This window comes from Pongo abelii, chromosome 20 (assembly GCF_028885655.2).
Source record: "Pongo abelii isolate AG06213 chromosome 20, NHGRI_mPonAbe1-v2.0_pri, whole genome shotgun sequence".
In the NCBI taxonomy this organism is placed as follows: domain Eukaryota; kingdom Metazoa; phylum Chordata; class Mammalia; order Primates; family Hominidae; genus Pongo; species Pongo abelii.
The window spans coordinates 49,214,285-49,286,373 of record NC_072005.2 but is presented as its reverse complement, the minus strand read 5'-3'; the positions used below and the strand labels follow the sequence as shown (position 1 = coordinate 49,286,373).

Below are 72,089 nucleotides of genomic sequence, written 5' to 3'. Positions count from 1 at the left end.
AGTTCATGTATTTGTCTGTAGCAATGTAAAAACAGACTTATACAGCCTTATTTTCAGTAGAAAAAAAACTAGGGAGTAAAGCATTCTAACTGTGTACCAGATGCAAAGCCCAAGACAAAGAACAGAGCTATGAAGAAAATGCCTGGGTAATGTCATGTCTCCCAGCATGGCCAAAAGGCACAGCTGGAGGATGGGATGGGTTTTGTCCCAAGTTCTTACTATGGTCACTCATCTAGAACTCAGAATTTAAAGGTACAAATATAAAGACATAAGCCCACAGACAAATTAAGAAAATGTATATATATGGAAGCAACTGTTTGATGACCTTAAAGCATCTAGTAAAGACAATATAAACCTGCCTGCCAACAGACCTAGGCAAAAACACATAAATTAAATTATGAAGACAGTTCTACTTTATTTTGCCAACAATTTTAAAACTATCTATATTCACCAAAGGTTACTAAAATCACATGTATAGAAAAGCATTTGGGCTTATTCACTTAATTTGTGAGTACTCATTAATTTTTACATTAATTTGATACTATGTGTAAACAGTATATAAAAGTGTGACATATACATATATGTGATGAAACATATAACATATACATGTTCACATAAAGATAGAGAGAGACAAAAAGATTTTAGAGTTTTGATTTTAGAACTTTAGGCATGAGATCAGTAGAACCCACCATTTTAAAGGATAGCTGGATTCAAATTGCTTTCTTGTAAATGGTAATGGTTAACATTTATCTGAGCAAGGCTTTACCGAGTTTTAGAGGAAATACATAGCACATTTACATCTCGAAGCAAAGAGAGAGAGAGAGAACTTAAGCTTTTTCAAGAAAAAATTTGGTGTGTTCAAGGAAGATTAAAAATAGATGCCAAGGTAACACAAAAATAATAGAAATTTACCATGGGGTTTTATTTTTTTATTATACTTTAAGTTTTAGGGTACATGCGCACAACGTGCAAGTTAGTTACATACATATACATGTGCCATGTTGGTGTGCTGCACCCATGAACTCATCATTTAACATTAGGTATATCTCCTAATGCTATCCCTCCCCCCTCCCCCCACCCCACATCTGGCCCTGGTGTGTGATGTTCCCCTTCCTGTGTCCATGTGTTCTCATTGTTCAATTCCCACCTATGAGCGAGAATATGCGGTATTTGGTTTTTTGTCCTTGGGGTGGTTTGCTGAGAATGATGGTTTCCAGCTTCATCCATGTCCCTACAAAGGACATGAACTCATCATTTTTTATGGCTGCATAGTATTCCATGGTGTATATGTGCCACATTTTCTTAATCCAGTCTATCATTGTTGGACATTTGGGTTGGTTCCAAGTCTTTGCTAATGTGAATAGTGCCGCAATAAACATACGTGTGCATGTGTCTTTATAGCAGCATGATTTATAGTCCTTTGGGTATATACACAGTAATGGGATGGCTGGGTTAAATGGTATTTCTAGTTCTAGATCCCTGAGGAATCGCCACACTGACTTCCACAATGGTTGAACTAGTTTACACTCCCACCAACAGTGTAAAAGTGTTCCTATTTCTCCACATCCTCTCCAGCACCTGTTGTTTGTTTAGAGATGTAGCTTTTAATTTGGTCTGTGCTCTTCGATTGAATCACTGTGCTCAAGATAGAGCCCATTAAGGAAGAGGGCCAATAAAGTCTTTGCAATTTTTAGATTTTAATCATTTAAATATGTAAAAAAGAGAACTAGTTGAAAGGGAGAACATTTAGACATTAAAAATCAAGGCTTTCACTGAATCCCAGGTCCCCAAGAAGAGGAAAATGCAATGGGGACCATACTGTGCAACACTTCCAGAGTACTTTGCTACAAAGGCATTTCCCTATTGTTTAAACTGTGTCCTTTGCATCTAAACATGGAAAGAAATGAGTAGCCCTCTGAAGTTAGAATAATTTATTATAACCACTGTTAGTCACCTTCAAAACCATAGCTCTTACCACTGACCCAGCAACCATTACACACACAAGGTCAAATATTTTTACAGTAACAAGTAATGTAAAAGGCAAAGAGGTCAGGTAACACAATGGAGAAAAGAGCAGAGTTGTAGACCTGAGAGAAATCCATTCACTTGAAACTCTTGGGGTTCCATGAGAAAAAAAACTATGGTTAGTCCCCTACAAGAGAGTCTGTGTCATCTTTTCTGTTTTCCTAAAGGGGACCTAATATAGGAGTTATTGAGAAATTATTTTAGGCAGCTAGAAGGGGTAAAAGAATTCTTGGAAGAATTTTCCTTTAATAAAAAGCAGCCCCCAAACCATTTCTAACAGAAAACAGACTGAATGATCAGGCTGCAAGCATAGATATGCATATGTAGATGCAGGCAGCTAAGAGCCAGGTACACCCAATATGGCAGTTCCTGCCCTTTTTTCCTTGTCACCACATGTGCAGGTGTCATGGTGACTACCAGATAGAAGCCACATTTGCATAATAAAAGATTAGGGTGGGAGGGCCAGTCTTTTTTCAGGCTATGTAAATGGCACACCTGGTCAAAACAATCCCCTGGATGCTATGTAAATCAATCACTGCCTCCTCAAGTCTCTGTACAAAATCAATTGCATTCCACCAAAAATTGGAGACCCTCTCTCAGGTGACTGCTTTCTCAGTATGAGAAAGCTTTTTCTCTCTCTCTTCTTTTTTGTCTGTTAAATTTTTCACTCCTAAACCCACTCCTCATGTGTTTCCATGTGGAGAATCTCACCATCACATGAGGCTGGGGGATGTCCTGAAGCAGCTGAGAATTTCTGGCCAGGACACACCCTGATGTTATTCAAAGGCTTCTGGACTGAACACAGCCTCCAGCAGCCCATCCAGATGTTGGTAATGGGTCTCCTAATTTGCTATCCTGTTGCAAATTTGTTCTTCCTTTCTATCGATGGTCTCTATGTCTCCTATTCTTTTTGTGTATGCAATATGTGGAAATTTTTACAGTTCAGGGAAACAGTTCTGTTAGGAAACATCAGTAAATGCTATAATAACTAACCCAATAGGTGTCTCAGTCTCTCTCCCTCTCTCTCTCTCTCCTTCCTTTGGTAAGCACATGGTATTTCTAAGCCAACAGTGTCACCAAGTGGAAATAGAAATCCTCCTCATGAGGCACATTGTTGGTCCTTTGCCATAACACTGCACTTTTCCAATTCTCTCTTTTTTCACTGATAGAAAAGCCCTTTCTGTAAATGGGAAAGCTCTGCTTTCAACAGTTAGGAGTAAAATGTCTTCCATAGCCAAATTTTAGTTCCAATACTGCCGCATCAGCAGGAAAAACTGCCATTAGGTCCCTATGTTCATTTAAGGTACCTATTCTATCTCCAATTAGAACAGTATTTAATTAATAAGGATATTTTAAGAACAGAGTTAACCAGGACCACTTTTCTGAGGGTAAATGCTTTAGCATGGTCCATAACTGGCAACTGGCACATTCCCTCTGTTAAAGAAAGCTTGCTCAAAGGCAACTGTTACAGTTTCTCCGGAGATCCATTTTTCAGGAAGCCAGGCAGATCACAGGCAGATAAGCTAAGGTTGCATGGACAAAGTGTGGCTAATCTCATCACTTCATTTATCCAGTTCCATGGCTTAGAGAGCAACACCTACAACCATGGGCAGCACATTTAACACAGTGCCAGGACTCAGGAACCAAGGACAGAAAACAGTTGGGGGGATGCTCCCACTGTCTTCCACTCCACTCTGGGTCACAATGAAAGAAGGGAGACTATAAGGACACTTTTATTCTCACTTCTTTTTCTCGATGGCTAACAGAGCATCTTCAGCTTGCACCCCTCTGGAGTGCACTCTGAGGCACTAGAACTCCTTTAACCTCAGACTTTGAAGAGAAAAGCAACTCATTCTATTTTGCACAATGATAGGGCATTTTTACTAAACCTTTACAAGCATTGTAACAGCAATCCAGATTTTTTAACAGCCATATCAGGCAGATCTATAAAGAATAATCCCCTAGAATTAGGAAAGCAACTTCCAAGGGAACCATCTGAGAATCTCCATAATTTGGGGTCCCTCCAAGTTCCCTTCTCATTACAGGACCTTAGGCAAATAAAGTAAGACTTAGGCCGATTTTCACACAATCTGGATGGGTATATAGAAGCTTTCCAGAATTTAAGTCAGGTGTTTCACCTCACATGGAAGGATGTTATGCTGCTCCTAAACCAAACCCTAACTGTAGCTGAAAAACAGGCAGCTCTGCAAGCAGCAGAGAATTTTGGACATGAGCAACATATCTCCTATAATACACCAAAAGGGAAGGAAGGAGATATGGAAAGTGAGGAAATAGCAGAAACACCATTCCAAATAGGAAGTGAAGCAGTACCTCTTGACAACCCTGATTGAAACCCCAATAGCTGTGCTCACTTCGGCAGCACATATACTAAAATTGGAATGATACAGAGAAGATTAGCATGGCCCCTGTGCAAGGATGACATGCAAATTCGTGAAGCGTTCCGTATTTTTAGCCCATCAGACTAACAGCAGATCTCTCAGCAGAAACCCTACAAGCCAGAAGAGAGTGGGGGCCAATATTCAACATTCTTAAAGAAAAGAATTTTCAACCCAGAATTTCATATCCAGCCAAACTAAGCTTCATAAGTGAAGGAGAAATAAAATACTTTACAGACAAGCAAATGCTGAGAGATTTTGTCACCACCAGGCCTGCCCTAAAAGAGCTCCTGAAGGAAGTGCTAAACATGGAAAGGCACAACCGGTACCAGCCACTGCAAAATCATGCCAAAATGTAAAGACCATCGAGACTAGGAAGAGACTGCATCAACTAACGAGCAAAATAACCAGCTAACATCATAATGACAGGATCAAATTCAAACATAACAATATTAACTTTAAGTGTAAATGGACTAAATGCTCCAATTAAAAGACACAGACTGGCAAATTGGATAAAGACTCAAGATCCATCAGTGTGCTGTATTCAGGAAACCCATCTCACGTGCAGAGACACACATAGGCTCAAAATAAAAGGATGGAGGAAGATCTACCAAGCAAATGGAAAACAAAAAAAGGCAGGGGTTGCAATTGTAGTCTCTGATAAAACAGACTTTAAACCAACAAAGATCAAAAGAGACAAAGAAGGCCATTACATAATGGTAAAGGGATTAATTCAACAAGAAGAGGTAACTATCCTAAATATATATGCACCCAATACAGGAGCACCCAGATTCATAAAGCAAGTCCTGAGTGACCTACAAAGAGACTTAGACTCCCACACATTGATAATGGGAGACTCTAACACCCCACTGTCAACATTAGACAGATCAATGAGACAGAAAGTCAACAAGGATACCCAGGAATTGAACTCAGCTCTGCACCAAGCGGACCTAATAGACATCTACAGAACTCTCCACCCCAAATCAAGAGAATATACATTTTTTTCAGCACCACACCACACCTATTCCAAAATTGACCACATACTTGGAAGTAAAGCTCTCCTCAATAAATGTAAAAGAACAGAAATTATAACAAACTATCTCTCAGATCACAGTGCAATCAAGCTAGAACTCAGGATTAAGAATCTCACTCAAAACCGCTCAACTACGTGGAAACTGAACAACCTGCTCCTGAATGACTACTGGGTACATAACGAAATGAAGGCAGAAATAAAGATGTTCTTTGAAACCAACAAGAACCAAGACACAACATACCAGAATCTCTGGGATGCATTCAAAGCAGTGTGTAGAGGGAAATTTATAGCATTAAATGCCCACAAGAGAAAGCAGGAAAGATCCAAAATTGACACCCTAACATCACAATTAAAAGAACTAGAAAAGCAAGAGCAAACACATTCAAAAGCTAGCAGAAGGCAAGAAATAACTAAAATCAGAGCAGAACTGAAGGAAATAGAAACACAAAAAACCCTTCAAAAAATAAATGAATCCAGGAGCTGGTTTTTTGAAAGGATCAACAAAATTGATAGACCACTAGCAAGATTAATAAAGAAAAAAAGAGAGAAGAATCAAATAGATGCAATAAAAAATGATAAAGGGGATATCACCACCGATCCCACAGAAATACAACTACCATCAGAGAATATTACAAACACCTCTACGGAAATAAACTAGAAAATCTAGAAGAAATGGATAAATTCCTCAACACATACACCCTCCCAAGACTAAACCAGGAAGAAGTTGAATCTCTGAATAGACCAATAACGGGAGCTGAAATTATGGCAATAATCAATAGCTTACTAACCAAAAAAAGTCCAGGACCAGATGGGTTCACAGCCAAATTCTACCAGAGGTACAAGGAGGAGCTGGTACCATTCCTTCTGAAACTATTCCAATCAATAGAAAAGAGGGAATCCTCCCTAACTCATTTTATGAGGCCAGCATCATCCTGATACCAAAGCCAGGCAGAGACAAAACAAAAAAGAGAATTTTAGACCAATATCCTTGATGAACATCGATGCAAAAATCCTCAATAAAATACTGGCAAACAGAATCCAGCAGCACATCAAAAAGCTTATCCACCATGATTAAGTGGGCTTCATCCCTGGGATGCAAGGCTGGTTCAATATACGCAAATCAATAAATGTAATCCAGCATATAAACAGAACCAAAGACAAAAACTACATGATTATCTCAATAGATGCAGAAAAGGCCTTTGACAAAATTCAACAACCCTTCATGCTAAAAACTCTCAATAAATTAGGTATTGATGGGATGTATCTCAAAATAATAAGAGCTATCTATGACAAACCCACAGCCAATATCATACTGAATGGGCAAAAACTGGAAGCATTCCCTTTGAAAACTGGCACAAGACAGGGATGCCCTCTCTCACCACTTCTATTCAACATAGTGTTGGAAGTTCTGGCCAGGGCAATTAGGAAGGAGAAGGAAATCAAGGGTATTCAATTAGGAAAAGAGGAAGTCAAATTGTCCCTGTTTGCAGATGACATGATTGTATATCTAGAAAACCCCATTGTCTCAGCCCAAAATCTCCTTAAGCTGATAAGCAACTTCAGCAAAGTCTCAGGATACAAAATCAATGTACAAAAATCACAGGCATTCTTATACATCAATAACAGACAAACAGAAAGCCAAATCATGAGTGAACTCCCATTCACAATTGCTTCAAAGAGAATAAAATATCTAGGAATCCAACTTACAAGGGATGTGAAGGACCTCTTCAAGGAGAACTACAAACCACTGCTCAAGGAAATAAAAGAGGATACAAACAAATGGAAGAACATTCCATGCTCATGGGTAGGAAGAATCACTATCGTGAAAATGGCCATCCTTCCCAAGGTAATTTACAGATTCAGTGCCATCCCCATCAAGCTACCAATGACTTTCTTCACAGAATTGGAAAAAACTACTTTAAAGTTCATATGGAACCAAAAAAGAGCCCGCATCGCCAAGTCAATCCTAAGCCAAAAGAACAAAGCTGGAGGCATCACACTACCTGACTTCAAACTATACTACAAGGCTACAGTAACCAAAACAGCATGGTACTGGTACCAAACAGAGATATAGATCAATGGAACAGAACAGAGCCATCAGAAATAATGCCACATATCTACAACTATCTGATCTTTGACAAACCTGACAAAAACAAGAAATGGGGAAAGGATTCCCTATTTAATAAATGGTGCTGGGAAAACTGGCTAGCCATATGTAGAAAGCTGAAACTGGATCCCTTCCTTACACCTTATACAAAAATCAATTCAAGATGGATTAAAGACTTAAATGTTAGACCTAAAACCATAAAAACCCTAGAAGAAAACCTAGGCATTACCATTGAGGACATAGGCATGGGCAAGGACTTCATGTCTAAAACACCAAAAGCAATGGCAACAAAAGCCAAAATTGACAAATAGGATCTAATTAAACTAAAGAGCTTCTGCACAGCAAAGGAAACTACCATCAGAGTGAACAGGCAACCTACAAAATGGGAGAAAATTTTCACAACCTACTCATCTGACAAAGGGCTAATATCCAGAATCTACAATGAACTCCAACAAATTTACAAGAAAAAAACAAACAACCCCATCAAAAAGTGGGCGAAGGACATGAACAGACACTTCTCAGAAGAAGACATTTATGCAGCCAAAAAACACATGAAAAAATGCTCACCATCACTGGTCATCAGAGAAATGCAAATCAAAACCACAATGAGATACCATCTCACACCAGTTAGAATGGCAATCATTAAAAAGGTCAGGAAACAACAGGTGCTGGAGAGGATTTGGAGAAATAGGAACACTTTTACTCTGTTGGTGGGACTGTAAACTAGTTCAACCGTTGTGGAAGTCAGTGTGGCGATTCCTCAGGGATCTAGAACTAGAAATTGCATTCAACCCAGCCATCCCATTACTGGGTATATACCCAAAGGACTATAAATCATGCTGCTATAAAGACACATGCACACGTATGTTTATTGTGGCATTATTCACAATAGCAAAGACTTGGAACCAACCCAAATGTCCAACAATGATAGACTGGATTAAGAAAATGTGGCACATATACACCATGGAATACTATGCAGCCATAAAAAATGATGAGTTCATGTCCTTTGTAGGGACATGGATGAAATTGGAAATCATCATTCTCAGTAAACTATCGCAAGAACAAAAACCAAACACCGCATATTCTCACTCATAGGTGGGAATTGAACAATGAGAACACGTGGACACAGGAAGGGGAACATCACACTTCGGGGACTGTTGTGGGGTGGGGGGAGGGGGGAGGGATAGCATTGGGAGATATACCTAATGCTAGATGACGAGTTAGTGGGTGCAGCAGACCAGCATGGCAGATGTATACTTATGTAACTTACCTGCACATTGCGCACATGTACCATAAAACCTAAAGTATAATAATAATAAACAAAAAAAGAAACCCCAATAGCTCTGCAGATTAATGGAAAAGAAAAACTAAGGCCAGATCTCTTAATTCCTCTAAACTGTCTATGATAGACTCAAAGCCAGATGAAAAACCTGCAGCCTTTATGGATAGGTTGAGAGGGGCACTATTATCACACACCTTTTTATCTCCTGATTCAGTCAAGCAACAGCCTGTTCTAAAAGATAAGTTTATTATATAGAAAGCTCCCAATATTAGAAGGAACCTATAAAAGCCAAGCTATAGTAGCAGATAGCATCTTGGAAAACCTTCTGAGGGTAGCCACTTCAGTCTTTTATAATACGGACCAGGAGAAGGCCCAGAAGAAAGAGAGAAAGCTCAAGAGAAGGACAAAGCCTCTAGTAGCTGCTTTGCAGAGTTGCAAAGTCCAGGATCCCAAAACAGCAAGAGGAGGCCACCTTGACCCTGTCCAGCCTGTGGTGGAGACCACTGGAGATGCAACTGCTACCACAGGTGGAGGTCACTGGGTTCAGAACCAGTCTCACAGTGGTCCAGCAGGACTGATGGGTCCTGGGGTTCAAACCCCTGGCTCCAGCAGCTCAAACTGCCATTACAGCACAGGAGACACAGGTGATTCTGGAAATTATAGGAAGGAAATTAGATCTCCTTCTAACCACTAGATCCAGTCTCTCACTTTTCTCCTTTCTTATCCAGGCCTCCCCTCTTCCCGTAGCACAACCATAAGGGGTGTCTCAGGAAAAATTCTAATCCAATATTTTTCTCAACCTCTTATTTGCAGTTAGGAGCACCTATTGTTTACACCTGCTTCCAAACTACTGTCACAATAGCTCTAATAGTCAGAAAAGCCTCCAAATTAACCCCAGGAAAAAACGGTTTACACCCCCACTTAATGTGGCAAAATTACTTTCGTCTAGAGGGAGCTCTTAGCTGACAAACAGCTGGTAAAGCAAGAAATACATAAGGTAGGATAAGCAGTAGTCACTCTAAATAACATCTCTCTTCAGGTGCAGGTGCTCAATCAGCTAAACAAATAGTTCTTACAAGAGAACTTAAATTAAGCAAGGGAAAGGTAGCTAACATTTACACTGATTCCAAGTATGTTTTTTTAGTTCTTCATGATCATGCTGCCATTTAAAATAAAAGGCATTTTCTTACCACTAATGGATTTCCTATAAAATATCTCCAAAAAATTAACAGGTTATTATCCTCAGTTTTCTTCCATGAGAAATAGCAGTGATACATTATAGGGAACATCAAAAAGGGAACAGATGAATTAGCCAAAGGAAATAGGTTCTCTGATCAGGCAGCTAAGTCACTGGCAAGGCACCAACACACCTCAAAGCCTTCTAATCTAGGAAGACTCCATAAGATAAATTAAACCTCAGTACCTTCCTGCAGAAATAAAATAGGCCACTTCTCAGGGTATTCTTTCCAGTCCTCAGAATGGCTGCAGTCAGAGGATGGCAAACTCCATTTGCCAGCCTTCAGCCAATGGGAAGTCCTTAAAATCCTTCACCAAACTTTTCACCTAGGAAAGGATAAAACTTATCAATGTGCTTACAGATTATTTTCATATAGAAAGTCTCGAAATTGGTTAAGCATGTAACCTCTCTAGCTCACTTCCAACAGGAATTGACACATCTAGCTAAAGCCCAGCCCCAGGAAATAGGACCACCCTTATTTAACCCAGATTTGGTATTAGCAGAAACTCTCTTCTCGCTCTCTCTCCTTAAGTGAAGTGGTTAAAATGGCACATTATATATATACACAAACACACACATATACATATATACATATACATATATACACATATACATACACATAAATATATGTGTGTATATTTATAGACCTGTGTATCTACATATTAAATTTATATAAATATATATTCACATTGAATGAATATAAGTATGTGTGTGTTTATACACTCAACCACAATTTTTTGAAAAGTGTTTGGTGAAAAAAAAACCCACTATGTAAAACACAGCCACCCTAATCAGATAGCCCTTATATACTTCCATGCAGACCTCTCATGCCATTATCTGCAGACAGGTTCAAGAATTTAGGGACATGAAACAGTCCAGCAAACAGCACATGCACAACATAAACGTATTTGCAGAAACTGAGAGCTAACCTGGAGGCACGAACCTCAGCACTGCCAGGACACATACCCTTCCCCATGGATTCTGACTTTATCTGACCCAGCCCACTATCCAGATCTTGTTGTGGGGCTGGGGCAGAGAAAGTCACAAAGCCTGTTACCTGGACACTCTGTGTGACACACAAGACCACCCCCACCCCATCATTAAGTCTCCCCACACAGGTCTGACCATCAGGCATCATGAGGAGGACTCTAGCATGGGCTCAGAAATCACACAAAAGAATTAGCCACAGAGAGAAACACTGAGCTAGAAGAGCTGGTTGCTGACATGGAACAGGGTCCCTGTAGTTCACGAGTCCAACCTGGTCTGAATTCCCCTCACTTCATAAGCCAGGCACCCCTGAGAAACAGCTTTTTCCCACGGTCTCCTCTGAGGTAACACATTAGGGTCCCTCGCTGTCAAGATTCCAGAGATGGAAGAAACCTGGACGGCACACATCCCAGCTTCACTCTTTCTCCCTCCCTCCCAGGAATCAGGGCTCAGGGCTCAGGAGGAAAGGCAGAGCCCAGTGAGGCCAGAGTTGGTGAGACGTGTGAAAGGTGTTCAGTGAAAAAAGTGCATCTCCCTTTCATTCTACCTGACTAGCCCTGTCCTGCACAGCTTCCTCCACCCTGAGGACTTCCCCAGACACCCTATCTAACAAAGTTGACTGTTCCATTTCCTTTCTGCTCACACTGAGGTCTGTGCTGCCTTCTGGTAAACAAAAAATGCACCAAAATCAGCCAGACAGCCACCCTGCCAGGCTCCATAATAAGGCAATGTCCCCGGGTCACCAAGAGAACGAGCTTCCACTGTGTGCCAGTCCAGGGCTCTTTCCCTCTGAGAGGCTGACTCATGAAACAGGCCACCTGAAAGAGATCAGTGACTCCTCCGTCCATTCTTATAATCACCTGACAGGGTCTTGCCCTCTGCACAGGCAAAGCCAATTTGTTGAGAAGGTGATGTGTAGTAAAGAATGGTTTTACTTAGCCCAAGGCTGCCAAACAGGAGGACAGAAGTTTATTATGACTCAAATCAGCTTCCCCAATGGCTCTGAGGTTAGAGTTTTTCAAAAACTTTGAGGGGAAAAGGTCTAAGGAATAAGTACTGTTGACTGGCTGGAGATAAAATGATGCAGGTAGGGGAAATGGTCTGTATTTGTTGAATCTGCCTCTGAGTGGGGGCCACATGACTGGTTGAGCCATTGCTCATGAGTCTAGATGAGGTCAGCTGGTTGCCAGAATGCAAAAATCTGAGAAACATCTCAAAAGATAAATCTCAGATTCTACAATAGTGTTGCTATCTATAGGAGCAACTAGGAAAGTCAGAGATCTTGTGACCTCTGGACACATGACTCCTGAGCAGTAAGGGATTATAGAAACTATGCCTGTATTTTAGCGGAATTTGGGCCCCTCCATAATTCATGGTCTTTTCTTAGATTTACCAAGGTAGTCCCCGACAAGGAGGAGCTAATTTTAGGGAGGGACTATTATCATCCTTGCTTCAAAGTTAAACTATAAATTCCTCCCATGCTTACCCAGGCCTATGCCCAGGAATGAGAGAGGACAGCCAGCCTGAGGCTCGAGGTGAGATGGGGTCAGCCAAGCTAGCTTCCTCTCACCATCGTAGGCTTCGCAAAGGTGGTTTCACTTTCTACACTGACTCACCAGGGGGTCAGAGGCAGAAGGACAGATCTGCAGTTTCCAAAGCCCATGGGCTCATTTCACCCTTTTCACTCATGACTCCATCCTCAACCTGTTGTGGGGCTCATATCCTCCAGTCACGCCCTACAGACTTCGAATTTCCATCAGGCATGTAAGGAGCTTAAACTTTTTCACTCAGTTCTAACAACAAGTAAAAAGCTGAACAAACTGAAAAATCAACAACTTGTTTAGATTTCCCAGAGAAGCAAGGTCTCAGTGCTAACTGGCCCACATATTGGAGAGACCCACAGGCAAATACAGAGCACAGCACCGTACCTGAGCAGAAACACAGGCACAGAAACCCCAGCGGGAACCAGTGCTGGGGTCAGAAAACCTGAACTGTAATTGAGGAAATTCTGGAGGCTCAGTGCAGACACAGCGCAGAGATAAACACACCAGTGGATGGATTAGTCTTGGGAGTATCGGGTGACAGTTTTATGACTCTTAGCTCCTGGAGCTCTACCAGGTTCTCATAGTCAATATCCAAAAAGAATCCCTGCGTCCTTCTTGTAGGAAGAAGGGAAAAAAACACTTAGAAAGTTGTCAGTGAATTATATTCTTCTTGGTAAGACCTACATTTAAGAGAAAGTATTTTGCTGCAGCCTAATTAGCTGGGGTTTGATGGGAGCTTAACTGGCCAGGGGGAGGGGAAATATCCAACTCCAGCCTCCTGAAGTCATCATATCCCATCTAATGGAAAGAAAAACGTAACAGGCACTTGTGACATTCACAGCCCAGGACACAGACCTCATCCAGAACCACAGAACCCTTCCCTCCCCACACTCACCACCATGTCACTGAATGCCTGCTCACTCAAGTCCCTTTTACCCAGTACATCATGTGTGGTTTTCAAAACAATACAAGACAGACTATAGCAAAAAAAAAAAAAAATGCAGTTTAAAAGATAGAGCAAGGATTGGAACCAGAGACAGATGTTGTAGGGATGTTGAAATTATCAGACTGGAAATTTAAAACAACCCTGGTTAAGGATTATGATGGAAAAAGGAGACACCTTTCAGGAATAGGTGGGTGACTTAAACAGAGATGGCTATTCTAAGAAAGAACCAAAAGAAATGCTAGAGATTAAAAACACTTTAAGAGAAATAAAGAATGCCCTCCATGGGGTTACTGGTAGGCTGCACACAGCTGAGGAAAGAATCTCTAGCTTAAGCGTGTGTCAGTAGAAAGTTCCAAAACTGAAACATCAAAGTTTAACAAGATTGAGAAAAAGTGGAACAACATATTCAGCTTCATATTCAATATTTTGAATCGACAATAGCATATTGTGTATTCTCAAGTTGTATTTTATATTTTGTAACCTACAAAGGCTGTTACATACACGTAATGGGAATACTGGTGGTTCCTAGGACCAGGTGGAGCTGGTCAGGTGGGTGCTGTCTGATTTACTGCCTGTTTCATGCACACCTGTGTATTCATAATAACAACATTGTCATAAGGTGGGGTCCTTCAGGTGGAGAGATGCACGAGCCACTGCTGCCTCACTTGTACTCTGCCCAATTTAAACTAAGTTAATCAAACTCTAATTGTTTTACCCTGCTGAATTCACACTTCACCAACATTGCTGCTGGATTCACACTTCAGAAGTCTGTGCATCTCCCACACAGAGCAGGTGGCCCCATGGTCTCTGAGCCCTCAGATCATCATGCATCCATCTGTCTTTTGATACACAGACCTGCTGTGGGCTTTTAAGGACTTGGATTGGCTGAGCGGTGGGAGATGTCAACTGTGATTGGAAAATGCTCATGGAGAAATCAATGATGCTGAGAGGTGACATCGTGCTGGCAGTCCTCACAGCCCTCGCTTGCTCTGGGCTCCTCCTCTGCCTGGGCTCCCACTTTGGTGGCACTTGAGGAGCCCTTCAGCCCACCGCTGCACTGTGGGAGCCCCTTTCTGGGCTGGCCAAGGCCAGAGCCGGCTCCCTCAGCTTGCAGGGAGGTGTGGAGGGAGAGGCGCCAGCGGGAACCGGGGCTGCTGCGCGGCGCTTGCTGGCCAGCTGGAGTTCCGGGTGGGCGTGGGCTTGGCGGGCCCCGCACTCGGAGCCACCGGCTGGCCCTGCCGCCCCGGGCAATGACGGGCTTAGCACCCGGGCCAGCGGCTGCGGAGGGTGTACTGGGTCCCCCAGCAGTGCCAGCCCACCAGCGCTGCCCTGGATTTCTTACCGGGCCTTAGCTGCCTCCTGGCGGGGCAGGGCTCGGGACCGGCAGCCCGCCATGCCTGAGCCTCCCACCCCCTCCATGGGCTCCTGTGCCGCTCGAGCCTCCCTGACGAGCGCCACCTCCTGCTCCACGGCGCCCAGTCCCATCGACCACCCAAGGGCTGAGGAGTGCGGGCACATGGCGCCGGACTGGCAGGCAGCTCCATCTGCAGCCCCAGTGCCTGGGTGAAGCCACCTGGGCTCCTGAGTCTGGTGGGGATGTGGAGAACCTTTATGTCTAGCTCAGGGATTGTAATTACACCAATCGGCACTCTGTATCTAGCTACTCTGGTGGGGACTTGGAGAACCTTTGTGTGGATACTCTGTATCTAACTAATCTGGTGGGGAGGTGGAGAACTTTTATGTCTAGCTCAGGGATTGTAAACGCACCAATCAGCACCCTGTCAAAAGAGACCGCTCGTCTCTACCAATCAGAAGGGTGTGGGTGGGGCCAGATAAGAGAATAAAAGCAGGCTGCCCTGCCAGCAGTGGCAACCCGCTTGGGTCCCCTTCCACATTGTGGAAGCTTTGTTCTTTTACTCTTTGCAGTAAATCTCGCTACTGCTCACTCTTTGGGTTCACACTGCTTTTATGAGTTGTAACACTCACCATGAAGGTCTGCAGCTTTACTCCTGAAGCCAGCGAGACCACGAGCCCACCGGGAGGAATGAACAACTCCAGACATGCTGCCTTAAGAGCTGTAACACTCACCGCGAATATCTGCAGCTTCACTCCTGAACAAGGAAGACCATGAACCCACCAGAAGGAAGAAACTCCGAACACATCCGAACATCAGAAGGAACAAACTCCAGACGCGCCACCTTAAGAGCTGTAACACTCACCGCGAGGGTCCGCGACTTCATTCTTGAAGTCAGTGAGACCAAGAACCCACCAATTCTGGACACAGCGCCACACAGAGGAATCTTCTCTGTTATCTGCACAGTGAATCTGCCCAAGCCCTGTGTCACCAGCAACCCCATGGAGGATGAGGAGGCTGTGGTCTTAACCTGTGAACCTGAGACTCATGGCACAATCTACATGTAGTGGGTAAATGGTCATAGACTCACAGTCAGTCCCAGGCAGCAGATGTCCAATGACAACAGGATCCCTGCTCTACTCAGTGTCACAGGGAGTGACACAGGACTCTATGAATGTCAAAGGAAGAATGCAGTGAGTACCAGCCACAGTGACCCAGTCACCTGGATGTTCTCTGTGAGTATCCTCTTTTCCTTCATGGACAAGGCTGCCAGCCCAAATCCACATAACCCGAAGCCAGGCCTCTCAGTCCCTCTCAGGTCCAAGTATGAAGACACTTACCCCTGGACCCCCAAGCTGGCCATGACTTCCTGCCCCAGGCAAACCTGGGTAGGCCCAGGAATGGAGGGGCTTCTCCGGTCTTAGGAGACTCTGGTTCCACAGCTTGTGATGGGAGAAACAGGTGAATGTCTTAGACTCCTCTAGTTCAGTGAACACAGAGGAAGTTTGGCTGGGACTTCCGGGTTGTGATTTGGCAAAAAGGAACACTGTGTCCCTTTCACAGACCAGGAGCTTCCCATTCCCGCTGATAACATTACCTGTGACTTTATTCTCTTTGCTCCATATGGACCAGATGAACCCACAACTTATTCTTCAGACACCTATTACTATCCAGGGTCAAACCTCAACCTCTCCTGCCTCGCGGGCTCTAACCCATCAGTAGCGCATTCTTGGCTGCTGAATGGGAATAACCAGCAAACAGGACAAGAACTCTTTATCCCCCAAGTCACTACAGAGAATAGTGGGGACTATCTGTGTTATGTCCATTACCCAGTCACTAATGGCAAAAACTTTGCAACCAAGAAAATCACAGTCCCTGGTAAGTGGATAGCTGCAGCATTGGCAATATGCTTTCAGGTGAAGCCTATCTGGCTTTCCAAGAAAGAGTCAGGAAAACATTTTTATTCTCAGCCTGTCGCCCATGCACAAAAGTAAATCCCAAATTTTTCTCCTGAAGCCTCCCAATTCATATCTACAGATTCTCTTCCCTTTGCTTTCCGGATTTCTGGTGGATGACCTTGGGTCCAGCCTGAGAAATGTAGGGAAGTGGCTTTATCAGCCCCAAGCCCTATGCAGTGTAAGGGCCTTCACAGAGGGAGAAAGAGGAGGGTCCTCATAGTCAAGCTGTTTCTGTCACCAAAACATCCCTTCTGTCTCCTTTGTGTGTGTGCCTGTGTGTGTGTACTCCATGAGCTGCAATGAACATCAGAGGCTTCAAAACAAGCCCACACTTTTTCCCAAAGGAGAGGAGGAAGCCCCTTGGGTGAGGGAGAAGCAGCTCAGACTCTGCTCCCTGCATTGCTGTGGGCTCGCCCAGAGACCAACCTTGCCCTGACTCCACCTGGGCTGAGGCCAGGGCATGTGGATAAGGTGCCTGGGTGGCCGGTTCTGAATCTGGCTAAACCGAGCTGCCAGTAGAAGCCAAGCCTCCCATGGGTAAGGCTTTAAAAAATGGGAATAGGGCTGTGTCCTGGCTCTGAAGTCACTGCCTGTCTGAGACTGTGGACACAGCACATGGAACACACCACAGACGAAAGTGAGTGACACACACTTGGAGAAATAGGGAGATTAACTCACAGAAGCTCTCTCTGGCAGGGAAGGAACAGTGACAAAAAGTGTATATTTATAGAGAGGGTAAGAGTACTAGACACTTTATATCTAAGACTTACCATTAACTGTTTCTAAGCGTGAAATTTAGTGTTGTGTAACTATCAACACTATCCATTTCCAGAGATTTTTTTATCCTACTATACTAAATCTCAGTGCCCAATAAATGATAACTGTCATTCCTTCTCCCCTTAACCCCTGGTAACCAGCATTCTAATTTCTCTCTCTATGTAATTGACTATTCTAACTATCTTACATAAATGGGAGTATATAATAATTATCCTTTTGTGTCTGGCTTATTTCACTTCGCATAACGTCTTCAAGGTTCATCCATTTTGCACCATGTGTCAAAATTTTATCCCTTGAAGATTGAAGAACATTCCAAAGCATGGATATATCTTTTTGTTCATCCACTTATCTTTCAATAGACTTTTCGGTTGTTTCCACCCATTGGCTATTGTGAGTGATGCTGCTGTGAACATCAGTGTACAAATATCTGTTCAAATTTTTTTCAGTACTTTTGGGTGTATGTCCGGAAGTAGAATTGCTGGTTCAAGTGGTAATTCTTTAATTTTTTAAAGAAACTGACATACCATTTTCTTTCCTGTTGTTGTTGATGTTGAGACAGGGTCTTGCTCTGTCACACAGACTGGAGTGCAATGGCACAATCTTGGCTGACTGCAACCTCCACCTCCCAGGTCCAAGCAATTCTCGTGCCTCAGCCTCCCAAGTAGCTGGGATTACAGGTGCATGCCACCATACCCAGCTAATTTTTGTATTTTTAGTAGAGATGGGGTTTTGCCACGCTTGCCAGACTGGTCTCAAACTCCTGACCTCAAGAGATCCACCCATCTTGGCCTCCCGAAGTGCTAGGATTACAGGCGTGAGCTGGCTGTGCCATGTCATTTTTCCACAGTGGCTATAACATTTCCTATTGCCATCAGCAATACGCTAAGAGCTTCAATTTTCCCACGTACACAAAAACATTTGTTTTGTGATGTTGTTGTTCATGTTGTTTTTATCAAAGCCACCCTAATGTGTGTGAGGTCATGTATCACTGCGGTTTTGATTTGCATATCTCTAAGTATTAATATTGGGAATCCTTGCATGTCCTCATTGACCATTTGTATATCTTCTTTAATAAAATCTCTATTTTAGTCTTTTGTCCATTTTTTATTGGGTTTTTGGATTTTTGCTGTTTTTGGTTTGTAGTGTTCTTCATGTATTCTGGAAATTAATCCCTTATCAGATATATGATTTGCAGATATTTTCCCCATGTCATAGTTTGCCTTTTTACATTCTTGATAATGGCCTTTGATATATAAAAGTTTTTAATTTTCATGAAGTCCAATTTATCCCTTTTTTGTTGCCTATGCTTTCGTAGTTATAACTAATAAATCATAATGAAATTCAATATCATGAAGCTTTTTCTGTATGTTTTCTTCTAAGAGTTTGGTATTCTTCACTCTTCCATTTAAGTCTTTGATCCATTGTGTGTTCATTTTTTTGTATATGGTGTGAGGTAAAGGGTCAACTCATACTTGTCCATGGATAGCCAGCTTTCCCAGTATCACATGTTAAAAAGACTGTCCTTTCCCCATGGAATGGTCTTGGCACTCTTGACAAAAATCATTTGGCCATATATGCAAGCTTTGTTTCTGGGTTCTCTATTCTATGCCATTAGTTCTATGTCCTCCTTTATGCCAGTACCACACTGTACTGATTACTGTAGCTTTGCAGTAGATGCTGAAATCTGAAAGTGTGAGTCCTCCAGCTTCCTTTTTCCTTTTCAAGATTGAGGTTTTTCATTCCATCCTGGACATGCTACACTCAGATATTTTTGAAGGTTTTGGGATGTGAGAAAGGCTGATTGCTATTTTCTATGACTTTAGAACTTTTCACCTTTTCATAGTTGCATCTTTCTCCTGGTGTCTCAGTTGTGGCAGCCATGAATGGCCTCCATGGCAGGGACTTGACTGACAGAGGGCCCAGGTCAGGGCATTCCAAATTCACCTTATATATGATAAGTCTATCGTGTATATTCTTATCATTTATATATGATAAAATTGGCATTTATATTACATATGTGAATTTTATATATAAATGGCCTAATGTTTTATGTGTTACTTTTTTCATATATATGGAAATATGTATATATTTTAAATCATTGTATATATATACTTTTAGATTATATATTGTATATAAATAAATATATGGAGATAAATATGTATATGCTTTTTCCATATGTATACATAGAAAAAGAGGTAACACATAAAACACTAGGAGGCTGTGGACACAGCACTTGGGACACGGCACAGAAGACAGTGAGTGACACACACTTGGAGAAATAGGAGATTTGGCCATGGGAGCTCTGCATGGGAGGGAAGGGGCAGTGACACAAAGTGTGTATTTATAGAGAGGGTAAGACTACCAGACACCATACGTATATATATATAAAATATGTCAATTTTATTAGGTATAAATGTCCCGGTGTTTTATGTGTTACCTCTTTTTCCATATACATATATGGAAATGTTTATATGTTTTACATTATTATACATTTTATATTACTATATATTTTGTTATTATATATTATATATAAATAAGTGTACGGAAATATATATATTTTTCCTATACACATGAAAAAAGAGGTAACACATAAAACACTAGGACATAGTTACTGGCTACATGTGGGAGAGAGAGAAAAAAGCTAAGTGCAAAAAAACCAAGCCTGGTATGTTAGTTTATACCCACTGAGATGCATTCAAGATGGATTAGACATACAGGATAATTTATTAGGAAAAATGTCTGTGAGGGAAAGTGGGGCAGGCATGAAAAAAGTCTGGGAGAGCCTTGGGACCACTATGCAAATCTGATTCCTGTGAGGGAGAAAGAGAAAGAAGATTTAGCTTCAGTTCAAAGAGAGCATGGAAAGGCTGACAGGGAGTCCTCCCACCAGTCACCCAAGAGAGTAAAACAGAGTCTCACAGAACTGGGATTGCTTTCATATCCCTGCTGGGAGCTTCAGGAAAGTGAGGACTCTAAGCAAAGTAGGTTGTCAATTTGGAATGCACTGATCTGGGCCTTCTGTCAATCAAGTCAATTGATTATGGATTAATCAATTATTAGCTGGGAGTATTGGAATTACCTAGGGAAATTTTTCAACATACATAAGCCTATACTTTCTCGGCACTATTCATTAATGGTCTCCACCAAGAACTCATAATCCTCTTGAGAAACACAAGCTGCCTTGGAGACTTGACCGTCTTATTCATGCCTACCACAACTGAGACACTGAGAAAAAGATGCAACCATGAAGGGGTAGAAAGTTCTAATGACACAGAAAATAACAGTCAGCCTTTCTCACATCATAAAGCCCTGAACAATTTCTGAGTGCAGTATGGTCAGGATGAAATTGACAGAAGACTGATCACTAACCTAGAAACACATTGAGAGAGAAAAAAACTGCAATAATATAGTTGGCTAATCATCTACCAGTAACCCTCCCCCAAAATAATCCCTGAAGGAAGAAGTAGAAACTACCTCATACTTCGTGATGGTTCCTAAGGTACCACACAGTAAAATAACATCACCTTTATTCCTTCTCTTCTTTTCTTTCCATGACAGATACTTCAGTACAAGGAAGTTCTCCTGGCCTTTCAGGTACAGCCACTGTCAGCATCATGACTGGGGTACTGGCCAGTGTGGCTCTGATATAGCAGCCCTGGTGTAGTTTATTTCAGGAAGACTGGCAGGTATGATGGCCTTTCCTTTTGTCCAGTTTCCTGCAGGGCTGACTGCCATGCTTGGGAGAGGGAAAGGACTTCTTTGCCTGTATCTGGGACTGGATCTCCTCCTCCTCCTCCCACTAAACTCCTGCTTCTCAGCACTTATTCCTGCAGGTCTCTTCTCCCCTGTTCTTCATGCTCCCTGTACCCCACTGTCTGCTACAAATGATTATCCTCAACCTCTGCTTATTTGTTTCCCAGATTCAATATCTTATAAAACCCTCTTGATCCTTTTTTTTTTTTTTTAACATCTCTCACGTGTCATTCTCTCCATTCCCACAACCTCAACAACTGCTAGAGGTACTGCTTGACTTATCTCCAGTCTTTGAAATCTTCCTTGTGTGTGACTGCCTTATTACCTTCCTAAATTCTAGTTAACTCGCCTATTCAAAAATCTTCAGGGATCTACTATTGCCTATTTGATAAGTTCACATTTCTTCTCTTTACTAATTTTTGTTGCTTCCATTTCCTCTATTCCCTAGTATAATTCCTCCATTCTAATTAAATCTGTCTTTCTACACATCCCTTCCCTTCCACCTGATATACACATAGAATGCTTAGTTCCAATGCTGTGGCTAAAAACAGGGTGATCTCCCATCTACCATCTGCATTACGGGCATACCGATACCCTTCATCACAAGCAACCTCTGACCTCCCGGAGAACAATGACTCCAGCATTAATATGTAAACCTGAGACTCAGAACACAACCTACATGTGATTGAAAACCTTTTCCTGATGACCAACTCATATGTTCATGAAAGATACAGAAATGAAGAAGGCAAGGTTTATACCCCAAGGAACATAAAGCCTAAGATAGACGATCAGACCCGAAAAATAATTATTATACTAAAATAGAAAAAAAGTGAATGCCACAAGAAATCAGAGAAATCTGATGGGAAATATAGCTTCACATTGGAATCACCAGAAAACATTTTTTTTAAATGGATGCCCAAGCCCCACCCAGAGGATCCAATTTAATGGTCTAAAGTGAGACTCAGGCATTGGTAATTTTTTTTTTTTGAGACAGAGTCTCACTCTGTTGCCCAGGCTGGAGTGCAGTGGCACCATCTTGGCTCACTGCAAACTCCACCTCCCACGTTCACTCCATTCTCCTGCCTCAGCCTCCCGAGTAGCTGGGACTACAGGCACCCACCCCCATGCCTGGCTAATTTTTTTTGTATTTTTAGTAGAGACAGGGTTTCACCGTGTTAGCCAGGATGGTCTCGATCTCCTGACCTCATGATCCACCTGCCTCGGCCTCCCAAAGTGCTGGGATTACAGGCATGAGCCACTGCACCTGGCAGGCATTGATAATTTTTAAGTCTTCCCAGATGCTACTAATGTGTAACCAGGATAAAGAACAGCTGTTCTAATAGGTAAAATTTGGACCTAAATTAATGATTATTAACTGGGAGTATTGGAATTATCTAGGGAAATTTTTCAAGCATATATAAGCCTATACTTTCTTGGCCCTATTCATTAATGGCCTCCACCAAGATCTCAGTAATCCTGTTGAGAAACACAAGCTGCATGGAAAAGACACTTTATTTGATATGTAAAATTATATGAAAAGCATTTTCAAATCATAAGTGATAAAGGATGCTAAACCTTCTCTATGTTATATTTATGGATATGTTAGTGATATGATTGTTCCAGAAATTGTATGAGATTCCTAGAAATTAAATATGCCATCAGCCATAATGTCATATACCACAGAAGTAACTAAGTTTTTATGTGAGCTGTGTTATCATAATGAATTCTCATCAGAGTTTTAACCATAGTCATTTAAAATCTTTGTCATTCACAGACATTGTTTTTATTCTTTCTCAAAGTATTTCCAATCAGCTACAGTCCAAAATTCCTTCCTTTTCAAGGAGATTTATGGAAAAGATGCTGACAAGTACTCTTTAATAGAAGTTTCTGATAACTTTCAGATTATACCACTGGACTGTCAAAGAACTTCCAAAACTTTAACAAACAGGGTGATATCTTCATAAAATTCCCAGCCTACCAAGCAGGAAAAACATTTCATTGAAACAATTGATAATAATGAGGATAATGTTTTTATAATTTTTATTTGAAAATTTGCTGATTCTTTAAATGGTTTGTTTTCTAGATTTATGGAATTTTTTTCTTTTAATCTATCTATAGCTTATAGCAGTTCAATAAACTATACTTCTGGGAATGATAATTGAAACATTTACTTTTGCTCTCTACCTGACTTCCCCAGAATTGGGCAACTATTCATGAGTATTGATATGTTTATGGTAATACACATGTTTGCACAAGTACAGTAACAATCTGCTCTCTTTGTAACAGGACACATTTGAAATCATTGGTTATATTACCAAGGCTTTGACCGGGATGTTATATTTAAGAGTATAGATAGAATGAACCAGTATGAACTGCAGGCAAAGTCTGAAGTCAGCCTTGTTTTGGCTTCCTAATCTCAAGAGGTTTGTAAAAGTTTAATCTGAGATTCCTTATAAAAACTTAGAGCAAAGAAAATTTTAAAAGAGAGCCTACATGGTCCATTGCTACTCTTGCTGCACTTATGTAAAGAATCAGACCACGTTTGAAGAAACTCAACCTATTATGCAAACAAACTTATTCTACTGAAATTATCATTGGTAAAACTAGAGATGCCCATAGAGAGAAAAATTATGTGGAAAATAAAAACTGTAGTACACCTGTTATGAGATTGCAGCTCTGTTCATTGTTTCTGTGTTTTTATTATCCACCTGTAGAATGGACATTACCCTGAATTCTACTAGTTCCTCCAATTCCATTTTCTCCCATGGAATCTCTAAGAGCAAGACCCACTCTGTTCCAGACTATCAGCTGGAGGTGGACAACTCAATGTAAATTTCATGGGAAAACCCCTGTACCTGAAGCGTGAGCCACTCAGAACTCACCAAAATGTTCAACACCATAACAACAGACGCTCAAACTGTAAACCAGGACAATAAGTTGATGACTTCACGCCATGGACAGTTTTTCCCAAGATGTCAGAACAAGACTCCCCATCATGATGAGGCTCTCACCCATCTTAACTGTCCTTGTTCATGCCTGCCTCTTTCACTTGGCAGGATAATGCAGTCATTAGAATTTCACATGTAGTAGCTTCTGAGGGTAACAACAGAGTGTCAGATATGTCATCTCAACCTCAAACTTTTACATATCATCTCAAGGGAAATGTGGCTCTCTCCACCTTGCATACAGGGCTCCCAATAGAAGTGAACACAGAGATATTGTCTGTGTGTTTGCAGAGAAGATGGTTTCTATAAAGAGTAGGAAAGCTGAAATTATAGTAGAGTCCCCTTTAAATGCACATTGTGTGGATGACTCTCGCCATTTCCTAAGACATACATTGTAAAACGTGACAGTAATACTGATTCTAGCAGAATAAAACATGTACCACATTTGCTGATACTGTCCTCTTAAAATAATTTTAAAAGAATGGGGTGGGCCCTCCCATGTGTCCAGGCCATGTCTCTGATCAGAATCCTCCATCTGCAGTAACAATGCCTAAGAAGATGACATGGACTTGGTCCTGATATGCAGCCATTCCTGTATACCCTTCCCCTACTGCAGGGCCTTAGCAGCTCAGGGCCCAAATCTTCAGCTGCAGAGCTGAGAGAGACCATGGGATACCCAGCATCTCTTACCTTCTTCCAGTCCACTGCAGTGGCTACCGGCATGGCCCATTTACCCCTGAGGACACCCATCTGCTGACCCACAGTTTCTAAGAGTCAGACTTTCCTGGCTTCTCTGAGTCCCAGCTACTGTCATTCTGCTGAACCCTTCTTCTCCCCACAGGTGTCACTGCTTCAGCAGACACCTCTTTCAGCTGCAGCTAACAGGTAAGCCAAGACCCAGACCCCAGAGGATAAACAAGGATTTCAAAACTTACTGTGTGCAATGGAGATGCCCACTTGTGGGCGGCAAGCCACCCAGGTGCCGAGGCAAGAGACAGAGGGCTCGAGCTGTTCCAGTATAATAAAATAGAAAAGAATAATAGTTATACCAGATATAGATCTTAGATATGATTATATATGAATATCATTAATCATTAGTTGGTAGCAATTACTCTTTATTCCAATATTATAATAATCATCGCTCTATAATCATAACCTAGGAAAAGCCAGGCCATACAGAGATAGGAGCTGAGGAGACATAGTGAGAAGTGACCGGAAGACAGGAGTGCGAGCCTTCTGTTATGCCCAGACAGGGCCACTAGAGGGCTCCTATGACTAGCGGTAACACCGGCATCTGGGAAGATGCTGGTTGCCAAGTGAACTATGATGTAGCGGTAGCCTCAGTGTCAAGGAAAAACACCCGCTACTTAGCAGACCACGAAAGGGAGTCTCCCTTTCCCTGGGGGAGTTTAGAGAAGACTCTACTCCTCCACCTCTTGTGGAGGGCTTGACATTAGTGAGGTTGACCCACAGTTATCCAGAGGCCTAACCGTCTCCCTGTGATGCTGTGCTTCAGTGGTCACACTCCTAGTCTGCCTTCATGTTCCATCCTGTACACCTGGCTCTGCCGTTTAGTTAGCAGTAGCAAATTAGTGAAAGTATTTAAAGTCTGTAATAAGCAGAAATAATGGTGTAAGCTCTCTCTCTCTTTCTCCTCTTGCTCTCTGCCTCGGCTGCCAGGCAGGGAAGGGCCCCCTGTCCAGTGAACACATGACCCACGTGACCTTACCTGTCATTGGAGATGGCTCACACTCCTTATCCTGCTCCTTTGTCTTGTATCCAATAAATATCAGCACAGCCTGGCATTCAGGGCCACTACCGATCTCCGCATCTTGGTGGTAGTAGTCCCCTTGGGCCCAGCTGTCTTTTATCTCTTTGTCTTGTGTCTTTATTTCTACAATCTCTTGTCTCCACACATGGGGAGAAAAACCCACTGACCCTGTGGGGCTGGTCCCTACACCCACTGTACAGAGACAAAGAAGTAGAGATATATACAACTCCCCCAACAACACTGTATCCCAAAACAATGTCCTCTCTGCCCCTCATCGTGGAATTCAGTGTCTCTCACCAGATGGGCAGGTGCTTCCAGGGTCTCACAATTCTTCCACAAGAGGCAACGCACACTTTAACGTAGCATTTCAGCAAATAAAGTGGTGACAGTTTACCTACTTAGATAAAGTTTCTTAAAAGGTTCTCCCAAATTTCCCCCAGAAGAAGACAGAAAAGGCTTTCCCAATTGTGAAACATTGGCCTCCCCACCTTTCAAAAAAGTACCCCTGAATAGCCAAAACAATCTTGCCAAAATAAATTGTAGGACTTGAACTTTCTTTTTTGAAACCTCACAAAGTAGTAAAATTATTAAAACAGAAGCTGTTGGCAAAAGAATGGACATAAAGACAAATGGGATAGAATTGAGAGTCTAGAAATAAACCCTCACACATATGGTCAATTACTCTTTGAAGAGGGTGCCAAGACAATTTAATGGAGGAACAATTCTCCTTTCAAATGATAGTGCAGAAACAACTAGATAATCACATGCAAAACAGTGAATTTAGATAACTCTAGCTCCCACCATATCAAACAATTCTCTAAAAAATTGATCAGTGAGTTAAATATAAGACCTATAACCATAAAAACATCTTAAAATAGACACAGAGGTACAATTGATGACCTCAAATGTCCCATGAATTCTTAGATATGATACAAAAGCATGAGAAACAAGAAAAAAAGATAAATTGGGCTTTATCAAGATGTGAGCCTTTTGTGCATCAAAGGAAATTATCAAGAAAATAATTAATAGACACAGAATGAGAGAAAATATTTGCAAACCACATATAGGCAGTTTTCATGTCCAGATAATATAAAGGACTAGCTACAACTCAATAACAAAAGGACAAACCATCCAATTTATAAATGGGCAGAAGACTCAAATAGACATTTCTTCAAAGAAGGTATACAAATAGTCAAGAAGGACATGAAAAGACACTTAACATCAATAGTCAGTAGGAAAATACAAAGTCAAAGCTGCAATGAGACACCACATCACACCTACAAAACTGGCTACCATTCTTTTAAAATGTTAAATAACAAGTAGCAGCATTATGTAGAATTTGGAATCTTCATACATTGCTGGTGAGAATATAAAAAGGTACAGCCACTAGGAGAAACAGTTTTGCTGTTCCTCAAAAAACTGATCACAGAATTCTCATTTGAAACAACATCCATTCCTAGGTATATACCCAAAGAATTAAATCCAGGGACTCAAACAGGTACTTGCATGGGAATGTTGATTGCAGCATTATTCACAAAAGATAAAATATGAAAACAATCCAAGTGCTTATCAACACATGAATAAATAAATATGGTGACACAAACAACAGAATATTAATCTGTCATAAAGAGGAATGAAGCTCTGACACCCGCTGGAACATGCATGGACTTTGGAAATATTACGCTAAGTGAAATCTGTCAGAAACAAAATAACATAATTGTATAATTCCATTTATATGAAACATCAAGAATAGGAAAATCAAAGAGACAGAGTAGAGATGATCAAGGTCTAGGGTGGAACATACAGGGAGTTATTGTTTAAAAGATACAAAGTTTCAGTTTAAAATGATAAAAATTTTCTAGGAAAAATAGTGGTGATGGTAATTTAACACTGGGTATGTGGTTAATTTCACTTGATTGTGCATTTTAAAGTGGTTAAAATAGCACATTATTCACAGAACTGTGAAAAATAGATTTCTATTATTTAATTCACCCAGGCTAAGGTGTTTGTTATGGCAGCTGAAGCCCATGAATACATTATCTGATCCAGTGTTTCAATGAAAGGCATCAGTTTTTCAATCAAGTTAGCTGGAAGCTCCTGTCCCCAGGAGAACCAGAGGCCCCAAAACAAGAGCTCCAGCAGGGGCTCAACCAGCAGAGGTCCCATAGGGCAGCCTCAATGTCAGGCCCTGTATGGCATGTGAGGCTACAATGATACAACCACAATGTGAAAATGTAAGTATTTTTACTACTTACAGACACTAGGGAGCACTCGGCACACCTGGAGACACAGACACAGTGGTCAGTGAGCCCAGGCAGGGAGGAGAGAAGAGACCGGTAAGCCAATGGCTTTATTAAGTCCAGGGTGTTATCTGACAGGTTTCCAGCAGGGAGCTTTAATGGGTGTGTTGAAAGCAAGCAGCAAACACTGGGACCAGGAGCTCAAGCTGTGACTGAGAGGTGGCCACTTTAAATGTGAGGGCGAATGTCAGAATTATCAGTTTAAAGAAGCAGCTGCAGAGAGGGGAGCCCAGCACACCAAGCAGGAGAGATGCCTCTAAGATTTTACCTCTGGCCACCAACTGGAGCCACTTGAACCAGATACAGTATTGAAAACTGCCATGGTGACCAAGCCCTGCCTCTGCTTTGAGGCAAATAAACTTACACCTTAAAAAATAATGCCAAGGCAACATGACACTATGAGCATCATGACATCCAGGGACACCAGCAGGGTGTGGTACTGTGCCCTGGAGTCAGAATCCCGGGTTCTGGTCGCTGGGAGTGAGAAAATGAAAATGACTTGTCCCTGCCCCCTGACCTTGATCTTCCCACCCTGCTGCTCCCTCTTCTGCTCCCAAGCCCATGTGCAGTGCTCAGCCCCAGACATCACTGCCCCCAGGGTATACACAGTGCCGCCTACTACACACAAACACAAACTCACAGAAGGTGACAAAAATCTGCATTTGGGACATCTGATTGTGAAAGAGGGAGAACAGTGAACATAGAGCCACAGAAATTGGGACTCACGGGGCTGGAAGGTGATGGAGCTGTAACATAACATATGTGTGACCTCGTGTGAGGTGTGCAGATCCACGTGGAATAAAACATGGAGCCTGGCCTGGGATTGCTGCCGTTCACACTTCCCTCCCTGTCCGCCAGAGGGCGACAGGGTCCCTCCCAGCCTGGAGCCTTCCCAGGGTATGCCAACCTCCCTCAGCGGAACCCACAGCCCAGCAGAGTCCACCCTCACCAGGATCACATCGGCCGAAGTCCTCAGCGCGCTCTCCATGCTCCCCACACGGACTCTGTCAGCTCCTCCCTGACCTGGCGGCCACCAACCTAACACCACTCCCTCTGCAGGTAGCTCCTGCCCCACACACCTGCTACTTCCCTGGGCCCAGCTAAAGGCATCTCCCAGGGCAGCGCTGGTGCACGAGACGCCACACTGGGCGCTTTCCCCTCGTGACCTCCCTCCATCCTCATCAACTCTTTCTGTCACTGCTCCCTAAATGCCCGCCCCTGCTCCATCTGTCCTGTTCTCTGGGGCATCCCAGGCCAAGCCTAGCGCTGACACAGAACAGTGGCTGCCTGAGGGCCCACAGCCTCCCCGGGAATCAGCCAGGCACCCTGTGACCTGCCTGCCCGCTGCACCCCGGGGGGCTCAGAGCGCGTGTGATGGTCACACACAGGCATCATCCGGGATGTGGCCACCTACCCCCAGCTGTCTTTTGGGAAGACAGACCTCTCCTGTGTGCTTGCGGGGAGAAGGGGGGTGTTATTGCTCTTTGCTCCCAGAACACAACTCACCCCCACCCGCCCTCTCAGGTGTGAGCAACGTCCCTCCAGACAGGCTCTCTGGCCACTGCCTGTTCCTTCTGTACAGAGAGCAGCTTGGCCAGGTCAAAACCCTCAGGACAGACCCCTGGGTACGTCAGCACATGGAGGACTGAGCCCATCATGGCCACGGAGTAAGTCAGGATGAATCTCTCCAGCTCTGAACCCCTGCCCTGTCCCAGGCTCCCCCTCCTGCGTCTCAACGAGCCATGTCCCGTGGGGTTCCTGGGTAACTCCCCACTTCCTCCTGCACCACCACGGGGAAGGTGTGGTGACCACAGGACAATCAGCTGGGCAGAGAAGAGAGGACACCAAAGACGGTCAGGAAGAACATGAGAAACCCTGAGCTCCAGCTCAGCCGCCAGAACCCAGGGAGCCATAGAGTGACCGTGAACTTTCCCTTTGACTATGGGACTCACAGCCCCCACTGAGCAACCAGCACAGGCGTCTCCTCCCAAAAGGCACGAGAGATTCACCCTGCACACCTCCAGGAAGGACAGTTTCCTCTGGGACACCCAGGTCCTGAATGTCCATCCTTGGAAGCTGCAGCCAAGCTAGACACGATTAGAGAAAGGAAGGTTCCCTCTCACCAGGCAACACACAGCTCACCCACAGCACAATGGGCCATCACTGTGACAGGGACTTGGTGCAGCTCCAGCCTCCTGCACTGCAGGGGAGAGTCAGATGGGGATGAAAGAGGGCAAAAGTCATGAATGTGCACCCCGACCCAGAGCCATGGGGACAACAGGAGGCTGAGGCCCAGGACTGTGCTTGCCCAACCTGCAGGGTATGTGTGTGACTGTGTGGGTCTGTGTGTGTCTCTTCTGTGTGTGTGTGTGTCTGCACAAAGTGTGTGATAAGGTTTGGTGAAAGAATCACTGCTGAAAAAGGCAGAGGCCTCCACAATTCCCAGGGACCTGAAACACAGACAGAAGGAAAAACAGAAGGAGGGACAAGGAGGCAGGACTGAGAGAGGAGGGGACAGAGAGGTGTCCTGGGCCTGACCCCACCCATGAGCCTGAGAAGTGCTCCTGCCCCGGGAAGAGGCTCAGCACAGAAGGAAGAAGGACAGCACAGCCTACAGCTGTGCTCAGGAAGTTTCTGGATCCTAGGCTCATCTCCACAGAGGAGAACACGCAGGCAGCAGAGACCATGGGGCCCCTCTCAGCCCCTCACTGCACACAGCACATCACCTGGAAGGGGCTCCTGCTCACAGGTGAGGAGAGAACTTCCTGGGAGAGGACAGGAGGAGGAAGCAGAGTGACTGGATGGGGTCTTCTGGAGAGGATGGGGTTCTAAAAAATAAAAGAAGCCAGCATTTTGGGAGGCTGAGGTGGGTGGATCATGAAATCAGGAGTTCAAGATCAGTCCGGCCAACACAGTGAAGCCCTGTCTCTACTAAAAATACAAAAAATTAACCAGTTATAGTGGTGTGCTCCTGTAATCCTAGCTACTCGGGAGGCTGAGGCAGGAGAATCATGTGAACCTGGGAGGCAGAAGTTGCAGCGAGCCGAGATAGCACCACTGCATGCCAGCCTGGGTGACAGTACGAGACTCTGTCTCAAAAAAAAAAAAAAAAAAAAAAATAAGAAAAAAGAAAAAAAAGGAAAGAAGTCTCTGTTGGAGCCTGGATAGGGGAAAATACACCAGAGAGGGACAGGGGTCAAAACAGGAAAGTCACATTGTACTGGAATTGGTAAGAGGTAGGAAAATCTTAAGTGTTCTGTTTTCCTGATTAATCATCGGGGGCCGCCACATTTTGAAAAATGATAATAATAACTATATCAGACGACACTTCAAATGAAAATGTAAGCAGGGCATGAAACACTGTCCTCAGCAAAAAACCTCAACAATTGGGGGAAAAACAAACACCCAGGTTGTGGATGGCCCTGAGAACTCCCACATCTACAGGAGTCTGCAGCCTGTTCCAGGCGCTGGAGTGCAACCAAGATCACGAAAGTCCCTGTCCTTACGGAGCTCATGCTGTCATGGGGAGGAAGACAGACATGCAAAGAGATCTAGAATGTGAGGTCAGGTGTTGACAAGAACCCTGGAGGGAGCGGAGCAGGGAAAGGTCAGAAAGGGAAGACCCAGGGTCTCTGAAGGAGGTGTCAGGAAAGAAGTCTAAGGATGCCCTGATGTGAGCAGGACCTGAGGGCAGCGTGGAGGGGGCCATGCAGACCCCTGGGGAAGAGGATTCCAAACAGAAAAATGCCAAGGTCAAAAGTGTTGAAGGAATGGGGGTCATACTGCTGATCTTGACCTAGTAGGACAGTAGGACACACACACACACACACACAGACACACACAGAAACACACATGTCCCTTTTTTGTGTGTGTGTGTTTGTATGTGTGTGTGCGTGTCTCTTCAAGGCTGAGGATTGAAGAGACCTTCTCAGGACCCAGGGCCCCATCTTTTCACCCCAATACATAGGTCTCCATATTGACTGATGCTCTCTGTACCTCCTAGCATCACTTTTAAACTGCTGGAACCCGCCCACCACTGCCCAAGTCACGATTGAAGCCCAGCCACCCAAAGTTTCTGCGGGGAAGGATGTTCTTCTACTTGTCCACAATTTGCCCCAGAATCTTGCTGGCTACATCTGGTACAAAGGGCAAATAATGGACCTCTACCATTACATTACATCATACGTAGTAGACGGTCAAACAATTATATATGGGCCTGCATACAGTGGACGAGAAACAGTATATTCCAATGCATCCCTGCTGATCCAGAATGTCACCCGGGAGGACGCAGGATCCTACACCTTACACATCATAAAGCGAGGTGATAGGACTAGAGGAGTAACTGGATATTTCACCTTCACCTTATACCGTGAGTGATTCCACATGTTCCCTGGGTGTTGGGGGACAGGGGTCACTTCTACTTCACACACACAGGATTGTCAGGCACGGACTCTGCCTCTGTCACTCTCTGCATTATGTCCCATGCTGGGGTTTGGGCATTTAGTGCAGGACACACACAGAGGAGACAAATTTCAACAGATCAGAATTCCTTTCCCGCATCCAGACCCTGCAGACACTTGCTGCAGAGGAAGGACAGTCTGATGGGGGGACTCAGCAGGAGGAGATCAGTCTCAGCCAAGCATCTCATGCCCTATTCATAAATTTGACCCTGAGAAAGACCCTGGAGAACTGAGTAGGGCTTGGCCTGTGGGGTCCCCTGAGATACCCTCAGAGAAGCTCAGCCCTAGAAGCCTCAACCCCAGACCCCTGTCCCTAAATCCTTGCTCCAGTTAAGCTGAGGAGCCTGTGCCGGGGCTGGGTTTTGGCTTCTTGGGCAGGGCTTACTGGGACCAAGGATTTTCCAGCTCTCTGAGGACTGTGTCTCCTGGAGCTGCTCACCAGCCAGGGCTCAGCCCTCAGACCCTCATCTGGGCAAGGACAGAGCTTTCTTCACCTGACACTCAGAGTGGAGAGGACAGAAAGACAAGCTTTTTAGGCCATCAGCCAACTGTCTTGGGAGGCTTAGGACAGCCCATAGAAAGTCTCATGTCCCGAAAAGCAGAAAGAGAAGAGAGAAGATGTACCTGGTAGCAGCTTGTCCACAGGGATCTGACCTAAAGGTGCTTTCTCATGGAAGCAAATTAATAATAAATGCTGTTTGTGTGAACACCTCCACTGTGCCAAGCATTAGATCAGGTGACTGTGAATAATTTAAAATTTATTCACAGATAGCATGAAAAGCCACAATCCATTTGTCATTTAGCTTATTTGATTGAGAGAAAACTGAGGCACAGGAAGGCACAGTCACTGAAGCAGAGTCAAACCAACACAAAGGGAAGATCAGGGTTACAAGAGGTCTGTCTACAGTCACAGGCCCATCCTCTCCTCCACCAGAAGTGAGGGCTTACTGGGTTCTAAGGACCCCATAGTCATTTATTGGCTCAAATCCTCTCTTCTTAGGCATCTAAACCTCAGAGGAGTGAGAGCAAGTGGTCAGCTGATTAGTCTGTACTCCAGAACTAAATCACCTTCCTCAACTGTCAGAGTCAGTGCAAATAAAATGTCCAGGCCTCCCCCTCAGATCTTAACACCCATCACTGAACCTGAAATCCTGTGTTTCCCAAAGTGTCCATGTCACTGTCATGAGAAGATCAAGGAGAGGACCTTGTTTTCTTTCCCCACTCACACCCTGCACCAGCACAGGCCCAGTGAAAGAGACACACTCAGGATCTCTCACATAACAAATGAAGGAATTGAATGAAGAAATGACTGATCCAAAACCTTTTTAGAGACTGGATCTTGGATGTAGCATCCTAGGAGGCTCTAGCCACACATGTCCCTTGTCCTTCAGAGGCTGACACCCATGTTTCATCCCCCCACTACCTCTTGCCCCTAAAGCCACCCCACCTCATGTAACTCTGAAGCTCTTTGGCCACTGGAGGGTTCTCAGGGCTCCTTGGTCCTGGACTGTGGAATTGGGGGCACCTGGTCCCTGGGGTCTCTGAAGTCAGTGTAGCCCTCACTGCTCACTGCCATGGTGTCTCTGCCTCTCTCTGCTTCTCTGTGTCCTTCATCTTCCTCCCACTTCATTCTGACTGGCAAGCCCTGTCCTGCACAGCTTCTTCCTCCACCCCTAGGCCTTCCCCAGACACTCCCTCTAACTAGGCTGGCTGTTCTGTTCCCTTCCTGCTAACACTGTGGCCTGGCCCACCTCCCAGGAAATAGGAAAGGTGCAGAAATCACCTGGAGTTGCCATTCCTGCCAGGCCTCATCTCGAGCCAATGTCCCCAGGTCACTAAGAAAGTGAGCTCCCACTGTATTCCCATCCAGGGCTCTTTCCCTTTGTGAGGCTGACCTGTGGACAAGACCATGGGACAGGGATAGACAGTTCCTCCATCCACTCTTATCATTGCCAGACAAGTTATTCTGGCCTCCTGCACACACACACACACACACACACACACACACACACACACACACACACACACACACACACACACACACACACACACAAAAGTTATTCAAATGGTGGTTTGTAGTAAAGAAAGATTTTAATGACTTCAAGTCTGCCCATCTGGAGGACGGAGGTTTATTATTACTCAAATCAGCCTCCCCAGTGGATCAGGGGTTAGAGATTTTCAAGGATAGTTTCAGAGGCACAGGACTAAAAAATGAGTACTGCTGATTTTTTTGGTGATGGAATCATGCGGGCGGAGGGAAATGATCTGTTTGTGCTTGAATACGCTTCTAGGTAGGGACCACATGACTGGCTGAGCCATTAGTCATAGGTATGGAAGAGGTCAGCCAGTTGCCAGAATGCAAAAGAATGAGAAACATCTCAAAAGACCAATCTCACATTCTACAATAGTGATGTTATCTATAGGAGCAATTAGTTACAAATTTTGTAAACTCTGGCCAAATGACATTGGAGCAGTCAGGGATTATAGAAACTGTGCCAACATTTTAGCAGAATTCAGTTCTCTCTTATAATCTTAATCTCATGGTCTTTCACTAGTTTGACAAAGGCAGTCCCTGGGCAAAGTAAGGGTGTTAGTGTTATGGAGGAACTATTATCATTCTTGCTTCAAAGTTAAACCATAAACTAAATTCCTCCCAAGGTTAGCCTGGCCTATGCCCAGGAATGAGTGAGGACAGCCAGCCTGAGACTAGATGCCGGATGGAGTCAGCCATGCTAGTTTGCTGTCACTGTTGTAATGTCTGCCCTGACTAACCAGAGTGTCAGAGGCTGGACAGGCCTGCAGTACCAAAAGCCCATGGACTCATTTCAACCGTTTCACTCGTGACTCCATCCTCAACCTGCTATGGAGCTCACATTCTCTGGTCACTTCCTAGAGACTTCTGGCTTCCTGTCAGGCATATAACAAGCTTGAAATTTGTCACTCGGTTCTAACACTAAGTAAAAAGCTGAACAAACTCAAAAGTCAACAACTCGTTAAAATCCCTCAGAGATGGCTGGGCACAGTGGCTCATGCCTATAATCCCAGGACTTTGGGAGGCTGAGGTGGGCACAAGGTCAGGAGATGGAGACCATCCTGGCTAACATAGTGAAAGCCCGTCTCTACTAAAAATACAAAAAGTTAGCCAGGTGTGGTGGCAGGTGCCTGTAGTCCCAGCTACTTGGGAGGCCGAGGCAGGAGAATGGCATGAACCTGGGAGGCAGAGCTTGCAGTGAGCTGACATCATGCCACTGCACTCCAGCCTGGGTGACAGAGCCAGACTCTGTCACAGAAAAAAAAATGCCGTTAGAGAAATGAAGAATGCTTTTGATGCTTACTGGTAGACTGCACAGAGCTGAGGAAGGAATCCCTAGCTTGAAGATGTGTCAATAGAAACTTCCAAAACTGAAACAGGAAAGTTCAAAAAGATTGGGGAAAAAAAAGTGGAACAACCTTTTCAACTTCATATTTAATATTTTGTTTTGACAATAGCAATTTTAAAATTTTGTAGTTGTGGACAACTACAAAGGCTGTCACATACACGTAATGGTAATATTGGTGGTTTTGGGGACCCGTTGGAGGTGGCCAGGTAGGTGCTATCTCATGGTTTTACTGCCTGTGCCACATAAAACTTTCCTCATGATGATGCCGTTTTCATAAGTTGGAGTTCTTCTTGTGGGGAGACACATGAGCCATTGGCATCTCACTTAGACTCTTCCTAATTCACACAAACTTAAACTTTAGTGGTATTTCCTGAGCTTAAGAGAAAATGAAGAAATCATTTCACATACCTGTTTTGGGGTCCTCCCCATTTTTCCTAACTCTGCACAGAAATTAGAAACAGAGAGTTCTTTCTATATTCACTAACATAACACACACCACTTCTTTTAACTTGGCATCATTCCTCCCTTTATGTAATTGATGCACTGGCCAGTTCTGTCCTTTTAACGGGACTCTCTCTACTTAAGGAGTTGCTAATTTGAAATCAACTTTGGCATCTTTCTTTGAGCATAATGTGATCCTGCTGGAATTCATGGCACACCTAAGCCTTATTTTGGTCTCAAGAGAAATAGTACTACCAGCAATTGATCTTAGATGTTTGGACCATCAGTAAAAATTTCCACTTATGAAAACATTTTAATGTTTCCTCCAAATTTTTTTTTGTTACTAGAGTCAGAACATAGCATGAGGTCTAATCTCCTGACAACTTTTTATGGGAAAATTACAGTATTACACATTGAGCATCCCAAATCCAGAAATCCAAAATCTGAAATGCTCCAAAACTCAACACTTCTGACCATTCATGTGATGCTAAAAAGAAGTGCATTTTGGATTTTAAATTTTTCAGATTTGGGATGCTAAACCGGTACATATACTGCAAGTATTCCAAAACAAAACAAATCAAAAGTTAGAAATCCAAAACCCTTTGTTTTATGCTTTCTGCATAAGGAGCACTTTATCTGTATGAATCATAGGCATGAGGCTGTACAGGAGATCTCTAGAACCTCCTCATCCTGCACAACTGAAACCGCACACCCACGGAACAATGCCCTATTCCCCTGATCCCAGCTCCTGGAAACTACTATTCTACTCTCTGATTCACTCTGGAATCCACTGATATGAGGTACATACAGTAGTCAAACTCAGAATCAGACAGTAGAATGTCTAATGAGAGAAGGTATCTGCAAGACTTCTTCCCAAATATTGTTCTAATATCCACCAAACACATATGGTCCATGAGGGCCAGACTTCCATCATCAGTTCATGGTCACCTTTTCCACCAGTCAGTTCTGCATTGCAAACTTCCACATGTATCTCTAGAAAGATCCACATGGTCGTCACCTGCCCTCTACAGGGGGAAGGGAGCCTCATGGACCCAGAACAGGGACCATGGTCTCGGTCCAAAGCTATCAGCTCTTGCTGATTCCTTGCTGTTCCCTTCACTCCTTGTAGGTCATTCCTTGCACTCTGCTCTATCTTTAGACACCGGCTCAAGTCAGTCACTATGACACACCTGGGAAAACTGCGCCACACTGATGACTGATGACTGAACTGACCTCCAGGCTTGACTCTGGTCTTCCCTGTGTTATTTCTGCTGAAGTACCCAGTCCCAGGCCAGGCTTTCCAGCACCCAAAGGGTTTAAAGACAATGGGAAGTTCCATCAACCATCTCTAGGATGTCCTTGGAAAGGGAAGCTGCAGAGAAAACATACCTCGGGGGGCAAAGTAAGACTGAAACAAAGAAGATTCCAGCACTGCATGCTCCAAGTGAGGACCACAAGGTGGGCCAGGCAGGCAGTTGGAGACGGAGGGACTCAGAGAGGCCCCAGGGGCTGTGAATGCTGGTCCTATGTCTTTCCATGACCCAATGCTGCTGCTCAATTCACAGTTGAGAAAGTCTGTGCTTCTCCCACATAAAGCAGGCAGCCTCACAATCTCTGAGCCCTCAGATTGCCATGCATCTATCTTGAAACACACACACCTGCCATGGGCTTTTAAGGACTTGGGTGGGCTGAGGGGTGGCAAATGCCAACTCTGATTGAAAAATGCCTTTGGAGGAGTCAAAGGTGCCACACAGGGCAAACTTCTCCCTGTTTTCTGCACAGTGGAGACTCCCAAGCCCTCCATCTCCAGCAGCAACTTAAACCCCAAGGAGGCCATAGAGGCTGTGATCTTAACCTGTGATCCTGAGACTCCGGACGCAAGCTACCTGTGGTGGATGAATGGTCAGAGCCTCCCAATGACTCACAGGTTGCAGCTGTCTGAAACCAACAGGACCCTCTTTCTATTTGGTGTCACAAAGGATATTGCAGGACCCTATGAATGTGAAATACAGAACCCAGTGAGTGCCAGCCGCAGTGACCCAGTCACCCTGAATCTCCTCCGTGAGTATCTTCTGTTCCTCTGTGAGACAGGCTGCCATCCCAAATACACATGGCCAGAGACCAGGCCTCTCAGTCCCTCTCAGGTCCAAGTACAGAGACCTTTACCCCAGACATCAAAGCTGGCCATGACTTTCTGCCCCAGGCAAACCAAAGTAGGCCTAGGCTTGATCTACAATAGGAGAAAAGAGGCTGCTCCTGTCATGGGAGACTCAGGGTCCACAGCTTGTGATGGGAGAAACAGGTGAATGTCTCAGTCTTCAGATCAGTGAACACAGCGGGGATCTGGCTGGGACTTCAGTGTTGTGACTTTGCTCACAGGGTCACTGTGGACCTTCCACAGACCAGGATTTTCCCTTCCCTCTGACAATATCAGCTGTGACTCTATTCTCTTTGCTCCACATGGCCTGGATGCCCCCACCATTTCTTCCTCATGCACCTATTACCATACAGGGGAAGTACCCAAGCTCTCCTGCCTCACAGACTCTCACCCACTGGCAGAGCATTCTTGGTTGATTGATGTGAAGGTCCAGCAATCAGCACAAGTGTTCTTTATCCCCCAAATCACCAAAACATTTAGAGGGGTCTATGTCTGTTTCACCCATAACTCAGCCACTGATGGAACAAACCTCATAAGCAAGAGGATCATAGTCTCTGGTGAGTGGATCCCTGGAGCATTGGCAATATGTTTTCCAGTGAAGTCTATCTAGCTATCAGGGAAGAGCCACCTGCCCTCTGCAAAAGGAGAGCAAAAATAAAACACCCAGGACAGGGAATATGTTTCTGCTCCAAAACCACCTGCTTTTGCCTGTCCCTTCACTCTTTGTAGATCATTCTTTAGACTATACACTAACAATGAACAATCTGAAAGGAAATTAAGAAAAGAATTTCAATTCACATTAACATCAAAAGGAATAAAATATTTTGGAGTAATTTAACCGTAAAGGTCAACTGATTATACCCTGAAAACTACAAAACATTGCTGAAAGAAATTAAAGACGATATCAATATATGGAAAGACATTTCATTTTCATGGATTGGAAGAATCAATATTGTTAGAAAGACAATACTACCTAAAGTGAGTTGCAGATTCAATGCAACCCCTACCAGAATCCCATAGTTTTCACATAGTAGTTTTCACATAGTAAAACCTACTATAATCAATGCAAGAATTTAATAGAAAGATGTAAAGTCAACATAAGGAGGTTAATAACTTTTATACACAGAAACAATACTCAGATAGAAGGTGTAATATAAGACCTCTTTTATTATGACAATATAAAGATAAAACACCTGGACATACCCTTAACAAGAAATTTGTAAAACCTATACGAGAAAACTCTTAAAACACTCCTAAAGGACACAAAATTCATCTTCAAAAGATGAAGAGACATATTCAGTTTCTTTCCCATCACTTTATTATGAAAATGTTCAAGCACACAAACAAATTGAAAAAGTTGTACAGCCAACACTCACATACTCATCATGTAGATTCTGTAATTGTTAATATTTTGTAGTATTTGCTTGATTAAATATTCTTACATCCATGAAAATAAATCCATCCTATTTTTTCAGGTGTGTCAGAATGACTTGCAGATCTCAGTACCCTTAAGCCCTAAATACCCCAGCACTAATGTCATTAACTAGAGTTTAATATTTGTTTGTATCTTAGGTGAAATTTACATAAAGTAAAATGCACAAAGTTGTAGTGTACCTTTTGATGAGTTTTGACAAATAAGTGCATACACCCATAAGACCCCTTCCAAGACACACACAGTTCCTGTTGCCCCAGTGAGTTCCTTCCCAGCCAATCCTCATGCCCAGTCCCACCTCCAGAGGCAACCATCGTGCTGACTTTTCATCATAAATTAATGTTGTCTGTAGAAGAATTCCATATAAATAGAATCATACAATGTGTACATTTTCGTGTGGGTTAAATTTTCTTTTGCTCACCAAAGTGTTTTTGAGAATGAAGTATTTTGTTGAAGTATTTTGTTGCCTCTATCAGTAGTTTATTACTCCTGGCAACCAGCAGTCTCTTCTCATATTTACTCTGGAATCCACTTACATGAGGTCCCTAGAGTAGCCAAACCCATGGAATCAGAGAGTAGAACATCTAGTGAAAGAAAATATTTTCAAAACTTCTCTTCAAATTTGTCTCATATCCATCAAACACACATGGTCCATGAGGACCAGATTCCCAGCAGTTCATTCCCACCCTTTCCACCAATCTGTTCTGCATTTGCAAATGTCCACGTGTGTTTCTGGAAAGATCCACATGGTCCTCACCTGCCGTCTGCAGAAGGAGAGGAAACTTAAAGAACCCAGGACAGGGAACATGGTTCTGCTTCAAAGACACCAGTGCTTGCCTGTCCCCTTCACTCTTTCTAGATCATTCCTTGCACTCTGCTCTATCTTTAGAGGTCACTGGTTGAAGTAAGTCATCATGAAACACCTGCCAAAAACTGCCCCACATTGTGCCTCCACTGCCTGATGACTGAACTGACCTCCAGGCTTGACTCTGGTCTCCCCTGTGTTATTTCTGCTGAAACATCCAGTCCCAGGCCAGGCTGCTCAGTATCTTCAAGGTTTCAGGACAAAGGGAAGTCCCATTATTACTTATCTCTAGAACGTCCTTGGAAATGGAAGCTGCAGAGAAATAACATCTAGTTGGGCAAAGTAGGATGGAATTTGGAAGGGGCCCAGAAGTTGCACATTCCAGGTAAGGAACCCAAGGTGAGCCAGCCAGTCAACTGATTAGGGAGGGACTGGGATGGGTACCAGGGGCTGTGACTCCCACTGACATGTCTGTCCATGACCCAACACTGCTGCTCAATTGACACTTGAGAAGGTCTGTGCTTCCCTAAGACAGAGCAGGCAGCCTCACAGTCTTTGAGCCCTTAGATCATCATGCATCTGTCTTGTGACACATGCACCAGCTATTGGCTTTCAAGGACTTGGGTGGGCTGAGAGGTGGGAGATGCCAACTCTGATTGAAGGATGCCTGTGGAGGAATCAAAGGTGCCACACAGACAATCTTGTCTCTCTTATCCACACAGCGAAGCTGCCCAAGCCCTATATCACCATCAACAACTTAAACCCCAGGGAGAATAAGGATGTCTTAGCCTTCACCTGTGAACCTAAGAGTGAGAACTACACCTACATGTGGTGGCTAGATGGTCAGAGCCTCCCGGTCAGTCCCAGGGTAAAGCGACCCATTGAAAACAGGATCCTCATTCTACCCAGTGTCACCAGAAATGAAACAGGACCCTATGAATGTGAAATACGGGACCAAGATGGTGGCATGCGCAGTGACCCAGTCACCCTGAATGTCCTCTGTGAGTGTCTTTTGTTCCTCTGTGGGCCAGGCCACCAACTTAAATCCAAACAACCAGAGGCCAGGCCTCTCAGTCTCTCTCCGGTCCAAGTATAGACAACTTTACTTCTGGACATCAGAGCTGGCCATGACTCCCTGCTCTGGGAAAACCTGGGTAGGCACAGCCTTAACCAAGAATATAAAGAGAGGGGACACTCTTGTCATGGGAGACTTGGGGCCCACAGCGTGTGATGGGAGAAAAAGGTGAATACCTCAGGTTTCGGCTCAGTGAACATAGAGGGGGTTTGGCTGGGACTTGAGGGTGTGTCTTGGCTCAGAGGGTCACTGTGTCCCTTTAAGACACCAGGAGCATCCCCTTCCCTCAGATGACATCACCTGTGACTTTATTCTCTTTGCTCCAGATGGTCCAGACCTCCCAAGAATTTACCCTTCATTCACCTATTACCGTTCAGGAGAAAACCTCGACTTGTCCTGCTTCGCGGACTCTAACCCACCGGCACAGTATTCTTGGACAGTTAATGGGAAGTTTCAGCTATTAGGACAAAAGCTCTCTATCCCCCAAATTACTACAAAGCATAACGGGCTCTATGTTTGCTCTGTTCGTAACTCAGCCACTGGCAAGGAAAGCTCCACATCCATGACAGTCAAAGTCTCTGGTAAGTAGATCCCAGCATCCTTGGCAACAGGGTTTTAGGTGGGGTCTATCTGGCTTTCAGAGAAGAGTCAGGAAAACATTTTTATTCCCAGCCTGTGTCCCATGGGCACAAGCAAATCCCAAATTCTCCTCCTGACCCCTCCCAATTTGTCTCTACAAACTCTCTTCTCCTTGTTTTTCTGTTTTCTCATGGCTGACCTTGTGTCTGGCCTGAGAAAGGTAGGGAGGGGGCTTTATCAGCCCTGAGCCCTATGTGGAAGAAGAGGCTTCACAGAGGGACAAGAAGGAGAGTCCTCAAGATCGAGTTGCTTCTCGCTGTCACCAACACATCCCCTTCTGCCACGTCTTTGTTTTCTTGTACCTATTCCATGAGCTGCAAGGAACATCTGAGGCTTTGAAACAAGCTCACACTTTTCCCCTAAATGAGAGGAGGAAGCCCCTTGGGTGAGGGAGGAGCAGCTCAGACTCTGCTTCCTGCTCTGCTCCAGGCTCCTCTGGTGACTTGCCCTGCCTGACTCCACCTGGGGTGGGACCAGCGTGTGTGGAGAAAGAGCCCTGGTGGCGTGTCCTGAATTTGGCTAAATCGAGCTGCCAGTTGAAGGCAAGCCTCCCGCAGGCCAGGCTATAGGGAAATAAGAAGAGAGGGAGCCTCAGGGCAGACTCCTGAGCTGCGTCCTGGCTCTGACCTCACTGGTTGTATGAGGCTGTGGGCACAGCACGTGGGACACAGCATGGAGGACAGGGACTGATGCAGAGCTGGAGAAATAGGGACATTCACCCCTGGGGCTCTGCATGGCAGGAAATGGGCAGTGCCAAAAACTGTGTAATTATAGAGAGGGTAAGACTACCAGACACTTTATATATGTCTAATATAAGACTTACCATTAACTATTTCGAAGTGTGCAATTTAGTGTTGTGTAACCATCGCACTATCCATTTCCAGAACTTTTTCCTCTTACCATATTAAACCTCTGTACCCAATAAATAGTAACTCTCACTCCTTCCCCTAACTCTTAGCACCCACCATTCTACTTTCTGTCTCTATGTAACTGGCTATTCCAACTATCTTTTATAAATGGAATTATATAATAATTATCCTTTTGTGTCTTTCTTATTTCAGTTAGCATAATATCTTCAAGGTTCATCCGTTTTGCACGATGTATTGGAATTTTATTCCTTGTTAAGGTTGAATAATATTTCAATGTATAGATACACCTCCTTTGCCTCCCCTCTTATCTTTCAATGGACTTTTCAGTTGTTTCCATTTTTTGGCTAGTGTGAGTAATGCTTCTCTGAACATCAGTGTAGAAATATTTGTTCAAATTTCTTTCAATTCTATGGGGAGTATGTCCAGAAGTGGAATTGCTGGATCAAATGGTAATTTATTGTTTAATTTTTTGAGAAACAGCCACACCACTTTTTACAGTGGCTATAACATTTCCCATTCCCATCAGCAATGCACCAGAGCTCCAATTTTTCCATCTACTTGAAAACACCTGTTGTTTTGCATTGCCATCATTGTTGTTGTTTATCTAAGCCATCCTAAAGTGTGTGAGGTCGTGTAACATTGTGGTTTTGATTTGCATATCTCTAACTATTCATGATGCTGAGGAACTTTGCATGGGCTTATTGGATATTTGTATATCTTCCTTGGAGAAAACTCCATTTTAATCCTTTGTTCATTTTTTAATTGGGTATTTGGATGTTTGCTGTTGTTGACTTGTAGCTTTTCATGTATTCTGGAAATTAATTTCTTATCACACATATAATTTGCAAATATTTTTATCATTTTATGGGTTGCCTTTTTACTTTCTTGATAATGTTCTTCGATATATAAAATGTTTTTATTTTTGTGAAGTCTGATTTACCCGTTTTATTTGTTGCCTATGCTTTTGTTGTTACAAACAAGAAATCATTGTGAAATCCAGTATCATGAAGCTTTTCTTCTAAGAGTTGTATAGTTTTTGCTGTTACATTTAGATCTTTGATATATTGTGGGTTAATTTTTATACATGGTGTTAGGTAAAGTTTCCACTCTTCTTGCCCTTGGATATCCAGCTTTCCTAATATCATTTGGTGATAACACTGTCCTTTCCCCATTGAACGATCTTGGCACACTGGGTGAAAATCATTTGGCCATATATGCAAGCATTTCTTTCTGGGCTATTATATTTCATTAATTTCTATGTGCTCCTTTATGCCAGTACAACACTGTATTGATTACTGGGGCTTTGTAGTAAATGCTGAAATCAGGAAGTGTGAGTCCTCCAGCTTCATTCTTCCTCTTCAAATCTGTGTGTCTATTTAGAGTCATGAGATTCAATATAAATTTTAGGACAGATTTTTCTTTTTCTGCAAAAATGTCACTGAGATTCTGATAGGAATTATATTGAATCTGCAGCTCACTTTGTGCAGCACTGTCTTCCTAAGAATATTGAGTCTTCTAATTCATGAAAACAAAACGTCTTTCAATTTATTGATGTCAACTTTCACTTCTTTCAGCAATATTTTGTAGATTTCAGGTATAATCATTTCACCTCTTTGGTTAAACTTATTCCTAAATATTTTATTCTTTTTGATGTTAATATAAATTGAAATTATTTTTCTTAATTTCCCTTCAGATTGTTCATGGTTAGTGTATTGAAATAGAACTGATGTTTGAATGTTGATTTTGTATTGTGCAACGTTACTGAATTTATTTATTTATTGTAATAGTTTTGTTCCATCTTTAGGATTTTCTACATATAAGTTCAAGTTACCTGTAAACAGAAATAATTTTACTCCTTCCTTCCAATTCAAATGTCTTTTTAAAAATTCTTGCCTAATTTTTCTGACTAGACCTTTCAATACTATGTTGAATAAAAATGTCAAAAGCAGGCATCCTTGTCTTGTTCCTGCTCGTACAGGGAAAGCTTTCAGTCTTTCTCCGTTGAGTATGATGTTAGCATTGGATTTTTCACATATTGCCTTTATGTTGAGGTGGTTTCCTTCCATTATTAGAATGTTTTTCTTATGAAAAAATATTGAATTTCATCAAATGGTTTTATTGATTCAATCTTATTACTGATTATATTTCTATTCATATTTTTGTGTGTTTCTAGGAGTTTGTCTATTTCATCTAGGTTATCCAATTTATTGGCATACAATTACAGTACTTTCATAATCATTATTTTATTAGAATTGGTAGTAATCACTTCATTTTTCTTTCTTTTTTTTTTTTTTTGAAGAGAGAGAGACAGGCTTTCACTCTGTAGGCCAGCCCAGGATGGAATACAGTGGTGTGATTATGGCTCACTGCAGCCTCAACCTACTGGGCTAAATCAATTCTCCTTCTTCAGCCTCCCAAGATGCTAGGACTACAGGTGCATGCCACCATGCCCAGCTAATTGGTTTTTTATTTTTTTGTAGAGACAGTGTCTCCCCAGGTTACCTATGCAGCTCCAAACACCTGGTCTCAAGAAATCCTTCTGCTGTGACCTCCCAAAATGCTAGGGTGAAAACATGATCCACCATGCTCAGAGTCCATTTTCATTTCTGATTTTAGTAATTTTAACCTTTTCTCTTTTTTTCTTAGTCAATCTAGTTAATGGTTGTCAATTTTGTTGATTTTATTTTGAAGAATCAACTTTTGGTTTCATTAATTTCCTGTATTCATTTTCCATTCTCCATTTTATTTATATCCACTCTAATCCTTATTATTTCCCTCATTCACTGTGCTTGGGTTTAGTTTGTTCTTCTTTCATATCCTGAAGTATTAAAGTAGGTTGTTGACCTGAGATCTTTCTTCTTTTCTAATGTAAGAGTTTATAGTTATAAATTTCTTGCACAAGACTCAACTTCTCTGAACCTCTGATTCCTCACCTGAAAATTGCAATGAGAGTGCTTTCTTTACAGTATTCTTTTAAAGGTTTAATGGAGTCAATGAAACAAGATGCCACACACAGAGGAATCAATGTCAGCTACTATATTACTATCATCATCATTAACCTTGAGGTCAAAGAGTCCTAGAATCAAATCTCAGATCAACCTGTCACTAGCCATATGACACCAGGAAAGTTTTTACACCACTAAGCTTCTGTCTTTTCATTGGCAAAATGGAAATAATGTCTACCTGACAGGGTTATTGTGTGGATTAAATGAGATACATGTAAAGTATTGAGCACAGGGCCTGGCACATAGGAAGTGCCCCTCAACAGTACCTACCTTTTTCCATATATATGGAAAAAGAGGTAACACATAAAAAAAACACTAGAACATGGCTACTGACTACTTGTGGGAGAGAAAGAAAAAAAGCTAAGTGCAAAGAATCAAGCCTGGTATGTTAGTTTTTACCAACTGGGATGCATCCAAGATGGGATTAGACATACAAGATAATTTTTCAGGGAAGACACCTGTGAGGGAATGTGGGGCAGGCATGAAGGTAGTATGGTAGAACCCACAGAGCACTATGCAGAGCTGATTCCTGTGAAAAAGAAAGAGAAAGAAGTTTTAGGTACCAATGCAGTACTAAGAGTTTTTGCAAGGCTGATTGGGAATCCTCCAACCAGTCACCCTTTAGAGTTAAAGAGAGCCTCAGAGAACTAGGCTTGCTTTCACAACCTTGCTGGAAGCCTGGAGGAAAGAAGCTTTATGTGCAAAGGAGGTGGTGAATTTGAAATGCACTGACCTGGGCCTTCTGTCAATCAGGTCCCTGCCATGGAGACCTGACAGGGTCTCATTCATGACTGCCACAACAGAGACACTGAGAAAAAGATGCAACCATGAAAAGGTGCAAAGGTGGCAAGTTCTAATGACATAGAAAATAGCAATCAGCCTTTCTCACATCTGAAAGCCTTCCAAAATATCTGAGTGCAGTAGAGAGAATTGACAGAGGACTGATCACCAACCGAGAAACATGGTGAGAGGGAAAAAACCCTGCAAGAATATAATCATCTCCCATCAATTTTCTAACAGAAATAATGTAGTCCTTGAAGAAACAATTATAGAGTACCTCATGTTACATGCTTGTTCCTGAGGCTCCCCCCTGTAAAAGAACATCACCTTCATTCCTTCTTTTCTTTTCTTTCCATGACAGCTCCTCCAGGAACAGGACGTCTTTCTTTCCTTAATCCAATATAGCAGCCGTGATGTGATTTCTGTATTTCAGGAAGACTGGCAGGTATGATGGCCTTTTCTCTTATCCTGGTTCCTGCAGGGCTGACTGCCATGCTTGGGAGAGGGAAATGACTTATTTGCCTGTATCTGGGACTGGATCTCCTCCTTCCTCCACTAAACTCCTGCTTCTCAGCAGTAATTCCTGCAGTTCCCTTTCTCACTGGCCTCTATGCTCCCTGTACCCCACTGTCCTTTAGACATAATTATCTCCAGCCTCTTCTCATTTGTTTCTCAGATTCCAATGAGAAACACAATTTCACATGGTGAAACCCTCTTCATTATTTTTAACATCTCTCAATAGTATAATTCTCTCCATTCCCAAAGAGCTCAACCACTTCTCAAAGTATTGCTTGACTTCTTGTCTCCAGACTTTGAAATCTTCCTTGCATATGACTGCCTCATTACCTTTCTAAAATCTAGTTAATTCACTTAATCAAGAATCTCCAGGGGTCTGCTCTAGCCTATTTTATAAGTTCACATTTCTTCTATTTACTAAGCCTTCTCACTTCCTTTACCTCTACTTCCTAGTATAATTCCTCCATCCTAATTAGAACTGTCTTCCTACACATCCCTGCCCCTTCACCCATATAGACATAAAATTCTTAGTTCCAATGCTATGTCTAAAAATGGAGTGAAATCCCTTCCACCATCTGCACTGCAGACTTAACCACAGCCTTCATCACAAGCAACATCTGACCTCGTGGAGAACAAAGACTTTAGGATTAACATGTGAACCTGAGACTCAGAACAGAACCTATGTGTGGTTGAGATCTTTTCCTGATGACCAGTTCATGTGTTCAAAAAAGACACAGAAATGAAGAAGGCAAGGTCCCTACCCCAGGAGACATAAAGCCTAAGACAGGAAATGAGATCTGAAAATAATCATGATTCCAAAATAGAAAAAATTGAATGCCACAAGAAATCAGAGAAATCTGATGGGAAATAGAGCTACACATGGGAATCACTGGAAAACATTTTTAAAAGTGGATGCTCAAGCCCCACCCATTAGTTCCAGTTTAAAGGTCTGGAGAGGGACCCAGGCATTGGTAATTTTTAAGTCTTCCCTGACACTACTAACATGTAACAAGGATGGAGAACTCTTGTTGTAATAGATAGAACTTAAAACTAAATCAATGATTTTCAGCTAGAAAATGGGCTACACCAAGAACTCAGTAATCCTCTTGAGAAACTGAAGCTGAATGGAAAAGCCACCTTATTTGATATATTAAATTTATAGAAAGCATTTTCAAATAAGGGATAAGTGAGGCTAAACCTTCTCTAAATAATATTTATGGGAATGTTAATAATATGAGTATTCTAGGCTGGGTGCGATGGCTCATGCCTGTAATCCCAGCACTTTGGGAGGCCAAGGTGGGCAGATCACGAGGTCAGGAGATCGAGACCATCCTGGCTAACACGGTGAAACCCCATCTCTACTAAAAATGCAAAAACAAAATTAGCCAGGGGTGGTGGCAGGCACATGTAGTCCCAGCTCCTCAGGAGGCTGAGGCTGGAGAATGGCATGAACCCGGGAGGCAGAGCTTGCAGTGAACTGAGATCGCACCACTGCACTCCAGCCTGGGTGACAGAGTGAGACTCCATCTCAAAAAAATTTTTTTTAAATGAGTATTCTAAAAATTATATGAAATTTCTGGAAATCAAATATGTTATCATAGTGTCATATGCCACAGAAGTAACTAGATTTCTATGTGAGCTGTGTCTTTACCATAATAAATTCTCATTGGATTTTTAGCCAGAGTCATTCTAAATCTTTGTCATTCCCAGACAGTTGCTTTGATTCTTCCTCAAAGTATTTACAATCAGCTATAGTCCAAAATTGCTTTTTCTTCAAGGAGATTTATGGAAAAGACTCTGACAAGGACTCTTGAATACAAGTTCCTGATAACTTCAAGATCATACCACTAGACTAAGAACTTTCAAAATTTTAATGAATGGGCTGATACCTTCATGAAATTCAAGACAAAGAAGAAAAAAACTCAATTTTATTGGACTAAATAATCAAAAGGATAATGTTTTCCTAATTTTCTATTTGAAATTGTGCTGATTCTTTGAATGTTTTATTCTCCAGATTTATGAACTTTTTTCTTGAGCAATTAGTAAAGTATACTTTTGTAAACAAAAATTGAAACATTTGCTTTTGCTCTCTATCTGAGTGCCCCAGAATTGGGAAACTATTCATGAGTATTCATATGTTTATGGTAATAAAGTTATTTGCACAATTCAGTAAGAATCTCCTCTCTTTATAACAGGACACATTTGAAAACATTGGTTATATTACCAAGGCTTTGACTGGGATGTTATATTTGAGAATATACATAGAATAAACCAATAGGGAATGCAGGCAAAGTCTGAAGTTGGCCTTGGTTTGGCTTCCTAGTTTCAAGAGGTTTTTGGAAGTTTAATCTGAGATTCTTATTAAAAACTTCTAGCAAAGTGAAGTTTAAAAAGAGCCTCTATGGTCCATTGCTACTCTTGCCGCACTTAGGTAAAAAATCCGGGCAAGTTCGGTGAGACTCAACCTATTTTGCAAGCAAATCTGTCCTACTGGAATTATCTTTGGTAAAAATAGAGACTCCTATAGACAGAAAAGCTATGTTGAAAAGAAAAACTCTAGTACACCTGTTACCAGATTGAACCGCTGTTCATTATCTTTGAGTATTTATAATCCACTGGTAGACTGGACTGGACCCTGAATTCTTTTAGTTCTTCCAATTAATTTTCTCCAATGAAATCATTAAGAACAAGAGCGGCTCTGTTCCTGAAGCCATATAAGCTGGAGGTGGACAACTCAATGTAAATTTCATGGGAATACCCTCATGTCTGAGGTGTGGTCCACTAAGAGCTCACCAAATGTTCAACAGCATAACTTAGAGACACTCAAACTGCAAACCACGACAACAAATTGATGACTTTACACTGTGGACAGCTTTTCTCAAGATATCAGAACAAGACTATCAATCATGATGAGACTCTTGCCTCTCTTAATTTGTCTTGCTTATGCCTGTCTCCTTTGCTTCCCAGAATAATTCTGTACTTAGGATTTCACAAGAAGTAGCTTCTGAGAGTAAGTTAACAGTGTCGGATATATCATGTCAACCACACTTTTTTTTTTTAATAAGATGGAGTTTCACTCTTGTTGCCCATGCTGGAGTGCAATGGCACAATCTTGGCTCACCGCAACCTCGGCCTCCTGGGTTCAAGTGATTCTACTGCTTCAGCCTCCCAAGTAGCTGGGATTACAGGCGTGTGCCATCACGCCCAGCTAATTTTGTATTTTCAGTAGAGACAGGGTTTCTCCATGTTGGTCAGGCTGGTCTCGAACTCCTGACCTCAGGTGATCCACACGCCTCAGCCTCCCAAAGTGCTGGGATTACAGGTGTGAGCCACCGCACCTGGCCCACACATTTTTACATAACAAGAGATCGTTTAGTTCACCCAAAGGCTGACGTTAGCTGCATCTGTAACACAACTTTTTCCTCAAATATATGGAGTTTTTTTTAGGCTTCCACTTCTATACTTGCCTATTCTCACTCCCTGTTTTAATTTAACATAGACATGCAATTCTAGATAATAGCATTATCTAGCTGAACAGCGGGGAGCCTGTGCAGTTTCTGACACTTCTTGTTGCACATGGATAAATACATCCGGTATTATAGAGACTCAGTTGTAAAAATCAATAAATGTGCTGCCAGGTTAAAATGACAAGACTCTTCTGGCTTCTTCTTTGATCTATCCTATTGTAGTTGGTTTGCATCTTGCCTAAGGTACATATTCGAAACTCTTGATATTTTCCTCCTGATAGTCATACTGGTAGTCTCCCTTGTGTGGTGCAATCTACAGATGTTTTTATTTGTGTGCAGCCATTCTTCAAATATCAAATGGTTTCTCTTGGGCTGGAATTGCAAAAACTCAAAGAAATGTGTGATTTATGGGCTGGGTGCAGTGGCTCACATCTGTAATCCCAGCACTTTGGGAGGCCAAGGCAGGCAGATCACAAGATCAGGAGTTCGAGACCAGCCTGGTCAATATGGTGAAACCCTGTCTCTACTAAAAATACAAAAATTAGCCGGGCATGGTAGCGCACACCTGTAGTTCTGTAGGGAGACCCCCTGAAACTATTGCTACAGAATAAAAGATGAAATGCTCCTGATTATTGTAAATACAAAATTGCATGCAGGATTGTGTAAAGACAATGCCAGATTGGGCTGCCAGAATGAGCCTACAGTGCGTGATGTGCTTCTGTTATACGGATGGCAGATAGAATTATGAGTTTAGAACATAGATTACAAATGCAACGTAATTGGAATACTTCTGATTTTTGTATAACTCTGTTCCAATATAATGAGTCTGTTCACAATTCGGAATCAGTAAAGTGTCATTTACAAAGAAGTGAAGATAATTTAAATTTAGTCATAAGCAAGCTAAAAGAACAGATTTTTGAAGCCTCTCAAGCACACTTAACTGCTTTTCCCAGTGCTGATGTTTTAGACAGTATCTCTGAGGGGTTATCTAATCTCAACCCCATTCAATAGGTAAAATCTTTGGGAGGATCCACTATCATTAATTTTGTTCTGTGTATAATTTGTGCTATTGGTTTATTGTTCATGTGTAAAATTGGAAAAAATATTATTCAATCCAAACATGATCAGTGCCAAACTATGATTGCTATGGTTCATTTAAATCAGAGAAAAGGGGGAGATGTAGGGAGACCCCCTGAAACTATTGCTATGGAGTAAAAGATGAAATGCTCCTGATTATTGTAAATACGAAATTGCATGCAGGATTGTGTAAAGCCAAATGCCGGGTTGGACTGCCAGAATGAGCCAACAGCACGTGATGTTCTTCCCCCTGCAGGGAGCCTATGAACGGAAATGCAGTCATGGAGATTTCACATTACCAAGATTCCTATCCCAGAAAAGTAGACGTCCATAGCTTTAGGAATGGTATGCAACCCTTGCGGAGAGCCTGTAAATGACCCTAAATCCCTCACTAACCTACCCCCATCTCACTGAACTTAATAATAAATGCTGGTATATCCAGTGCATTGGCAGTATCACAGGACCAGAATGTGGTGACCCCTCTGGAACCAGCTTTCACTATCTTGTGCGTGTCTTTTATTTCTCAACCTGCCGATCTGCCAGAGAACAAAGGAAGATCCCCGTTGCATTGCAGGCTGCTGGCCAGATCCCACAATATAGTCCCAGCTACTTGGGATGCTGAGGCATCTGTAGACGGAAGCTGCCCCAAATCATAAATCACAAATAAAAGCCAATTACATCTACAACTAAATTAGTTGTAATTTTGTCTTATCACACATGTTCACAGCAAGCAATGGCCAGTGGAGTCTCTCAGGCTGCATCATTCTCACTCTGACACTCCTGCCTTTCTCTTTCACTTACATGGACTCTTATGATGACACTGGGAGCCAGACAGATAAGCCACAATAAGCTTTCCATCTCAAGATACTCAACTTCATCACCTTTGAACAGTGTTTTTGCCAAGAAAAGTAAATGCATGTGTTCCAAGAGTTAGGATGTGGATTTTTTTTTTTTTTTGAGACAGAGTTTCACTCATGTTGCCCTGGCTAGAGTGCAGTGGCACAATCTCGGCTCACTACAATCTCAGCCTCACAGGTTCCAATGATTCTCCTGCCTCAGCCTCTCAAGTAGCTGGCATTACGGGCACCCGCCACTATGCCCAGCTAGTTTTTGCATTTTTAGTAGAAACGGGGTTTCACCATGTTGGTCAGGCTGATCTCGAACTCCTGGCCTCATGATCTGCCTGTCTCAGCCTCCCAAAGTGCTGGGATTACAGGCATGAGCCACCGCGCCTGGCCCGGATGTGAACATTTTTAAGAGGTCATTATTCTGCATCATACAGGTCACTTTCATAAACATCACCCACAACAAAAATGTTTGGCCTTCCTTCCACGTCTCACTTTTCTGTCTGCACAAGCCACAGTGAAACACACCAGCTCTGCTATGAAGTGGCTGGATGACCCTGGGCCACTCATTTGACCTCCCTCAGCCTCTTTCCTTATCTGCAGTGTAAGGCTGACCCTTACTGCATCAGAAAATGACAGTGGAAGAGTAAATTAACATGTGTAAGACATTAGTCACAGAGCCTGGTATCTGATGAGCCCTTGGTGAACATTCCTTTCAGTCCTTTCCTTTCACCTTCCCATTTTTCTTGCCCTCACCCATCTTCTCCTTCAACTCCTTTCTCTTCAGTAACTTACTCAGTCTAACCTGCCAATTAAAGAAGCCACACTACCCGTTCTGTCATGACTCTGCTGGAATGTTCTTGTGATGAGGTCTGCTATCCACTCAAGGCAGTGGGTATTATTTATATGGAGAGGTCTGTTTGCAACAAGAAATCCTTTTTCTGTTCACACAAAATTTATACACAATTTCTCTTAACTTACACGTACCAGTCTCAATTCCACCCTGTTATTTCATACATGTACTTCATTATTTTATTCTTCGGTCTTTCTTCTTATGCCTTAAAAATTAGGATAGTACAAAAACAAAAATAATGGCCTGGGCTAGAAGAGGGGATTCCTTTAGCATGATGAATGCTTTCCTTTTTCATGATGAATGAATGCTATGTGCAAGGCAGCCCTGAAGCGCATTTCTGGGTTTGGCTTACATCAAAGCCATTTGACTCTAGAACACATTCTTAGATTCCCAGGAGATGATGATTGGCACAGAATGCACACCCACTCTGAGTATTCCTACTGTTGGGTAAAGGAATATTTACAGAATGTTGTGCATTCCGTTTACTTCTCCTAAATTCTTCCACTCCTGGAAGTTAATCTTCCCCACTAATCAGCTTCATCTCCAGCTGGCCTGCCTGGACCCTGACTGGAAAATATCTCCCCACTCTGGATGTCCAGGGTGACACCTTTGTCTATTCCCATAATTATAATAGCTCACACTGATGCAGCGCTCACTATGTACCAGGCACTATCCTAAGAGCTTTCCAGGTAACTACAGTCCTCACCAAAAAATCGCAAGTGCCACAATCCCCATTTTTACAGATTAAAAAAAAACTGAGGCAGAGAAGTATGTACCCACTGTCACCTAACTCCATAATTCAACCTCCTCCTCCACTTCATCTGGTAAGTGGACACTCTAAGATTTACAAGGTCTCCTGAATGACATCCTCCTTCAAAAATGATTTTTGTCCCATTCACTTTCAGGATTTGACAAACAGCCAGCATTTTGTTTTCTGTCTCACCCTTTACTTATGCACCTGTTCCCTAAAACTACACTCACAATTGAACAGCCCTGCATAAAAGCTAGCTTTTAGAAACCTCAATCTCTTTTGGAAAAAAGAAAGGCCAGCTTCCAAGTCTGACAAAATGTCACTTTTTATTCTATTGTCAACTATTTGCATGACCATTCTCTGGCCATAAAGGAGTGCAACAGAAACAGAAAGTGTAATGAGAAGAAAGGAGGTGGGTGAGTTTCTAGATAGACACACAGGGAAAAGATTATGAATCCAGAAAAATTCATAAAATGCACCCAGGTTGTGTGGCTTTGAGCAATGACAGCCCCACCTGCCACTTTCCATGGCTGTTGGCCTCTTACTTCTTTCTCAACCTGCCCCTCCTGGTCCTGCTTTCCTAGACCAATACAAACATCCTTTGAGCTGGGGTCAGATCAGAGCACATAGCACTGAGTGCTTTTCAATGGGAAGGATCTGTCCCCATGACCCAAACCCCTTCTATTAGGCCCAGCCTCCAATACTGGGGACTAAATTTCCACATGAGCTTTGGAAAAGTCAAATATACAAACCTAACAAGTTCTCAGGGAAAGAAAATGTGCCCAAAGAACGGAACCAAACAAACTTCCATAAACTTCAAAGGCTACAAATAGCTATGTACAAACATACAACTCAGGAAATAAATATTCATGAAGAAAACAAATGAGTAAAGGTTGGATCCTCAGTAACTGAGAGGAGCTGTGTCTAAAAGATTTCTTGTAATCTTTAAGGATGGATTATGGTTAAATCTGTGGAAATTATGGTCACAGAGAGGAAAACAAAGACCATCAACTGTGACAATGTACAGATAATGTAAGCAATTAAAAATAAAATAGCAAGCGCAGTTGAAACTGATATTGACATCAGGGGGACAATGATTTTCTCATTTTTAGTTTCCATATTCCAATACACCCTGTTTTAAAACTTATATCAGGCGAAATTGCATGTACAGCATGTGTATTCATTTCAGAAAAATAATTGCATAAGTGGTTAATGACACCAGGAAACCTAATTTTTGCAGACTATATATATTACCTCAAAATAAGAATATCATAGCATTATATTCATTTTAAGAATATTTAGTAATAAACCCATATATATCTTATAGAAAGTTAGAGTCTATTTTGTTCCAATACAATAAAAATTACTGATATTAATTAAGCAACTTCTATACAGAAGGTGAGTAGTTTTCAACTGTGAATCTGTTTTGTCTTAAGGAAGTTAATATCCCTTAATCCAAACATTCAAAATAGTGTTCAAGGAACAGGAATGCTATTCTTAAGTTGAAAATACTTTGCCCATACACATAATCTAGTTGAATCCATAAAGAGATTGTGGTATTTTGATACCTAATAATTTCTTTATAAAAAAAGAATTTATCCCCTAATAAAATTAAAAATAACTGTCTATGAAGATAGTGAACTAGACCTGCTGATGTTAAAAATGAAAAACTCAGTTGGATGTTGCAGGTTTTCATGAGCAGCAGAGTGTCAGACCATTGGACATGAGCTGTTTCAATTTGCATTTCATAGCCCTGTGTCCAGAAACTTAATTTTGAAAATTAGACAAAGCGGGGAGCAGAGGGTGGTATGGGCCAGCCCTGTAAATTTTGCAGTTCTGCATAGACAGATTATTAGATAGATACACAATAGGTAGATCATAGATGGATAATTATGATGATGATGAAGATAGGTACATACATATATACATACATAGATGCATGGATGGACAGATTTGTTTTCTGTAAAAATAAAAAACATAAGAAAGTCCCACAAGACTCTACAATAATAATTAGAACTAAATCTCTAAGAGATGTATGTCTTGACATTCTGGGCCAGAAATGATATTTTTCTTCTTTTTTAAATACCTTTCCTAGAAAGAGTTGCATGATGAATACTTCTTGAGGATACTGTTGAAAAAAATCTCCTCAAAGAAGTTTGAACTTTTCATGTAAAAAAAGTGCATGTGTGAATCCAGAAAGCACATTTGTGTTACTCAGTATCACCACTTATATCAATTGGGATGGTTCAACTTCAAGTTACATAATACCTGAGTCAGATTGGCTGAGTCAACATGGACATGGCTTTTTTAAGTTAAGGAAAGGTCCAAAGGAGGGCTGGTGAACTGCTTTGTCTTGTCCCATCCATATCCTTTATTCCAAATCTCTCTCTTCCACCCTACCCTACCCCATAGCCAGCAAACAGTCATATGTCCTCAAGTGTTTCTTAAAATATTCTTCTCAACTTCTTTCCTTAATTAAAACTAGGTTGTCCTCTGAGGACCCTGACTCTGTTCCCATCTGTCATCTCTTAGGGCTTGGGTGGGTCATAGACATGACTGCCGCTACAGGACCATCTCCCTTCCTTTCACCTTGAAAAGTCCTGTCTCTTGACAAGTCATGCTATTCTGCTTTATTGGCATTTACCCCTCTGTCTTTGCTGTCTTCTTTGACAATTGAAGCTCTGGGGTTCTCATGATACTTTCCACCTCACTCTTAGCAGTACATTGGCTTGGTTCAGCATCCATGTTGATGCCCTCCCTCCACTCCAGTTGTTCTTCCCTGAACTTTGTCATCATCACCTTTGCACCCCCTTTAAAATCCCAATGTACCAATTCTCTCCAACCGCTGGACCATGAGCTCTAGGGAGCCAGGAACTATATGTTCCTTACATTCACCCACTCCACACCCCAGAGTAAGCCCCTGCCCCACAGGACAGGCTCAACAGATATTTATTGAACAAATTAATGCCAAAATCAATTTTTCTGTCTTTTACAAATTCATTATTAAATGAAAACTTTAGACTTATTCTCAAGTTTCAGACAGAAAGTCTCTTTTTGGAGGTTGAGAAGATATTTATTTTTAATTAAGGCATAATTTACACTTAATAAAAATGCATAACTGTATAACTCAAGGTTCTGTAGAGGGACAGAAGTAGTAGGATAGACGTATATATAAACGGGAGTTTGTTAAGGAGCATTGACTCACATGGTCACTAGGTGAGGTCCCACAATAGGCCATCTGCAAGCTGAGGATCCAGGAAGTAGTCCAAGTCCCAAAACCTCAAAAGTAGGGGAGCCGTCACTGCAGCCTTCAGTCTGTGTTCAAAGATCTGAGTCCCAGACTTGAAGAACTTGGAGTCTGATTTTCCAGGGCAGGAAGCATCCAGCTGGGAGAAAGATGTAGGCCAGAAGACTAAACCAGTCTAGTCCTTTCACTTTCCTCTGCCTGCTTTTATCCTACCACGCTGGCAGCTGATTAGATGGTGCACGCCCAAATTGAGGAAGGGGCTGCCTCTCCCAGTCCACTGACTCAAATATGAATCTCCTTTGACAGTACCCTCATAGACACACCAAGGAGCAATACATATATCCTTTCAATCCAATCAAGTTGACACTCAATATTAACCATCACAATAACTTTTTGTGGTTTTTAAAAATTTTATTTTGAGTTGTAGGATATTTTTATATATTCTGATGAGTTTACCCAAATATATTCACCTGTGAAAACATCATCCTAATAAAGATATAGAATATTTACATCACTCCAGAAAATTTCCTCATATCACCAAATCCCAAAACTTCAGGCAACTGGTGTTTTTATTACCAGGGCTTTCAAGTTGCCTCTTCTAGAACTTTATATACCTGGAATCATGCAACACATTCTATTTTGGATCTGGCCTATTTAACAACATACTATTTCTGAGATTTATATGTGTTTCTGTTGCATGTAACAATAGTTATTCCTTTTTTTATCTGTTAGTAGTATGTCATTATATGAACATGTAACAGCATGTTTATCCATTCATTCTTTGATAAGCATTTGGGTTCTGCTCCATTTGAAGTTATGAATAATGCTACAATGAATATCTGCATACAGGTCTTTGTGTGGATGAATATATGCTTTCATATCTCTTTGGTATATATCTATAAGTGGAATTGCTGAGCCATAGGGTAGTTATTAAAAGTGGTTGCACCATTTTATATTCTCACCTCAATACATGAGCATTCCAATTGCTCCACATCCTCATCAAAACTTAGTATTGTCAGTCGTTTTAACTGTAGCCATCCTAATGGGTATGAGTATCTCATGGTTTCACTTTTTATTTCCTTGATAACTAACAATATTGAGCATCTTTTCATGTGATTGCTAGCTATTTGCATTTCCTTTTTTGGGAACTTTTTGTCCAAATAATTTGCTCGTTTTCTATTTTTTTATCTTTTGCATGTGTTTTTGTTTTATTTTTGTCCCTTTATGTTGAGTTTTAGAATTCCTTTACATATTGTGAACACAAATACTTGGTCTCAAAGTCAGTGAATTGCCTTTTCATCTATCTTGAAGAGCAGATGTATTTTTGATGAAGCACAATTTATGATTTTTTAATGTTTAGTGCCAGGTATTTGTAGGAGTCTTTGTCTACCTTTGTTTTATTGTAAATGCTTCGCAATTTTAGATTTTACGTTCCGGTCAAATCTCAGTTAATCTTAATTTAATGTTTGTGCAGAGTATGGGGTATGGGATCAAAGTTCGGTTTTATCCATATAGGTATCCAGTTTTTCAAATTCCATGTGTTGAAAAAGACTATTCTTCTCCCATTGACTTGCATTGCCAGCTTTGTTTAAAATCAATGGACTTCATAAGTGGCAGGCAGTTTTGTTTTGTTTTTTTTGAAACATAATTGAGCCTTTAAAAAGGCCAATCTTTGTTAAAAGTTAAACAAAAGTTAAAAGTGATGATGACAAAGGCCTAACTGGCTGTCCTTGTGGCTTTAAAGCAGATGATGGAACAGTGGAGCGAGTTCAGCGTGGAAGGGTGAAGCAAGCTTTAGGGACACTCATCATTACATCTCAGGGGAAAGCTGAGACTTTCTTTATACTCAGAGATATATGTCAGCCAATTCTGTTCAGGTTGTATTGCCTCTGATGCCAGTGTCTGAGCGTTACCTATTACATCTCTCAGAGACATCTGAACAAGAGCAACTCCATCTTGAATAAAGGCTGGGTAAAATGAGGCTAATACTTAGTGGGCTGCATTCCCAGACAGTTAAGGCATTCGAAGTCACAGGATGAGACAGGAGGTCGGCACAAGATACAGATCATAAAGACCTTGCTGATAAAACAGGTTGCACAGAAGCCAGTGAAACTCTACCAAAACCAAGATGACAATGAGAGTGTCCTCTAGTCATCCTCACTACTACCTTCCCACTAGCACCATGACAGTTTACAAATGCCATGGCAACATCAGGAAGTTACCCTATATGGACTAAAAAGGGGAGGTGTGAATAATCCACCCCTCGTTTTGCATATGGTCAAGAAATAACCATAAAAATGGGCAAGCAGCAGCCCTTGGGGCTGCTCTGTCTATGGAGTAGCCATTCTTTTATTCCTTTACTTTCTTCATAAACTTGCTTTCACTTTATGGACTCGACCTGAATTCTTTCTTTGCGAAATCCAAGAACCCTCTCTTGGGGTCTGGATCTGGACCCCTTTCCTATAACACATCTGCCATAATTATTTTATTTTTGGCAAAATAATGTTAGAGCTAGTAACGTCTGAGAGGCCAACGTTCCATGGCCTCTTGCATATGAGGAAGGGCATTTTACAGAGGGACTGAGTCACCCAGTGTCACCTTGTCAGTGTGTGCCAGAGCCAGAACTGTGCCCAAGCTAGAGAGTGGCCTCCCCTCTCTTCAAGCATGTTCCAGAATGTGTGTTTTGCATACTGTTCGTCCCACAAGATGGTCTGAGCAGGGGCTGTGCAGGTCTGGGATGCGGGGTGCTATGCCAGTCTCCTGGAAATACTCTAAGCTTTTCAGCATGGTTAAGGATTTGAGAAGCGTCCAACACAGAACACAGTTTGGTTTTGTTCAACTCAGCTTCCCCAATCTCATTTCATCATGGAAGCCTTTTTATCAAGTAGCTTGTATTAACTTGCTTCAAAACATTCCCGAAGAGATATGGATCTAGCACACCATGGGGCAGGTCATGTTAGTTTTCTCTTGGTGTTATTCTTGTCATTTGGATGGCAAACATTTACATGTTCTATCAATACTAGGTTGTGTTGGCCGCCATGAATCTAAAACCCCTGGTAGGTCTTGGTATTTCCTAAAGATGATTTACTTAGATTCCTATAGCAGAGTAAAACGAGAAGGAAAGATAGAAATAGCCAGTGTTTTGGTGAGGACTGACATAACGATTTTTAAGAAATACACCTGATTCTGAATTCTGAATCCTCCAACCTCCTCAGCATGGGGATGGAGAATTGGAATGGGGCAAGACTTACATATGCACACGCACACACACACAAGGAGACATACACCCACAGAAATTGTCCTCTGAGGATTCATTTAAGATCGGCTTAGAAGAGCTTTAGAAAAAAAATGTGAACCTTTCCGAAACTCTCAATGCCTCAAAATTAATCTTTCTTGAAATAACATTTTCAAGACCCTTTTTAGAAGCCTGCTTCCAATCTCCATCATCCCTCCAGCCAATGAGTGTTGGGTAAAGTGAATGAGATCAAATTGCCAATTAAGAATCTAAATGAAGGCTATTGATTTAGTCCATGGCAATGAACAGGTTATCCCCAGAACGCGGCCTGTGAAATGCTTCATTGAAGGCCACAAATAAATAAGGGAATTTCTCCCCACCACTGTAATCCCTCAAGTGCCAGTGTCTGCAGGGATATTTTCTTTTACAGCATACCAAATGAAAATCTATCAGGAGATTGAAATTGGCACTAATAAGTGAGCATTTCTCACCTATATCACCTCGGGCTTGGGGAATGCCCTTGAGACGTTCCATTCCTCTCCCTACATGGGGTTTGCCTGGGAAGTCTCTATTACTTACATTGTATCTTTTCCATATGTCATTATTTAAGCGGCCACTTTCCTCAAAATAAAGACTGAGAAGCACCATTAGAAGTATGCTGTTATGAGCTGAGTCGAGGCCCACTCACCCAATCCTTACATTGAAGTCTTAGCCCCCAAGACATCAGAACGTGACTGTATTTGTAGGTAGGACCTTTAAAGAAGTGATTAAGGCAAAGGAGTCCAATCTTTTGGCTTCCCTGGGCCACATTGGAAGAAGGATTGTTGTGGGCCAAACATAAAATACACTAACAATAGCTGATGAGCGAAAAAACAGGTCCTTGTATAAATCTCATGTTGTAAAAAAGTACAAATTTATGTTGGGCAACATTCAAAGCTGTCCTGGGCTCCATGTGGCCCTAGGGATGCAGAATGGACAAGACTGGATTAAGGTAAACAAGGTCACTAGAGTGGGCCCTAATCCAACAGGACTGGTGTCCTTATAAGAAAAGGAGATGAGGACACAGACCTACACGGAGATGGACCACCATGTGAAGACACAGGGAGAAGACAGCATCTCTAAGCCCAGGAGAGAGGCCTCAGGAGGAACCAGCCCCACTCACACCTTGTCTCAGATTTCCAGCCTCCAGGACTGCAGGAGAATCAATGTCTGTGGTAAGCGGCCCAGTCTGTGGTGGTTTGTTATGTCAGTCCGGGCAAACCCATACAGATAGATGCTTATGAAATCTTCCCAGTCACATGTTTGGTATATTTCAAACAGCCATTTTCACCCATTTCATTTGGTGTTTGGCCAAGCGGAGTATCTTTTAGTTCCCATAACTCTAGAACTGAGCTCCATCAATGCCTCTGTTGCTGCCTCGTTCCAGTCAGGCTTATTTCTCTGGTACCACTTCCCTTGTCTTCCAAGCCTGACCCAGTTTTTCCCCAGAACATCTTTACACAGACCAGCTGCTCCCACATTCCCACTACTGACTTCACTCTCTTACTCCCTGGATGAGTCAGGGCCTCTCATGCCAGCTTTAGTGATCACGTGACTTGGCCTGTGTTATCTTGTGACTGGGCAGAGTAACTTGGCTAGGATGCAAAATAGCCCGATTTTTTTGGATACATTTATGTACAGTACCTTGCCAATAATTTGAATTTTATTGTCTCTATTGAGATCTCTGTACTCAGTAATACATGTTTATGAGTTTCATCCTGGATAAAAAACGAGCCATTATCTTCCTCCTTACAATATATAGACTATATTATTATTCTATATACAGACTATATATAGTAGTACAGAAAGACTATGTTATCATTTGATGTATAGCCTAGACTGCGTATCTATTATATATGTCTATATATTTTATTGAATGATAGTATTGTCTATCTGTACTAGACTATATATCAAATAATAATAAAGTCTATCTATGAGTTTGCTAGGACAATATATAGACTATATTATTCTACATATAAACTATATGTAGAATAATATAGTCTAGACAATATATAGACAGTATATAAACTTCATATAAAGTATATATAAACGATATAAAGAATAATATAGTCTATATATAATCTATATAAACTATATATAGAAAAATATGGTCTATATATAGAAAATTATATATTCTATATATATAGTCTATATGTAGACTATAATGTAGTCTATAGTCTATATATAGTATAACTATATTCTATATATATTATATATTCTCTTTTTATGTATTCTCCTTTAAATATATTCTCTCTATATTCTCATATATATGTCTTCATATAGATATTCACATATATATATGTCTTCCTGCTTTGCAAGTCAAGTCTGAAAAAGTTATCTTATGATAAGCTCAGAAAAATCAGAGAAATATTAGAAGACACCTGCATTCATGGTAGGTTCCGCAGCAAAGATTTACTTATTCGGTTGTCAGCAGGCAGCACTTGAGCCAACTTCTGCAGGTGGCAGTTTTCAGTGTTGGCTCGTGGCCACAGTTTTATCCTGGAGCAGCAGACTCAGCTGGGAGACCTACGGTAACTGGGCATAGGGGAGCAGGGCTGCGATGGGAGAATGAGCTGAATCTGCCGGGAATGGTTCTGGTATGAGAAGCTCTGCAAGCTAAACAGAGTGTGTCACACGTGTGCATGGTTTGGGTATCGTGGATACCTGAGGGAAACCAATGAGAGGTTCCCAGGAAACCAATAAAATTATGAAGTCAAACTCCAGCTGGTGAGCATTGGCAGGATAATTAAGTTTCCTGAGGAAAGATTTCTTCCTAAGGGAAGATTTAGGTATCAAAATCCCAGTCATTGTAGACAGCACCATGGGACAGAATCCAATCCTAGAGGAGAGAGAATCCCAGGTTTCCTTGTCGGACACACCAGGGTTCCCCAACCTTGATGCCACTGACATTTAAAAAGATTATTCCATGCTGTGGGACATCGTCAGTGTACCATCAGCACTACTGACATTTAACAAGATCATGCTTGGCTGTGGGAGGGGGTCTATCCAACATGGGATGTGCAGTATCATCCCTGGCCTCTTCCCACTAGATGCCAGTTGCACCGGCTCCCAATGGTGGAAACCAGCAATGTCTCTAGATATTACCAAATGTTCAGAGGTAGTAGGAGGGTGGGCATCACTCTGGATGGAGACCCATGGAGCAAGACCAACCGCATGGGGGCCACACAGAATCTCAGCACCACGGACAAAATCAAGAAAGGCATGCTGGGTGGATGCTGGGTGCCACTTCCCAAACGGCAAAGGTGATGCTGGATGTCTGGCACACTTTCAGAAGGATCTGAGGGTACGATTCTGCAGGGAAGAATCGAACGATCCATCAGTGGCATCTGGCCAAAGCAGAGGAGCAGGGATAGTGGTGTTTCTGCCATGTCTTTGTCATTGCAGGCCCAAGAGACAGCAGGGAAGGGAATGGTGTGACTTGATAGGCCTCTGATAATGGGTCTGCTTTGCAACAGGAATCAGTACCATTCCCTCTAGGCAAGAAGCACTGAGCCTGCAGCTTTTCTTCCCATCACTACCATGCCATGATTTTTACAAGGATAGTGAAGCCTTGGGCAGGCTGCTGGGGCCCTTGGAAGATCGAGATAAAGAGAAACAATACACATTTATAGTTCTGAGAGGTTATGCAATATAGAACACTTTCCCCAGTTTAATATAAGAATAAGCAGTCTCTGTTCTCTAAAAGCCAGAAGGCTTATGGGGGAGACCAACACGCTAATTTAGGGCTTCAGCAGAAATTTCTGTAAAGTGAGGTGCATCTACCTTCCCTTTCATGTTTCCCTAAATGATATGTCGCCTACACTACAGATTGATATCTGATGATGCAAAACAATTAAACAAAAGCCTCTCTTTGCTGATCTGCAAATCTGGAGTTTTTACGGGGAAAAGTGCTAAATACATTTTCAAAGTTGACGTAGTATATTTATCACTTTACACCTAACGGTCTTTCTATGATGAATTGGCTTACGTGCTTTGTACTGGAGTATTAGCACAAATTACCTTTCTTAAATAAGGGTAAGGCTGAAGTGACAGGCTTGTCTCCCCTGGGGTTAACAAATACAGTTCTTTCTTAGAATAGGGCTCTTTAAAGTTGGAGAAGTTCTGAGAGCTTGAGGGTCATTCAAACCACAAGGTACCCTGTTCTCCGAGTAATTCAGGTTCAGAAAAGTCAAGCACAGATATATGCAGTGATGTATGCAAGGCTTCACAGCTGGGAGGTTGTACTACATCCCCACAATGATAACCCTTTGCTGCCTTCCTTGATCACTTTTGTTACATCTGAATTTTCTTCAGTATCCTGACAGGACCTTGGAGTATCTTTGTAATCACTGAAGGGTGCACCAAATATATAGAGAGAAGCCATGCTAAGAAAAGGCTTTAAGACAGAATTGGAATTCTGGAAAATGGAAGTTCCAGTGAGTGGTGTCAGTCTATATAGCAGACAGAGAAGAGTAGCTTCTATCAGGGTGAACAGACCAGTAAGGAAATCCTGAATATGCTCAAAAGAAGAGGATGTGCTCTGACAGGCTGGCCACATCTCTCAGTTTTTCAAAAAGCCAGAAGAACACCTACAACAGTTCTCTGACAAGTGGGGAACACTCTCTTCCTCCTTACGGAAGGCTGAAGAAATCCTCCTAGGTAATTACACCCGAGAACACAAACTGCAATCACACTGTTTTGTAAGGGAGCCCTTCATGCCTGGGCAGATTCACTCCTGCTCAGTTCCATCACCTCTGAGGCATTGCTCAGATTCTGGTGCTACTGTGCTTGTAAAAGAATACATTGCAGCCATGTGGGTCCTGGCAAAATGTGATACTGTGATCTATTTAATCATGCACACACACTCAGACAAAGAAGGCTAGGTTATATCGGCCGGGTGCAGTGGCTCATGCCTCTAATCCCAGCACTTTGGGGAGCCAAGGCAGGCAGATCACGAGGTCAGGAGATTGAGACCATCCTGGCTAACACGGTGAAACCCCATCTCTACTTCAAAATACAAAAAACAAAAATTAGCCGGGCGAGGTGGCGAGCGCCTGTAGTCCCAGCTATTCGGGAGTCTGAGGCAGGAGAATGGCGTGAACCAGGAAGGCGGACCTTGCAGTGAGCTGAGATCGTGCCACAGCACTCCAGCCTGGGCGAAAAAGCAAGATTCCGTCTCAAACAAAAAAACAAAAACAAAAAAAAAAAAAAAAGAGAGAGAGAGAGAAGGCTAGGTTATGTCACAGAAGTAAGAAGTAATTTGAAACATAATATTTTTTCAAAACATTTGAAGACCAATCAGTGTTACCCACAGAATTGTCAAACTAAAAAAGATGAAAAAGAAAAACAAAAAAAAAACAATGTGATCATCTTAGTAGATGTAGAAAAAACATTTTTAAAAAACCCAAACTCCAGCCCTTATTAAAACCCTATAGCAGACTAAGAATAGGAAGGAACTCCTTTAACCAACCTGATAAAGGGCATCTACTAAAAATCAAAACTTCTTGTTAATGGTAAAAACCTAATACTTTTCTTTAAGTTTAGGAACAAAATAGAAATGCCCACTCTTCCCATTCTATTCAACGTTTTACAAGAGATTGGTACCAGTGCAGTAAGAAAATAAAAATAAATAGAAGGCTCTCAGATGAGAAAGGAGATGGTAAAGCCATCTTTATGCCTAGACAACATAATCAAAAATCCAATTGAATTACAAAAAATCTACTAGAACTATTATTAATTGAGTTTAGCAATGTGACAGGACACAAGCTCAATATACAAAAATCATGTACTATTTTATATACTAGGTATGAAGTATCAATACTACTTTCAATAGCGTCAGAAATATGAAATATTTCAAAATAAATTTGAGAAGATATGTGTAAGAGCTGTACTCTGAGAACTAAAAAATATTCTTGAGATAAACAAAACAAGACATATATAAATGGGCAGATATACATTGGGCATACGTTGGAAGACTTAATAATGTTAAGATGTTTAAATTTGAAAAATAGAACGAAGTTGAAAGATAAATGCTATTTGATTTCAAGCTGTGTTAGAAAGCTGCAGTAATCAAGAGAGTGTGGTATTGGCATAAAGATAGGCAAGTAGATCAGTCGAACAGCATAGATGCACATATATATGCACAACTGATTTTGGCAAAGGTACAAAACAATTCAGTGAATAAAGGATAGTCTTTTCAGCAAATGGTGCTGGAACAACTGGATATTCATATGCCAAAAAAATGAACTTCGGTTTATGCCTACAAATAATACATACAAATAAATATACAAGCATCCTATTGTTACTCAAGATAGGTCATAGACCTGTATATAAAACCTAAAACCACGAGAATTCGAGAAGCAAACAAACAGCAAAATCTTGAGACCAAAAATATGATCTCACATATGCATCCATTCTGAGTCAGTGTCTGTTGATGAGATTTTTATATTATGTATCATTTTTTCCTGCTGCTTTGCATGCCTAGACATTTTAGATTGGATGCCAAACACTGTGAATCTTCTTTTTAGGATGCCAGATATTTTTATTTTCCTGCAAATATTTTTGAGCGATCTGCTCAGTTTGGGTTAAGTTACTTGGAGACAATTGGCAACGTTGGAGCCTTGCTATTGTGAATCATTAGGGAGTTCCAGAGCAGGACTCAGCCTGGAGCTAAATACTCCCCACTATTCACACAAGACCTTTCTGAGTAGTCTAGCCAAATGGCTCATGAATTGCAAGGTTTTTTTCAGTCTGGCTGGTGGAAACTGGCATTCTTTCCAGCCCTGTGTGAGCACCATGCACTATTTTCTCTATTTCAGATGGTTCTTTCCCCAGAGTGGTTTGTGTGCCCTACAGCCCTGTCAAGGTAGTCAGCTGTGTCAAACATGGTGTCCACCTTGTTAGTTTCCTGGCTCTCAGGGAGCACTGTCCTTCATTGCCTTATTTCCAGAGTCATGAAACCACTCTTTCATATATTTTGTTTGTTTTTCTGGTTGTTTCAGGTACGAGAGGTAAGCCAGTGTATGATATTCCTTCTTGGCCAGAAAAGGAAATCCCTCCTTTACTTATATGTAATGCTCCAGAAACAATAGCATGCTCTAAATACCCTGATTTCAGAGAAAAAGCAAAGGAAGCCCAGGGCATTGCTGTAATTCTTCAAATGAGCATTCCCTGGCAGTGTCAAATTTTGAACCAAGGGATTCTGGCAGTGGAGGCCAGAATCATACGCATGTGCTCCATAGTGATTCTCACGTCCTAATACGCTTTGGTCTTGACTGCTCCCACTGCCTTATTGACTGGACCTGTGCATCCCTTTGTGATTAAAAATGGGACCAACCTCTACAGAGGAAACTTGAGGATACATTTAGCCCATCATGTAGCTACCATGGGAAATCTTACCCTTGCTGTACTCCTAGATTTAATTTAAACTTTAAATCAAGTCTTAGTTCCAGAGCTCCATTTTCCCAGCTCTGTTTCATGAATCCAGAGCCTGAGAAACAGGATGTACTTCATGCAATATCGGTAAGCACAGACATCTCAAGCACATACAGAAGGGCTCTGAGATCATCCTGTGCTGCATCACCTTTGCCCTCAGGACTTCTCCTGGCATGGTTAAAACAGCTGTCGACTTCAGACCCTGCCCTTCCTTCAGTATGGATTCTTAAAGTAGAAGACAGAATTCCTCCTTTATCTCAGTACCAGCAGAAGGAAGGCAGAGTAAAGTACCGACCTGGCCTAGCTGGTGCCCACAATCCAGTTTGTTAATGATGAGCATGAAGTGGTTTGAATGATACTGATAAAGCCCAAGGGTGCTGACAATGGGAAGGGATGAAATCATTTTGCAGGTGGATCAGAAATCCACTTGGGCAAAGAACAATTCAGTCTGTAATGCTGTAATTAATTTTGCAGAAAATCAGCCATACTATATTGTTCTGAAAATCAGGTAGTAGTCTATCCTTCACTTGCTTTTATGAGTTTGCAGCAAGTCTCAGAAATCGAGGTAGGATTTCGGGCATTTTGTGAATGCAACATTCCAGCTAATGTCCTCAAAAATCATACACAGCAATTGCTCGTTAAATCCTCAACACCAATATGCACATCTACATTTATAGCTATGGGTTTGACATAGGCATATGGATATGACATACTCATATCCGTAATAATAAATCACTAAGACGTGATTAATGATAAACCTGAGAGACCAAACACAAAAGTTTCATGTGCATAGTTTTGAGCAAATTTGCAACAACAAACTTTTGCCATTGACACTTCACAGCATCACGGTTTAACCAACAGTTCGTGACAATTCTACAGAGCACATCTTCCCTGGCAGTGTTGAGTAATTGGGATGGCAATGTGACAGAAACTAAGGGGAGGTGCATTAAAGGCATTTGTGGGGTGATCACTATATGCATTTTGGTTTCTGAGGGTCTCTAGTCTATAGGAAAAGCCCTTTCTTCCAATTATTTTCAGGTTGCAAAGGAGTTAGACACCAGTTGAGGTGGCCCATTCAGATGATTTTTCTTCCCTATCAATTTGTCCCAAAGCAAAAATAACTTTCCCATTCACTTGGCATTTCAATAAAAATGCAACACATTACTTTTTATATAATAAAAGGACACGTGTTTGAGCAGGAATACCATTTGCAGCTAGAAAAGATAAGATGCTGGTCATGTTTCAATAAAAAGACCCTGAGAGCTTCATCAAGCATTCCTCTGTCTTCATGACCTCTCTACACATGCTGAAGGTCAGGAGAAGAGCCAGAAAGCCTCTGCCCTGGTGATTCAAGCAGACATGTGCATGAATTGGCTGAGCCATTCTCAAAACCCAACAGGCTGCCTTTTACAATGTCTCTGGGCCATCTCTCAGTGGCCATTCCAAGGTGGTGATGTAATCCCACATCCAATTCCTAATAGACGGGGTGCATGAGCTAGCCAACTCTGGGATGAGTTCAGACAGTGGGATCACCCACACACTTTGCTACATTGGCCGGCATTTGTGATGGATAGTGTCAGCCACGAGGCTGATGTTAAGCATTCAAACAGGAACAGCAGGTCCCTAATTGCATTTCATTTTTTGTTAGATCATCTCCTTAATGCCACTTTGGATAGGGAACCGGGGTCTTCCCTGAGTGACAAAGAGCAGCTTCCTATGGAAATGACAGGGAAAGTGAATACATCATCTTAAGCCTTCATAAAGATGGTGCTATATGTGGTTGTGTGTGTATTACAGACACGCTATTAACATTTAAATTGGTCCTGCAGTTTGCTACCCTGGGTGCTAAAGACATGGGAAGTCTTCACCTTTTGGTATCAGTGATAACAAGTTTGAGCTGCCAAACTGCCTGAGATGGGAGTCAGTGGATGAAGGTGAGGTGCTGAGGACAGGTCTAACTCATGGACAAATAATTGCAATTTGGGAGAGAAAGAGCTGAAGCTTAGGTTGTTGGACAAGTAATTGCAGTTTTCGCCATTGAAAGTAATGGCAAAACTGCAATTACTGGTGCACCAATCTAAATAGTTGAGTGGAGACCCAGCATGGTCACCTGAGTGGCAAGTTTTTCATAAGGCTGGTGAACTATGAGGCCCCTTTAAGGAAAGCCTTATTTCCTGGCTCAACATGGCGGCATCCCATTCAAATGGAAACCATCTTCTATATCCAGAGAAGCTCTAAAAAATAATTCCATTGTTTCACCAGTGTCTCTAATACGCACACACTAGAACCTCTTAAGCTCATATTCCCCCAACTGCTCTCCTCACTATCTCTCCAGCATGTCAGATGTCCACAAACCCTCCTTCCACCTCACTTTCCCCAATCTCCCTTTCTCTCTCTCTCTCTCATTCTTCCTGCTTCCTCCTTCCAATAATATTCCTTTTTTTCCCCCTAAGATAAGTTCCTGGATCTTTAAAAAATATTCTCCAAATCTTTCTTAAATTTTTCACGTTACATCTGAATTCATTATCCTTGCAGAGGACAAGGGAAAACATTCCTTTTTGCTCTGAAGTTTTGCTGGAAAATCAACTCATGAATGGCAAAATTAATTGGAGAAAAGTAAAACAAATATACTATCTTGCACACAGGGAGCATCGTAGGGTGACTAATAGGGTGATTACCCAACCCCATGCTCCGGATGGAGTGCAGAAGCTTTCACACCATCTTGAGGTTGAAGAATGGAGGCTTGCATTGTGGCAACACAGGCTATGGGAGGAAGAGAAGAAGAGGCCAAGCTAGCAGAGGTGGCATTGTCATATAGATGTAACCTCATGGGTAGCAGGCCTCAGAGAGAATAGATGGCGAATGTTTCTTTCAGACCTTTAAAGATGTTAGACTCTGTGTCCATCTTTCCTACAGTAGGACGAAGGAGGATGGTCTCTGAGAAAGCCTGGCTGCATCCATGCAGAATTTATCTGCAGATGCAAATCACCCCATACAAGACAGCTTTGCAGGGTTCCTCCTGTTTGCTGGCTTTCTGAACAGCCATCTCAAACTTTATCATGGAAATACATATTGAAGTAAAAGAGTTTTATTTTCTTCATCCTGATAAACATAACAGCTGCCTCCTAAATTGACCAGGTGGATATTTTACAGGAAAAGGGTCTCG

General features: G+C 42.2%; 1 protein-coding gene, 2 long non-coding RNA genes and 1 other non-coding gene across 15 annotated transcripts in view; 2 read left to right on the top strand and 2 right to left on the bottom strand.

The window, feature by feature from the left end:
- Positions 1 to 11,131, bottom strand: part of LOC129051989 (uncharacterized) — a 14,421-nt gene extending 3,290 nt beyond the window's left edge. Inside the window, exons 1-2 of the long non-coding RNA XR_008516613.2 lie at positions 11,010 to 11,131; positions 10,267 to 10,406 (exon numbers count right to left, since the gene is read on the bottom strand). This is a non-coding gene — a long non-coding RNA (uncharacterized LOC129051989). The remainder of the gene's footprint in view (positions 1 to 10,266; positions 10,407 to 11,009) is intronic.
- LOC112130261 (U6 spliceosomal RNA) lies at positions 4,390 to 4,496 on the top strand. The gene has a single exon (XR_002912532.1). It is a non-coding gene; the product is annotated as a U6 spliceosomal RNA (small nuclear RNA).
- Positions 11,132 to 30,873: 19,742 nt separating the features above from the next.
- Positions 30,874 to 50,144, top strand: LOC100453416 (pregnancy-specific beta-1-glycoprotein 5). 12 transcript variants are annotated; one of them, XM_054540571.2, is made up of 7 exons: positions 30,874 to 31,164; positions 32,419 to 32,784; positions 38,479 to 38,757; positions 41,814 to 42,092; positions 42,493 to 42,747; positions 47,821 to 47,904; positions 49,757 to 50,144. In XM_054540571.2, exons 1-6 carry the CDS (start codon positions 31,101 to 31,103, stop codon positions 47,862 to 47,864), a joined length of 1,287 nt encoding a protein of 428 aa, XP_054396546.2. In that variant the 5' UTR covers positions 30,874 to 31,100; the 3' UTR covers positions 47,865 to 47,904; positions 49,757 to 50,144. The 12 variants fall into 12 exon arrangements, with proteins under 12 accessions (XP_054396546.2, XP_024093252.3, XP_063576201.1 ...); XM_024237484.3 differs by having other exon boundaries at positions 49,754 to 50,144; XM_063720131.1 differs by having other exon boundaries at positions 49,686 to 50,144.
- LOC134760720 (uncharacterized) lies at positions 46,696 to 47,920 on the bottom strand. The gene is made up of 2 exons (XR_010138633.1): positions 47,787 to 47,920; positions 46,696 to 47,208 (listed from the first exon to the last, which is right to left on the bottom strand). It is a non-coding gene; the product is annotated as an uncharacterized LOC134760720 (long non-coding RNA).
- Positions 50,145 to 72,089: the final 21,945 nt, after the last annotated feature.

Coding starts and splice junctions, on each gene's coding strand:
- LOC100453416 (XM_054540574.2), top strand. CDS start 31,101: ATGGGGCCCCTCTCAGCCCCTCACTGCACACAGCACATCACCTGGAAG. Junction 42,093..42,492: donor AGTCACCCTGAATGTCCTCT/GTGAGTGTCTTT, acceptor TCTTTGCTCCAG/ATGGTCCAGACCTCCCAAGA. Junction 42,748..46,154: donor CATGACAGTCAAAGTCTCTG/GTAAGTAGATCC, acceptor ATTTTTTTGTAG/AGACAGTGTCTCCCCAGGTT.